Below are 72,089 nucleotides of genomic sequence, written 5' to 3' on the forward strand. Positions count from 1 at the left end.
AAAAGTTTAGCATCACCTAAAGTGAATATTATTTAGAGATGGCAAAAACAAATTTCAATTTGTTTTTTTTTCGGGAATGTCTTCTAATATGCGGTCTTTAGTCACTAATATTTTTGATTTTAGATGGTGATGCTATAATAAATAGTACAAGTGAGAACTCTAGGTTTTTTTTCAGAGCACTCCACTAGTGCTAAAATACTAATGAATAAAAAACACTAAGATTTGAAGGGGTGTGAAACCTCGGATTTCTAGTCTAAGAAACGTTATTGTCAAAAAAGTTCCAAATGTATTTGAGAGACCGATCGTCGGGATTGAAATTAATTTTAGAAACTCCTCAAATTTGCAGCATTTTTAAAAAGAATCACAAGTAATATACTTGTTTATTTATTCATAATAAAGATAGAAATATAGAATTCTAAGCAGCTCCCAAACTTAACATACAGTAATGAATGTTTCAACAACTTTCAATATAACATATGATTGCATATCAGTTTCAGTTCATTCATCTTAGAAATAAAGAATAATTTCATACCAAAGTAAGCTTGTGCAAGTTAAGTGCATGATGTTGATTTAGTCAAACAATTACATTTCCCACCCATGAAGCTCCTTTTCTTCAAAACAAACATAAACTGTCGTTCTTTCACCTGTAATCAATCGAACCTTGCTAAACCATCAATTAGTTGCCTCTTAAGCTTGTGATGGAGCTTTTTTCAGGTATCACAACATAAAATGCCGACAGAAAAAGCGGCAAAAAAAAACGGCGCAATAGTTAGTCACCATTGATGGCAAACCCTCCACAAAAAAAATGACGATCAGCGCAATCTCCTCGGAAAGATAGAAAATTAAAGAACAAACGAAAAACCAGCTTCTCGCTTAGTGGCAATTATCAAATCATCATCCTCCGATTTATAATTATGTGATTGATAACTGCGCGCAGAAGAGGGAGAGAAAAGTCCGTATAAAAAAACGACAAAGCGTATAATTTCTTGTTAACTAATAAACAGTTTGGGCTCGTTAGTTCGACTGGAACCTTTTCGTTGCGGTTTGGCTCCAGGATTACCCATTCGCCGTGGTGGTTCCTTTCTTTCCTCTTTTGACATGTTTATATTGACACACACTTCCAACATCATCATCAACCACGGAACGTAACGGCATGCAATCGATAGAGACCCCGCTTTGGTGCCGCCGACAAGGAGGTTTCTTTCCTGCGAGATGAAACAGGGGGAATCCTTGTGTTCTCATAGGGTAGAGTGGGGCAAAAAATCAGCCCAAGTGGAGTAATCAACGTATCCAGGAAAACTATAACAACTGAAAAGAAATAAATACCACTTAGTGGATTTTTAATCTATTGATCACAATTTTGCTCAACTAACTTCTGCCATAATATTTATCCATTTTTAGTTACCTGTACAGTTTTATAAATGAAAGAAGTTTAAAGTTTTAAAATCTAAAACTGTCAGTTTTGAGCTTTGACACTCATATCTAGGGGTGACTGACCAATTCGAATCGAAAATTTTGTGAGCTTTGCCCATACTTAGCTCATTCATTGGGTGAGGGGTTTGACCGAAGACCACGAACACGCACAAAATTCAAAATCTTTGTATAGGCAAAAGACAACGGATGTTACGAATGGAAATAAGACCTCGAGAAGTGGTGTCTGGATAAGCCAAAAAATGACCACGTGGTTTATTACCTCTTCTGAGTTTAAAATTTCTAGTGGAATTTGAATTCGAATCACAAATACATTTATATATCTTTTTCAAGTTGAGCTCCAAAAGAATCTTTAGCCCCAATCGAGCGTTTGCCCCACTATACTCTACCGTGGTTTTCCCTCCTTAGGAATATTCTTTCGGTATCATACCTTTGAAGTTTTTTTTTTCGAGGTTCGTCTTGACCCTAAGGGCACGAATTGAATTATCAGGTGATGCTGCTCGCAAATGACGATCGACTCGACAGGGACAGGGATCAAAACAAACAGAACAGGCGCCCAATAAAACTAGGGCAAACATGTTCGTGAGCACTGGGCGATGAATGGAACGAAACGAATGCATGAATGGCGAGCGAAAAATTCCGGAAGGCATCAAAAGTCGATGACCTTCAACAGCCTCCGGGCAGGGCGAAGAAATCGCGGTTCGTTTGATTATTTGTCTGCCGGCACAACAAGTCATTTGCTTCCCTCTTTTCTACGAAGACACTCACTCGTTTACTGAAGAAGATGTCCTTTGCAATCCCCGGCTTATCCCCGGCGGAGGTATTCTATTTCGAGCATGACTGTGGCGATTAACCCGAAAGTGGCGTGTCGTCTTAGGGGTTTTAAAATACTTGTTTTCAGGATAGAGGAGGTACACGCATATTTCACCATGAAGAAGGTCAGTAGAAAGAATGTGAAATGGCTACCCTGGCGTAGCGAGATATTCACACCGAACATGTAAATGAAGTGATGCGTAGAAAGGAATTAATATTTTTGAGAAACGGCAAGGAGAGGATGAAGGCTCAAAGATAACGAAGCTCAGGGAGAATATGAAGTAAGCAATGTTGCGGTTGTCATAAATTAATCATGATAACTGGTAAAACCACTTATGCCTACTTTGTTTGAAGTATGTTTTGTTGATACATGAAGAATAAGGTACTTTTCCTAATTATCGATACTGTTTAAGGCTAAGTAGCCCGTCATTCGTTTTGGCAACAATGATGATTTTTCAGCTAGCATTCCAAAGTGATAAAACTCAATCTTGATCGTTTATATTGACTTGAAAAAGTATCACTGTACGCGCTAACGTGCATAAAGTATGCTGATACTTTTTCAGCTGTGTCAACTGATTTTTTTTGATACGAAATCGTGAGATGAATTAGTAATAATCATCAACGACGCGTATAAATTTTAAATGACAGCCTACTTCGCCTTAATCCCTCTACTTGATTCACATTGCGAACAAAAAAGTTTCATAATACTTACCAACATGAGTTATTCCTGCTAAAAAGTTAATGTTTTATGACGGAGCAGTGAGTGGTCTTTTGATTCCGTTGCATGCTCATGTGGGTTGAGCGACTAAATCAAGATCAGTCAGCGAGTAAGATAAAATATTCGCGTCAGTAGTGTGTGGTTTTTGATTCCACTGTATTCGCTTCGCATTGTGTGAAGACGCGAAAAAATATTAGAATTCAGCCGAAGATGTAATGCCAATTGGTGAGCTCGTTTCATACTTATGGTAACACATTTTCGTCAAAGCAACGTTACGTTCATGTAAATTTCAAACAAATTTTAGATGATTCGTCACTAAAAATGTCGACATGAACCCTTATTCCTATTAGATATAACTTTGATAAATACATACGTTTCTTTTATCGTCTTTACTAAAAGTAACCTCTAAATATTTCGACATTATGTCTATCGTCGTGCTTTTAATCTTCTACCAATATCTACCAACATATTTCGTATTTTTTTCTCCAAATCCATGCGCTATAGGCATTTTCCATATAGACTGGCGGCCAAATATAAGTGTTCCGTCTCATGTTTTGTGATACAAATTTGATGTTTTGTTTCTAAAACATGTTTTCAAGACTAACTCTAACTCCGACATACTGAAGCTTTCTCAATAAAAGGAATTTTGTTTCTTTGTCGTTAAGCTATAAGCATTCCAATTTTTTACATTTGGCGGCTGCTCACAAGTATTCCAAGATAAAACAATTCTTCAAAAACTTCAAACATGGCGATGTGTTGTCAAAAACTACAAATCTCGAAAACTTATTCAAGCGGACTCAAGTCAGAAAATAGAAACGATAGGAACTACCTAGTATCTTAACGCGATCAGATTACATGCAAAATTAAAGCGAGGTACACGGCGAAAAAATGTTAAAAAATGTATTCGTTTTAAAACAGTTTTAGAAGATAGAGGAATCACATTCTTAATTATTTTTTCTGAACCGTATGAAACTTACTTACGTCTTTTAAAAAAGTAATCGAGATATGGTACAACATTACATGGCCTACCTGTATATCTACCTGCAACCATGTACTTTGTTTTGGAAGTATTTATAATAAGGCCTATCCACAATGTTTCTCCCTTCAGAAGTTCGGAGACTTTCTCCATTGCTCTGCGATCCACTCAGGAGGATATCTTCCACAAAATCAAGAAGCATATGAAACCCTGTAACAGTAGTACGTTGAAACCAAGCTTTTTTTTATTGCACGCAATAAATTATTGAAAATTTTTGGCCAAAATTAATGCCTAATACAAAACAGATCTTATTAAGAATTTTCAACCTTGCTAAGTTTTCTTCAGATGGATGGCTGAAATTAAACCTTGGGTGGAAATGTCCTACGAATACCTCAGTTTATTATTGCAGCAATAAATTCTTTCTTTTGATTTTGCTTCAATTTTTAAAGTAATTTCGTATGAATAAACTTATTGGTGAAACTCTAAACTACATTTCTCCATAAAAACTAATAATGTCTCAAATTCTTAAGAAATTTCGGAAAAATAGTCTATTAATTTCCAAAAAAATTGTAGCAAATTTTTTGTAGCCATCATTTTAATTGCCTTAAAAAAGTTTTGGTTTAATAAAATTTGTCAAAGAATATCGAAGTGTGACTTCGAAGCTTTTGCTACAAATCTACACACATCTACCCACCTCTACATCAGGGACACGATAAAAAAAATCTTCCAAGATTCCGATATTCTGCATTTTACTAAAAGACTTTTTTTTGGCAATGTTCTTAAACAAAAACGACAATATTTATGCGTAAATCTTCTACAGTTACGATTAGCCCCCCAAAAAAATAAAAATGTTTGGAATTTCTGCAAGTAGGGAAAAAACATTTCTACATCAATTGGTTTGCCATAGTATTTTCGGAGTTCATGCAAAACATTTTTGAAGATGTTAAATACAAATACCTTAATTGAAAATTAAATCCATTTTACCATCTATCAATGTCCATTACAAAAGACGAAAGAAAAAGAACAAGATTTTTTGTACTAAATCCTACAAAAACAACTTAAGCTGTGAGGTTTATCGTCAGATATTTCGCCAATAAGGTTCAGAAATGCTTAAGTGAGTTACTGAATTTTTAGACAGGAATTAAGTTTTTTTTTTTAAATCCAGTTCAAGCTAAAATTATCAAAAAATCAAATCTTAAGAAAAGTTTCTACCAAAACTTTTATGTATGATGTAAGTTGGATATGGGTATGGATTGATTCGTAAAGTAATTTATAAGGAAACCCTTAAAAATATATTGAGTTGTTTCTGGAGTAGTTTTGGAAACAAAAATGGAGGGTGGATAGATTTCTAAATGTTATATAAATCCCGGGAGTAACATTCGGAAAAAATATGGAGTAATTCCTATAATATAAAACATGGAATTTCTAGTGAAATTGTTTGAGAAGCTTAAGAATTAATTGATAAGTTTGTTAGGAAATCTGTTGATTTTCTAAATTCCCAGTAGAATCGCTAGTGTTGTTTAAACAATCCTTGGAAAATACTTGTATGATTTTTTTAAATTATCATTGGACGACATCTCAAAGGAAGCAATAACATAATTATCTGAACAATTTTCTAAACAATGTGCTCAGGAAACTGTTGAGTATTTTTGCGGAAGAGTTTTTTGAATGAATAGTGGAATGTATTCCACAAGAAACTATATAGGAATGTTTGAATGTTTTAAAGTTTTCTTACGTAGGTATTCTTGATTTTTTTTTATTACATTTGATAAAGTTTGCAGGGGCCCAGATAGCCGTAGTGGTAAACGCGCAGCTATTCAGCATGACCATGCTGAGGGTCGTGGGTTCGAATCCCACTGGTCGAGGATCTTTTCGTAAAGGAAATTTTCTCGATTCCCAGGGCATAAGAGTATCTTCGTACCTGCCACACGATATACACATGCAAAAATGGTCAATCTGCAAAGAAAGCTCTGTGAAGAAATAACTGTGGAAGTGCTCATAAGAACACTAATCTGAGAAGCAGGCTCTGTCCCAGTTGGGACGTAACGCCAGAAAGAAGAAGAAAGTTTCGAAGGAATGCGGGGGAAAACGTCAAAATGATTTTTAAGTAAACTAGAGATACGTTTAAAGTAAGGCTGATACAAATATTAATTTTCTTTTATGCCCGAGACCACTTGGAAGGTACGAGGGGGGGACTAAAAATAAATTAGGAACAAAAAAATATAAATAGAAAAAAAGTTATTATAGTGATCCCTCCATGAGTCGATGTTCCATGACTCGATATCGACTCATGGAACCAAACTAAACACAAAATTTCATGGTTACTATGATGGTCCCTTCAAACGGCTTTCCAAGGCATTCGTTTCCATGACTCGATATTTCCATGAGTCGATGGTCCCTTCAGATATCGACTCATGAGGGTTTAGTGTATTTCCAATTTTTATTTTTAACAATAGTTGTTAAACTTTTTTCAATCGTCATCTGGAGCATTATTTTACCTGTTTTTTACTTTAAAAATTAAAAAAAAATCCTAGCTGATGTCAAAAAATGATGATTTTTTTTTCTCCCCTTCAGAATTTTCGGATTTTTGAAGGGCGGGGGACATAAAAGAAAATTAATATTTGTATCAGACTTTAAGGATTTCGCCGAAAAAACAGTTAGTTGGAATTTGTTAAGAGACCATGCAGAAAGATCAGAAAAATGCATCGAAGAATTTTCTGTTTCTAAACGATTATATATGGAATCTTCAGAAGATTCTCAGGAAAAATTATTCAAATAATTCATGGTTGAGGAATCATTGAAGGAATGCATGATAAATTCCTGATTGTGTCCCTTAATGTGAGAAGCTCGATAACATGAGTTATCCCTGCAACAGTTTTTTGAAAAGTGTTCTAAGAATTTCTGGATGAATCCCTAGAAAATATTGAATGGTCAATAAAATATATACACTTTTCGCTGACTCGCAACAATATTTCTCCTATTCTCACCTCTAGCACTCTTATATATCATATCCATTATAATTATTCTAGCATTCTGCCCTCACGTATGATATCCCTTGGTGTAGAAATTAGACACTTTATCGTACAGCAAAACCCCACAAGCAGGAAGAAGCAGACACACAGTTCTCATCTGACAGGCACCCAGGGAGGGCAACTAATATGGACCTACCTCACGCCTCGTTCGTACACATTCTCAGACACCATCATCCTCATCATCGTTATACCTATCGGAGGTAATGGAACTAAATGCATCCTCCCCAATCCTTTCCCAGTCTCTTAGTTAAGGCAGTAAGGCCTCTCACTGTGCAAGAGTATCTAACTGCACCAATTTTGACAGCGAGTGTAATATGATTCTCCCAAAAGATATACCCGTCGAGCATCCCAATCCCAATCTCATCTCGAAACCCAGTACAATCCAAATATTATGAGATGAGGATACGAATATCCTTCCTTGCTTCCCATTGCAACCACAAACTTAGTAATGTCCCTTCGAGGGACTGCTCAACAAATTGAACTGCCAACGAGGCAAAATTTTCGGAGTAGTTCTAATTTTCTCACCCGGAGGAATTCAGAAGGGGCCCGGCCGGCAATAACCCGAGCTAATTTTTGGACCGAAGGTATTTGAAAAATCTCAAACGCAAACAAACATGTTTCGCTCTCGGGGCTTTCGGGCCCATGGCCATGTCCAAATATTAGCTCACGTATCAGCCGAGCTCAAATCGGATAATTAAAACAGTCCAAAAGATTGACAGTCAAAAAAAGCATGGTTTCTACAGTGACTCAAACTCGTAAGCATACATAAATTCAACTTAATGGGAAGAACTGAAAAATCATTCTGACAGATTTTACCAACTCGATGTGAAACAAGTGCCCTGTACGAGTATAAAATGGAGTCACTGTATTTGCCTTTGGTATTCGCACCAATTGGGAAGGCTTTCTAAACACGTTCTACAAACGAGGAAAAAAGCTAAGAAAAAATCTAGATTTCCAGATTCGTTGTTTTTTCATCCCCGTGCCTACGCATCGAACCAGACCAATTTGTGCGTGTGTGATCGAGGGTTGCCAGGCTAGGAGGCTCTTTGTTTGCTCCCAATGGTAGAAGGTCCTTTTTTCTACACTGTTGGCATAACTTGTTGGTTTGTTCTTCTACCACCTCGAGCGCGTAATGTTGGCCCAAGCAGCCTATATCCATATATTGAGGCAAATCACACCTAAGGAGAGGGAATCTTTTGACTATCACACGCTGGTACTGTTTTATCCTGTTGCTCTGCTCGGAAGAGGCAGTGTGGGAAGATTCAAAGATTTAAAGTTTCAATCGGTAATGTTATATATTTACAGCATTTTTATTCTATTATAATTTACAAATAAAAAATATGCGCAAATTTTCAAAGTATATGAGATATGTCTAGTGAAAAACAACGTAGGACTAGATTTTCCGTAGCTTAGGAAATAATATATTTAGATTTATAAGTGACATGCGAACTTCTGCCCCATACGTGCAAAAGCCATTCTATTTGATAATAAAATTCCTTCAATTAATTACGGTTGAAATGTCTCAAGGCTGGTTCAAAACTAGGTTAATGGTTCATCAACTCATTAAAAAATTCTATCCAAGTTCGTCCATTTTAATCGAAACAAAATATCGAATGAATATAATCGATTCACTCGATTTTGAGTTTAGGACCATCGATTACAAAAATTGATTAACCGGAACAGAAAATCGATGTTTAGAACATCCACTCAAAATCGACCGTCACTAGTAGGTATATGTCCAATATGACCAGGTCAATCGAAAATGATTGTAGCACTTTAACCCTCAAAAGACGAACCTTGAAATTTAAAATGGCTACAATTTGGAGATCGCTAGTTCAATGAATTTGAAACAAATTTACTTCAAATTTTACTCATGCGGATAGTTAGTCTAACAATCTTTGGATGAAAAATCCTACCCCAGAGCCCTATTTCTGGGGAATGGAAAAAGCTCACACAAGGGTACATAATTGACATTACTAAAGTCTCTCACGCCGAGGACATGGGATCAATTCTAATCCCCGAAGTAGCCACTTACAACGAAACGTTATAGTGATGATATCCTTCGAAAGGGAAGCAAAGCCGTTGATCCAGAGAAATAGAAATATAAGTAGTAGAACGCTAGTGGCGCTGGTGACACAAAACTGATTTATCATATTACTAATTTTTATTGAAATTTTTGATTGTTTGTGTAGTGCCAGGTTGTAGAGAATGTTTAATATTGGTAAACAAAATTGATTTGAAACTTATAGACCCGGTACTCAAGCTGTCAAAGCGTGGCAAACTAGATGTTGGTCACACGAACAGTAGCGACATTTTCATTCTTAGGTTAATGCTTCTACTTCCATAGATGAACTAGCCCAGGGCTACACATTACGTAAATAAAGATAAAAAATCCGATGAGCTAAAATGCTGGTGTCTTCGACAAAGTTTCTCATTAGATCATGGGCTATATGACGTTAAATATATAAATGAGAATTTATCTGCTAAATGTCACTAGTGAAAGACTTTCTTCATTCATCTGTATCTTTGAATCTCTTTCAGTTAGAAGGTTCGTATCTTCGAAAAAGATGTTCAGCAGTTCGAGGACTATTTGGAGGTGAAATGTCTAATTGAGAATTCATCCGCTAGGTGACTCTAGTGATAAATATTTTTCAATGGTCTCTATCTTAAGCTCTATATCGGCAAAGATTTTTAGCAGATCAAGGGCTATAGGGTGTCTCAGAAAGTATGCGCACGATTTTGCTAACGAGAATCACAATATTGTTCCAAAGAAACAAAATCTTTCGATGTGGCTAGCTCGGGTACTTAATATCTAAGATGTTCCACGAGAATTTTTGTTTAAAATTTTATTTGGCTTTGCTAGAAAACATTTGACTAATTGGTAGAATTTCAAAAAAATCGCAAGTTTTTTTCTTCACATAATAAGATAACTTCACGACATCATAGGATTCAAGATAATTTCAAAATAAATAAAAAAATGCATTTCAAATTTACTTATGCTAAATATCTATACTTTTGGATAGAAAAATTCTAGATTTTTACACGTTTAAATGGACATACAAGGACTTGGTTTTGACCATTTTCAAAAATCGACCACAGCTGAAACCGGGTATTTGGTTTCGCATCAAATTTCATATACTTAACTTTATAATTTTCAATAAAATAAGTAATAGTCTGATAATTTATCGTATCGGCAATGATGAATATGTTTTTTTCAGATTTTTATTGTACGTAGTGTATGACCCAGCACAAATTTCATACAACAAAGTCGCTCAAATGTAACGCGATTTGTGCAAAACTGATAAGAGGAGCTTCCAGAAATGTAACACCATCAACAAATAGGTAGCGAAAAAATTGCTCAAAATTCACAATCTGCTCTTGATAAGCACAAGAATGAAATGTGTGAAATTTTTATCTGCACTAGTCTCCGAATGGCAGTATGGTAAAGTCGTGCCCATACTTTCTGGGACACCCTAAATATAGCGATGAAAATTTTTATTAAGAATTCATCCGCTAGGTAAGACTAGTAATAAATTTTCTTCAATCGTCTGTATCTCAAAAGAAAGGAAGTTCATGTATTCGGCAGAATTGTTAAGCAGATCAAGGGTTGTCTGGAGTTGAAAAATACAATTGTAACGAATATTTTTCAATCGTCTATATTTCAAGATTCTCATTAGCTAGAAGATTGATATCTCCGGCGAAGACGTTCAGCAGTCAATCTGATGGGTAGAACTTGTTTTCCCTACCATTTTGTATTGACAAGCTATAATGGTACCCAAATTGATGTTATGTTCCATCTCGAGGTCCTGATCAGATTAAAGGTTGATGTCTTCGACAAGATTTCTTTGCAGATCAAGGGCTATCCGGCGGTAAGAAGATTATTGGGAATTCATCCACCAGTATAGGGTGCCCCAGAAAGTATGGGCACGACTTCACCATACTGCTATTTCAAGACTAGTGAAGATTAACATCCGATTTTTACACATTTGATTACTGTACCCAACAAAAGTAGATTGCGATTTTTTACTGAATTTATTTATTAATGTGTTGATTAAGTAACATGTCTTCGAAGTATCTCTTATCAGTCTTGCACAAATCGCGTTATTTTTGAGCGACTATGTTTTATGAAGACTATGAAGACTCATTTATTTTTACAATTACTTAAAAATGGTTGTACTTCAACCCATTAATTACATTTTTGGTACATAACAATAAAAAATTTACACGCATCGCAATAATTATTTTAATAATTTCTTTTTTCTTCGTGAAAACTGCGAATTTCGAAAATCTGTATTGAAGGTAACTTGCAGGTCTGCCATTGTTAATTTCTTGCTTCAAATACCAACAGAGGCCATTTCAAGACATAGCATATCAATACATGAGATATCACTCTGATTAAAAAAAGTATGATAAATAATTTTTGTTAAGCATAACCTAAGTATTTGTAAAAATGATGCACGAAAATATTTGAATGGCTTTCCACAAAACTTGTAATTTCTCAGAATTTTTCAATTTGAATTTTAAATCGAATTAATCATTATTAATTAGTTATAGAAATGAAGCATGTGTGCTGCGTAGCGATAGCTAATAAGAACTGAACTTATATTTAAATTAAGAATTCATGGCTTGCTTATTTTAAATATTAGTTTTCAAATAGATGCGTTATGAATAGGTATAATTGTCATGCTTTTACTGCAGTGAATTAAAGAATGATAAAAAACGCGTTATTAATTAAGTTTTCGATAGTTAACTTTATGTAGCACTGTCTGTTGCATGTTACCCCACATCTGGGGTAGCATGAAAAATGTGCTGATCCCAGGAAACAAAATTATAATAAAATGAATACCGCGTGGTATTCCTTACATAAAGTTTGCTTCAGATAGAATTGGAACAAAAACAATTGCCTGTATTTCAGTTATTTATTATTGAAATCATGATCTTTTTTTTATACAAATGTAGCGTTTTCTTCATAATTTTAAGAAAAAATACGAATGAAATTATTTGTCATGGTTTCGAAGGAATTCTCTATTTTTTCCTGTAACACGGCTCATTAGGCGCCGCACACCTTCTTCGTCCATACTTTTAGCTATCTTATTCCACCATGTCTTCATTTGATTGATGTCTTTGACAACCTTTCCCTTTGCCTTGAGTCTTTTCTTCATGATTGCCCAGTGTTTCTCAATAGGGCGGAACTGGGGGTAGTTGGGTGGGTTAAGGTTTTTCAGAACAAACTGGACCCCTTTCTCTTCATACCATTTTTGAACGACTTGGCTGTAATGACAGCTTGCCAAATCTGGCCAAAACATTACAGGATGTTCGTGGGATCGAATGAACGGCAAAATTCGTTTTGGAGACACTCTTTTTGGTATAGCGCCGACGTCATTGTCTTTCGTTTTTTTGCCACAGCTGCAAATGCCCTGCCAAATCATAAATTTTCGTGCAAATTTGTCGGCAAAAACAAATTTAAGTTTGGCTGGAACATCCCCCCGAGTCGTTGCCAAGTAAAAATTTTGACCTAGTTTTTGCCCGAAGTCAGCCTTGACATAGGTTTCATCGTCCATCAGAAGACACCCGTCGAACTTGGTCAGCACCTGGTCGTATAGCTTCCGAGCACGGATTTTGGCCACACTATTCTGTTTCATGGCCCGATTTGGCTGTTAGCTAGCTCGATACGACTTGATTCCTTCCCGGAGTTAAGTTCTCCTCACGGTACTATGAGCAGCACCGAATTTTCTGCCCAAATCACGGTCCGACAGATTGGAATTCCTCTTAATCGTCTTCAAAATCTTACTACGCAGTTTCCGGTCGTCAGTTCCACTCCGACAATTGGCTTGAGGCTTCCAAATCGTCGTCAATGATTCCTTGTACCGTTTAATAACGCGCTATACGGTATTTCTGGGCAATTTCAGCTGTTTAGCTAGCGTAGATGCAGACCACAATGGATTTTCCAAATAATTGTGCATTGTTACTTTCCCTTCTTTCGGCTTCCATGTTGATTGTTTGCAAAGTACAGTCGATTTGCGGAATGTCAAAAATACAAACGTGAAGCTGACAAAATTCCCGACATGTGGGCGCTAAGAACTTCAAAATCCGTCCACCAGGAGAACCACAATATGAGCAAAAGTTTGTTCCAATTCTAAATGAAGCAAGCTGTAGCAATTAAGATACCAGCTAGTTTTTTGTTCATCTGAGTCCTTCAATTTCTCATCCATATAGCTTTGAAATTAAAAAATGTTGCAAGTTATCCCGTTTTACGATACGAAAATAATGGACCATGAGATTCTTCACAAAATTCGCATCGAATTTATTTGACACTGATCAGAATTCTCGCAGGATTTGAATAAGATTATTTTCAGCATTGCCATCAGAATTCTCTTAAAATTTTCTTCACAATTTCCATGAACATCAGAATCTTCTCAGGATTCTCAACAGAATCCACTCAGGATTCTCATCAGAATCATCTCATATGAATACTTTCTGGATTCTCACCGAACCCCTCCAAAATTTTTTCGTCAGAATACTTCCGCGGTTCTCATCAGAATCCTTCCAGAATTCTTAACACAACCCTTCCAATATACTTATCAGAATACATCCAGAATCTTTAAAGTTTTTGCAAAAGAACCTTCAAGGATTCTTACCCAAATCCTTTCAGGATCCTGATCGAAATCTCTTCACGGTTTTTATTTAAATCCTTTTATAATTCACATCAGAACCCTTTGAGGATTCTAATGAAATCTTTCTAGGATTCTTACCGAAATCCTTCCACTATTTCTAATCCTCGTTTCTCATCAGAATTCATTTTATATTTTCAACAAAACTCTTCCTGGATTTTCATCATAATCCTTAAAGGATTCATAACAATTTTTTTCACGATTCTTTTGAAATTCTAGGATTCTCATCAGAATTCTTACAGTATTCTCGAAGGAATTCTTGCGAGATTCTCATTAAAATATTTCCAGGATTCTCATTAGATCATCTCCAGTATTCTCATCAGAACCCTTCCAGGGCTTTTACCAAAGACTTTTAATATTGTCACCGTAAGTTATCATCAGAAACCTTCCAGGGATTTCATTAGAACCCTTGTAAAATTGTAATCAAAATCCATTCAGACTTCCCATTAAACTCATATCAGGAATGTTATATACATCTACGAATATAGAATTACACATTCTTTGAAATACCACCTTCTTGCCATCCCTGCCAACCGCTCAACAAGTAAACCCTTCGGAGCAAAATACCGAGAAATATATATTCGATACGGTAGATTAGAAAGCAAACACAAAAAATACCTTCTCCTACTTCACACCTTGTCCGCTCCACATAAGCCTCAGCATCCATATCGAAAGCCACATCGAGGCACATCTCGATTGTCGAAGCACAGATCCACCGCAGAGGTCCTTTCAACGCCGCAGGTCCTCTTCCAGCAATTCCCCCACAAAACGTGGAAACCCCCAAAGTGCACACGGCAATAGGGACATCCAGAGGCCTTCGTGGTGTAAATCATATCTCCTCTAGTCATCGAAGGCAGCAAAGCCCCGAGACGATTAGGATTCTCTCCTCCACACACGGCCTCGTACCTACATCAAAAAAGAGTAAATAAATAAACATAATAATAGATATTGAACCATATTTGCACAGCACGATAACAAAAGGTTTTTACTATTTATTTGTAGCTCGAGCTGCTTCGGTTGTTGGATTGGAAGGAACCTTGGATATCCTCCGCAGGATGTCGAAGCGTTGTTTTTGGTGTTGGCAGCAGAACATCGTGGAGGTATTGTGTGTTTACTTGCACTCTGCACACACAAACGGCAGGACGGCGGGAAGGAATTTATCGAAATGGTTTGTACAATTTCTTTCCACTAATTTTCTACCTGTTCTACCGTGACGACGACGACGAGAGACGAACGAGATAAGGACGAAGACGAATGTGTGGCCACCAACCCGGTGCTAGGCAGCCATGTTTTCGTTGTCAGCATCAAACTCAAGAGCAACAACGTACATTGGCCTAATCATATTAGGGAATTTTTCCTCCAATACTAAAATGTGTTTCTAGCTAATCTTATCAACCCAAATTGGCATGCTGTACTACAATCGAATAGTTTGCAACCGTTTGTTTGTTCGAATAACTGTTGTTATGCGGGAAAAGAAATTTTTCGGAAAAAAAAAGATTTCGCCATCATCGATTGTTATTCCTCAAACGGTTATTTGTTCACACATATTGAGCTGTCAGTGGGAACCACTTCCCAGTGGGAACCATAGATGTTTGCTCGTTATTTTTTAATGGGGTTGTATAGGCGGTGTCAGGAGGCTGGTGGCCACGGACTAAACTGAAGATATTTTACGGCTTTTGGTCGCAGCGGAAATGTGTGGAAGAAGGGAGGCATAAATAGGCAATGAAATTTTCCATGCAATCTTAAACTGGAATCTTGCTCGAAGGATCAGCCACGTTCAGCTGATTATTGTACAAGAAGGAACTGGAGAGTGAATGGGTATTCCTAGGAATTTTGATGCAAGAACGCAACGGGTACGAACAAAATTGGAACTTGTAAATATTCTATGGACTATGGAGAGGCCAATCTTCTTTTCTTATTTCTGGCGTTACTTCTAACTGGAACAGCGGCTGCTTGACAGTTTGGTGTTCTTTTGGACACTTCCACAGTTAGAGTAAAGTGAGGAAACAATTTGACCTTAGTGTATGGCAAAAGTTCGCTGACTGAAACATAAACAATCCAGTCCTGTCGTCGTAAAATTTGAGCTTTTTAGTCGTTTTTGAGGGGAGCGTTACTAAAACCCTGAGGGTGCTTCTTCTCCAAAGCGTTAATGAGGCATCTCTTAAGAAAATTTTCACAGAGACTTCAATAAATAACACGGCACCGCTCAAACTTCAAATAATGAACTCGTGCATTGGTCCATTGTATTTTGCAATATAAAAGAAAATAAGAATTTTGTATGGCGACTGCAAACATGTTGAATAAGTCGATTTATTCTAAATATAATCATGCAGTTCAAACCAAATTGTATTTTAAATGAAAGTTATAGTATTTTGCATGCTTGGTGGATGAGGTCACTAAATTGTTTGATAAATCATACTCAAAATTTAATGTATACATCAATGAAACCAGTTCTTTATACAACCTTGGCGATCTGTAGCACAACATTGTGAAGTGCAGAAAACTTTCTTAGAACATCACCCAATTGAGGCAACCCTAAATCTACTAAAGACACATAATTTATCATTAAGACACGCAAAAGTGTCATTTTCGTTACGCTGTGATATTTCAAAGCTTTCCCAATTTCATCACCGTTTCATCTTTTCCCATTAGCACAGCATACAAAAGAAAACGAGGACGAATCCTTGAAGGAACGAGAACTGAATTCCTCTAAAAACCATTCAAAATGTTCGTCTTCCCTTCGAAAAGGAAACCCATTGTGCGGTGCTTCTCGGTCCCTAAGAAAATTGACACCAGCTCATTCTCAGTTTGTTAACCGTAAAGAAAACATTGCGACGCCGAACGACAACAACATTGTGCCGTGACTCGTATTTCACCGAAGCCGACCCGACCCGACAGGATCAAGTGCCGAGAGCAAGCCGAACAGGTTGATCCTTTTTCGTCGTCGCGCATCAGTTAAGTAGGCATTCCCAACGATCGCTTTGAAATTGTGCTGAGAGAAAGCTTGCGCAAGCGCTCGTTCTCTGCAATGGTGGTCCAAAACAAGCAAAAGCTCCCCAGTTTGACGTTTCTCTTCTGCTGCGGGTGGCGATAAGGGTTTGCGTGTGTGCGTGAGAGGGTGGGCGTATTGGCGATCCGATGCAAACATACCGCACGAAGACCGAGAGAGACGTCAGTGGACAGCGCAAGCACGGGCAGTCATTCACCGTCAGAAGAAGCAACCAGTTCACACGGAACGAGGCTACGACAGATCGCGCGTCGATATATTGGAATTTTATTTTTCTTGCCCACTGAGAGCCGTTCGCCGCCGCCGCCGCCGCTTGTCAGTGCGTCACATAGTGTTCAATCGAGAGCAAAATACCGAAATCGGACAGTGTGTTATTATCCGGTCAAAAACGGGAACTCGCCGATCGATAAGAGAACAAAAAATCATTTGGCAAAACGGGAACTTCCTCGGATCGTGTCTTGTGAAGTGATCAACATTTCTTAAAAGCACAAGAATTTATGAACTGTCAAATGCGAATCGTCGTCACGAATGACACAAAACATAGCGCCTATTATCGAGAGCAGTAGAGAGAATTCCTGTGCTTGCGGAGAGAACGAGCGGACAAAATACACATTTTTTACTTCTTGTGTCGCGAATAAGAAAGAAATCACGATTTCTGATCGCCGAAGCTGTCGCCGTCGCGCGTAATTCAATGAGCAAGTCCAGATTGATACCGATCAAGACATGAATAACAAGTGCCTAAAGTTCGGACGAAGAGTAAAACATTCAAGTTGAAGGTGAGCTGTTTTATTTTATTTTTGTTCGTATTCTTGTTAGCAGCAGGGCGTCAAAGGAGTAACTCATAAGCTTATTAAAATGACGTCACGTAAATTCTACTAGATGGGGAAAGGGGAGGTAGAGGTCAATTACGCAGCTCTGATTATTTTACGCCCGCTCCCATCGTGTGCAACTGTTTACTAATAAAACAATGTTTCGGTTGTCAAATATTTATTTACAGATCATCTCGCACTGAGGCCATCGAAGCAAATTCCAACTCAGAATTTTGACTCTTCAAATCGAGCAATAGCCGTCTGAAAAAAAAACTGGTGAAACAAGAGAAGAGGGCGAAGTAATTTCATTTTAACAAGATTCCTGTTTCTTCGCTCTTCGTTGGCAGTGTGTTTCGCCTCCGCTTCGCGTTGCCTCAACACACTACACTACTGTAAAAGTTTATTCTGGTTTCCTCAGCCACCACCTCAACTTGCTCTCGAGTATTCTCGAGGCAGAGAACAGGCTAGTGTCGACGGTCGACGGCAGTGTGCGCAGGTGTGTGTATGTGTGGAAACTTGGAAGTGAAACCAACACAAGGCAGACAGTGCAAGTTACCAGCTTCCAAGAAGTTCAAGAACTTGAGCACCACGACGAGTTAGTGGCAGAAGCAGCAGCAGCAAACAAGAACGCAAAAACGGGCTCGGGAGTTTTGAGTTTTTCAACTACGCACGTACAATGAACGAATCGAAATCATTGATCATTGCAAATTAGATTTTTTTTTTCTGGTCGGTGAGATTGCGTGAACACCGAGTGCGTCGGAATGTGCTGGAACGGGATGGTCCATCAAATCACCAGTTTTAAGCAACGGAAAAAATCCAGACTCATCTCGAGAGTCGAAAATAAGTAAAGTGGTTGTTCGAGTACGGAAACCTAAAAGCAATAGTGCAATGTGAAACCTAGTTCAAAATTGTTATCGCAGTTTGTAGTTTCGGAGAGTAAACAAAGAAATTCAATCAAATTAGTGCCTTTCGAAGTGTAGCGCAGACCGTGAAGAAACGTGCGCGGTTGATGCAAGTGTCGGGAAAATGCCTCACAACAGTTCCACCGGTGATGAACTCGGTAGTACGGACGAGGTTAAAGTATTCAAAGATGAAGGACGGGACGACGAGAAGTTGTCCGAGAATCTGCTGGAGGAGAAATCCAGCCTAATTGATTTGACCGAAAGTGAGGAGAAAACGGTTAAAAATGGAACCAGTCGGCATGAAGCGGGGCCGGTTTACGGGAAGCTACCGCACGGTCATTCCGGATTCAACATGGGATACCTGGTGCCACCATATGCGTATCCGAATGGTAGTGCTGGAGGTCTTCCGGTCTCAATGGCAAACAAGATGGGAATACCTCCGTTCTTCTGCCACAACGGGGATCATCTCTCGTCACCTCCACCTGCCCACTGTGGAATTTTGCCGTACCAGTTGGATCCTAAAACGATGGGACTTACGCGGCCTCCTCTGTACAGTTTCCCCACTAGCCAGTATCCTTATCCAATGTTAAGCCCGGACATGCCACTAGTGGCGTCCTCATGGCACACACCCTCAATGTACAGCCCAGCGACGGGATTTCGCAATCCGTATCCAGCATCACTACAGATTTACACGTCCTTACCAAGTGACTTTTATCGGTACTCACCCAGTCTCCTCCCATCGGTACATTCCCATCCGATGCTGAACTCACATCCAGCCATAATCACTCCAGGTCCCAAGCAGGACATACCCGGTCAAGACTCCCGATTTGGTTCGGGTCGATCCTCAAATCCACCCACAATCAAGCAGGAAAGTGGCGAGGAAGGATCTCAGGGTGGTCGATACTCATCCGGTCACAGTCGATCGTCGAACAGCCATCACAATCATTCACATCACGAACAGAGCAATCACAGCAATAACAATAACAATCACCATCATCATCACAACAGTGGTCATCATAGGCAATCACTGTCGGAGAAAGAGTTAGCACTGGAGAAGAAGAAGAGTCATGTCAAGAAACCGTTAAATGCTTTCATGCTATACATGAAAGAGATGCGATCACAAGTCGTAGCGGAATGCACACTCAAAGAATCAGCCGCAATCAATCAGATACTAGGTCGGAAGTGGCACTCACTCACCCGAGAGCAGCAGAGTGTGTACTACGATAAGGCCCGCCAAGAGCGACAGCTTCATATGGAACTCTATCCAGGCTGGACCGCACGGGATAACTATGGCTATGGGGCCAAAAAGAAAAAGAGGAAAAAGGATAGAAGCCCTGCAGATCCTGGTGGCAATAGTATGAAGAAGTGTCGAGCAAGATATGGTTTGGATCAGCAGAATCAATGGTGTAAACCATGTAGGCGCAAGAAGAAGTGCATTCGTTATAAGGAGATGACGGATAGTGAGGAGGGTAGAGATCAGGGTTCGGACGATGCGATTGGAAGCTGTGGCAGTATGGACGATTCCAAGAGTCCCGAGGATGATAGAGAATCGCTGAACCAATCGTTATCGAGTCCACGAAGTATGAGTGTTCTGTCCAGTTTACAGTCCCCATCTACGAGTATAGCCTCACCGTTGAATCTGCTGGCAAGTCCCGCAACACCAACCAATTACTACCATCATCACGATCATTTGGGTTTGGCGTCGATCATTGCGGCCCAGCATCAGCAACAACAACAAGCCCTCCAAAACAGCACCAGTGACAAGCTGAACAACATCAGCAGCGACAGTGGCCTAAGTTCACAGCTCAACAACAGCTACAGCAACAACTTTAGTCCGTACAGCAACCATCATACGATTCGAAACAGTTCGAACCAGAACAGCAATAGTACCAGCAATAACCTCAGCTCGGCAGTCGCTAGTCCACCAGGTCTCCTGAACGGTGGCACCAGTAGTAGCAAGAATCATCACAGCAGCTCCGGCAGCAACAGTCTTCCTCCACATCACCAGCAACCTCATCCACCTGCCACTGGACCACCTCCAAACGGAAGCAGTAGCAGCAGTATCTCAGCGTTACAAATTCCCCCGCATCTTCAGCAGCTCAATCTGTCCAGCTCGTCACCTCCCACATCAAATAACAACAACAGCTCATCACTGCCGACGAGTCAAATCAAGGAAGAACCTGGCTGCCTCAGGAACAGTCCACCCAACTTCCTCTTGCACCATCACCATCTAGCAGTAGCCGCAGCAGCAGCAGCTCAAATGCACAAAAACAACGGAGATCTCATTTCGACGGGAGATCTATCCCACAGTTCCACGACGAACAACGACAGCGGACGAAGCACCGGCAGCAGTCAAGCCAACAGCACTAGTGATAGGTAGTTAACGCCCAAAGGGGAACGACAGGAGATAATTCGCAAATGCAACGCAAATTCACCGCACCCGAAACGAAACGAACGACGTCAAGGGGTGACGAGGTGAATACCAAGTGTCAATGTTCTAACTGTGATCCAACGAGCGAGAACGAGAAAATTGCGTTAAATACAACCTTCGGCCTTTCGGGTGCTCTCCAGGAACAAGAAGAAGTGCGCCAACCCTACTTAATTGATCATTTTCGAGGCTAGTTTCGAAGCCCATTATTATCGCAGTCATTGTTTGCATTGAACCTGGAAGCAGCAGTCCGTTTAACAGCGCACCACAACAACCACAAAACCAGGTGATGAGAAGCGAAGAAGTGAAGCGCAAACGAGCGACAGGGCGAAAGGAGAGAGAGAATGCTTAATTTGACACATTGTACCCCTTGCGCACTCTCACCTCGTTTCATCGCAAAAGAACCTCGCTGCAAGTCGTCGTCAGGTCCGTCCGCCGTCACCGTCGCGCCCAAGTTCCGAGGCATTTACGAAGTTAATGGCATTCAAAATCGAAAAACACAGCATCACTTATTAATCGTTTGTCCGTTGTTTATGAGCATGATGAGCGAACGAGCGAAGAAAGAGTCAGACCAGGGAGTTAACCAACCACGAGACAACAGTACGCGCGAACGGGAAGCGACCGGAGACGAAAAGGTTTTTTGTCTCCTCTTTAATGGTTAAGTTTCTGTTTTCTTTTTAGACATTCTTTTTATCTCCTTTCTCAAAACATCAACATCAACAACAACAAAAAACGAAGAAATTAATGTGAGTGTGTGAAACGATCAATCTCCTTCTTGGAAATGCACGGCCCAAACAGAAGGGAATACGCAGTGGAAGAAGAGTAGGATAAAGAAGAAGCAGCAAAAATGACCAGAAGAAGAATTGTTTGGAAACAAGTTTCTTTCAGAGAGTCAGAGATAGCCAAGAGTGAGGTCAGGGTAGGCAATGCAAAGAAGTAAAAGAAGAAGCAAGAGAGAAAATCAATCAAGTGTGATACAAAAGCAATAATAATAACGAAGCGAATGGATAACAAGAAGAATCGGAAGAAGAGCAAAAGCAAGCAGATAAATTAAAGGAAGAGTTATGAAGTGAGTACACACTTTTCGAGCCTCACCCGTCGTCGTCGTCGTGGTCGTCGTCGTCGTCGTCTCCGTCGATTACGCCTCCGAATGTGTGCGTGTCTGACGATGTCTTTCGCGCCCTCGTCAGGAGCTTCGGATCGGGATTTTTTTCATGCCTCCTCCTGTGTTGCGAAAAGGAGCGCCCAATCCCAATACGTGGAACATGTGCGTGTGCTAGTTTTCTTTTGTTTCTGGGAGCGTCATTCGTGATTGTGTCAATTGTTTGCCAAATACGCGTGAAAGTTCTAAGAGACACCTCAGATGCACGCGATTTGCCGGAAAAGAACCGTGAAACTCAACTCGAATTGATTCCGGCCCGTGAGGCGATGAAGAAGAAATGAAAATACGCAGCGCCTCGGGTGAGCCTTGTTAGAGAAATCCGGCAAGTGAAGGTAGAGGATAATCGGTCGGTCGGTTGGTGGTGCAGCTACTGGAAATTTCGGGTTTTTGCGAATGGTGAACAAACAAGTGCGTCTGATTGAATGGAATTAGCTGACCGGTAGCCGGTCGGAGCGACGTATGCAATGCAATAATGAGGCCTTAGCACTTGTTCAAGGAGTTGCAACCAATATGAAGTAAGTTCTAGCAAATCTCTTTGGGGTTATGTTGACGAGAAATTTTATTGACCAAATGACTGGCTGGTTCAGTGAAGAGCGATTGAATGAATGTACATATGTCGTATTACTTTTGGATGTAAAATATAAATAGAATATTTAAAAGATGTGACAAGATAGAGAGTAAGACTTATTGATGAGAACATATTTGATTTATAGAAACGGTTTTATAATAAACAAACATGATGAATGAAAAGATCGAAACAATTGAAATGATCCGCATTGACAATTTTTCTTCGATAAAGAATCTTCGAAAACCTTCGTTAAAACAAGTGCAATTGCACTCAGGGCGACCTTCGATTTTACCACGCTAGAGCTATGTAAAGCAAGCGTGTTCCAATCTCTCGGTACACTATGCAATTGTTTTAGGGATGATATGAAAAGGATTTCTATCCATGTTCTATGCTTTTACTAAAACTAGTCAATTTTTTTGAAAAATTCACTTGAAATCACCGACTTTTGCTGGACCACACTTGCGTTGCAATATTCCTTCAATTTTGTTTATTTAGGGCTGTTTGTCTCCAGTTTCTCGAATGTCCCACGTTTCCTAGGTCTTGCTACATTTAGTCGATTCACCTATCTTAAGCCCCTTCTTAACGTCTTGTACCCACTGGATTTGATGCAAACACCATTTTTCGTGATTGTTTTCCGGCATTCTTACAACATACTCAGCCTATTTTACTTTTCTGGCGATAGCAACTTTTATGAAGAGATGAAGAGTAGATCCTCCTCTATTTCCCAGTGGTGATGGTTTTTATCTTGGTCCATTCATTGCTCAAAAGCAATGACCTTACAATCGGGTACCAATGGCTTTTGGAGCGAGATCATTTGTTATGCGAAACTTAGTACTGACTTTACCTGACCCCACTTTCAACAATAATGCGTCTCAGAACTTCTCTGCTGCAGTTGTAATCGAAAATCGAGTTTGTCCAGTGTGAGAAGAGTAGAACTTCGTCTGCAAAACACGTTGGATCGGTAAACCAAGTTTGTTTACTCTTTCGACTTACGGCTATTTGAATAAGTTTTTGAGAATTCTTGTTTTTGTTGTGATCGATGTTCATCAAAATAAGTGTTGATTTTGGCTGCCTTTACCGTAAAAAGAAAACCCTCGATTTTCAAGAATACATCTGGAAAACCAAACAACTGGAATATACAGTCAGGTCTCCTATAAGACACTGCCATCAACTTTTCTCCCACGGCAATTTCTCAGTAGTCGCTCAAGGGATGAAGCTGATTTTTTGTATATGACTAGAGCTCAGTACCCACCAAATTTCATCAGAATCTGTAGGGCAGTATCTTGCAGTGGCCGTGAAGGAATTGCAGTGGGTGTAAAGTGACTAGTAGCGTCTAATAGGAGATCTGACTGTAGTTTGCTCACTCGATAGTGATGGCTTTCTCTATACTGAGCAATTGTTGGATTTTTTAATTAATGCTCATGAATTTTCGATACTTGGCTTCCTTTTACCTTAACCATAAAATTTTTCTCGTGTTTACAATTATGAAGACGTAACTGAAATGATCGATTACTCTTAATCAAATTTCTCATTATTTAATAACTTGCCCATGCCTATTTTCCCGTCTGTTATTCTTGTTTCAGAAGGAAGTTCTCATCGTTTTTCTACTGCTTACATTTAAACGAACATTAATTTTCTTCCTCGTGATAATTTAAGGAGAAAACCGATGAAGATATATTGATCACTGCAGATACGCCATTATGATGCTCAACGCGAAAAATTGGACACAAAATGCATACGATACACTGAAAATATCAATCGATTTATACAAGGATTCATTTTTTGTTGGTTCCAGCAACGAATCAGTTTCAAAGTAGGGAAATTTACTTATTCTCGGCAGTCTAAGCAGATACCGCGATTCTTTTGTAATTTTCTCGGGCCTAAGCAAACAAATTACGTATGTGCCAGTTTACACATATGCCCTATCCATTCATACCGACAGAGTTTTCGAAAACTTTTTGGAACCGTTTTTAGAACGTTTCGATCTTCTTAAGTCACTGCGACTATTTTCGGCAGCCTCATTTTCTTCGGTAGTCCTTCTCATAAAAACTGCGGGTTGTTCTTTTGTTCTATTGTCGGCAATTCGGAATTAGCCGTTTTGGGTCGTATTAATTTCAATCAACTGGCGATATTGGTTGTTGAGTCTCCGGAATCTTTGAAGGAGGATGCTGACGGACCAAACAGTCATCAAATAGTGTGTGATTGAAGTGTTTTGAATAGAAGAATAGGTACTGTGAATTTGGTGAGTTTTGCTTGCCGATAATTAGGAATAATGGAAATTCACGGCAAAACTTTTGGTTGACCGAAGCAACAAAACCACAATTTCGCGGTTTTGTTGCGGTCTACTATGGGTTTTGACCATATTTAACATGAAAATGCATATTTACAGTGAAAATACTCTTTACATGTGTAAATTTAACGGAAGTTCATTTAAAGTTTTTTTTTTCATTTATCAAATTTAGATGATAAGTTTCATATTATATTGTCAATGCAAAATTTAAAACACAACAAGAGAACCAGAAAACCATCCAACTTGATACTAAACGATTAGAACATTTCTAATGAAACCTCGGATTTAAAATGAATTACCCATTTTCATAAGCAAACATCTTAAATTTACTGACATGTCATATATATATTCTCTAAATTTAACAAATTTTGTGGGTTTTTCGGAATTTTGCGGCAAAGGCCAAATTTCGCGGCTTCCACGAAATCGCGAATTTCCATTGTCCCTACCAATAATAGTCGAATGGTGTCGTAATTAATCAATCTTCAACATAAAACATAAAAAATGATATATTGTAGCGAGCGTTGTGTAAACGTAATTCGTTCATTCCGTACGCTCAGAAACACGAAAAGTTACAGCATTACTAAATGTTAGTGGTTTCTATCTGGCTTTCTCTCTCACTCTAAAGGGTTTTTTATGCTAATTGCAGTGTTGACAGACTCATTCTCAAATCTCAATCAATGAGCTTTCCCGCGAGAGCAAACTCATCAGAGATCTGCTGCAAAAATCACATGCTGGGGTTTTCGTGCAAAATCACTCAATCATACTCAGCCGTCAAAAATGATTCAGCCATAAAGCCTGTCAGAAGCTTGTGAAGACCGGACATTGTTGTAAACTTCAGAAAAGATTACTATAATCCTATCAGACTAAAAATAAATCTTTGTATTATGTGACTAAACTGTGTAAATATGAGACAATGAGTCAAACCTATCCTCGTTTTTTTGACTGCTGAGTTGCATGATTGACGCGTGAAAAAAAATCAATCGTAAGTTATGAGAATTTGAGTTTCTTACCAAACTGGATATTTGTCAATTCGCCTTGAATCCAGTCGAAATGACAGTTAGTAAAGAAATAAACAGCAGACTGAAAGAGAGTCAGATAGAAAATAGCGATCAATGCATACACTTTAGTAGGGTCGGTGTTCCCTTAGTGGACAGTCCCATATAGTCGCACTAGTGGCTTTTTACAGCCGTTTTGCTATAAATCTTTTAAAATATTTTTTGACATGAAGGTCAGGAGCTATTTATCTATGTACCATTGGTACACAGCTTGATTTTGTTCTAAAAATGATCGAAATTATTAGTTTTACTTAAAATTTGAGCTCCTTTGCGCCTATAGTAAATCTATTGTTCCTATAGTAGCACTACTGAGAGAAACTATTTTTGATTTTACGAAATAATTGATGAAATAATAACTTTTTTTACATCAAACAAGTTTTGTAATAAAACGGTTTTGAAACGGTTTTTCATACAGTAAATTGGAATTTTACTGTAATACTTATGCACAAAACTATTCTTCAACTTTAGTTCTATGTTATCGCTATGGGCATCAAGATATTATTAACAAAAATAAAAGAACAAAATGCGTACCGATACTCTACACATTTTATTGCGTGTTGGACTGCATCTCACGGTTGCCATGAAGTGAGGGAATCGATTTTGCCCAAACTTCCTTTACATTTGGTTGGTTGGTTTGACTTTATTAACGAGATTTTTAGCCCTAGGCTAGTTCATCTCGGGACCAACGGCTTTACTTCCCTTCCGAAGGAAGTCGTCACTATAACTTTTTACGTCATAAGTGACTATGTCGGGGATGGGATTCGATCCCAGGTCCTCGGCGTGAGAGGCGAGTGTTCTAACCACTACACCAGGTCCGTTCCCTCTCCTTTACATTTCTGGTAGCTTCAAAATTTGTCACGACTTGATACTTCTATGATTTTGTGTAGTGCATTGTTCGGATTTCGAGTCAGAACGGTAGTACTAAATTCGGTTTGCATTGTATCTACTTTGTATCCTACTAGAAACATACCAAAAAAGCAATTACACACGAACATTCATTGTTAGCAACAACAGGAATTCCAATCCCCCATCACAAAAAAAGTTCACCAAATCAAACCCAAAATGCATACAGTTACCTACTTTTAAAAACCCCATCCTCGGAAGCCTTACGCGCCGGTTCCCTGGCTCGGGTTGTGATTCCTTGGAAATCCTTAATGGTCCGAGGCACATTGGAAAACGAAAACGATCCCCGGACAACGGCAAATGCAATACCTACGAACACGAACGGAATAACGGAGAAATTTTTCGGTAATCACTTAAATCTGTCTTGCCTTCGTTTCGTTTCGACCAAGACGACGACGATTTGGACTTCGTCGTGTTCTCCCGTCTACCACTTCCCACCCAAAACCGCCTTCACAGAACACACAATTTTCGATTTTACAGAGAAAGGAAAAGGTTCAAGAGGTTACTTGAAGAAATATTTATTTTCAACTCCATTACATTTGGACTCTCTTGTCGACGTTTACGTTTTTTTTCCCGTCTCTCTCTCTACCCCGATCCATCCCTTGGCCGACGGGACTCGGTCATCATGTTGTTGTTATTCGTCCCTTCACTAATTGATCGAATGGCGACCGTCTGGCTTAGTTGGTTCTTTTCGTCTGTTGGGCACTTCTTAACGACGTCGGACGACGGAAGACGATAGCCCATGGCAGCAAAGCCACCCCGAAGGCTGCTTGTAGGTCCTTGCACGGGTCCCGGACACAAATCGAACGAGAATCGGGAATTGTACCGAAATTGTAATCTGCAATCTGATAAGGCTACCCACTACTTCGAATGCCTTCCACTCTACAGCAGCAGCAGCAGTGTGTCAACCGACTCGGGCAGGTCACAGTTTTCCGAAGGGCACTTGACAAAAATGTCTAAATATTGTCGGCGGGCTGCCCTAGCCGGGGCCGAGTTGAGCTTCGCGCTATTCCACTTCGGTAAGTAGGTACGTGGGAAGACGCACAGTGGGATGGAAGCGGTTATTTATATGGTAAAAGTTGGATCGTGGTAGTGAGGAAAATAAAATTTGATGAAGCCCTAGATCGTTTGAACATCTGGACTTACCAAATCAACATTCTTCGGAGGATTATATTATTATCATCGTGAAAGGCCTTTCTCTGGATTAAACACAAGCATGCTAAAATTTCATATTAATTTTTAAAGATTGAATGGTATTTCAGTTTGAGATATTTTCATGTGAGGTCATTTCCATTAATTTTTTCAGTTTAAATCGAAAGACCAACTGCGTTCGCATTTCATTTGAATAAATAGGACTGTTTAACACTTACATCAACCTTTTGTGCATGGAAAACTTCGTGGGCTTCGTGGCCGTGCGGTTAGTGTCGTCAGGCAGTGATCACGTCGTGTCATGGGGTGTGGGTTCGATTACCGCGTAATCCATAGAAACTTTTCGTAAGGAATGTTTTTCGTCTGTGCCATTGGAGCATGCCTGTCCGCTGTCTAATGTTAAGTTACAATCTGTACAGCTGAATGGCTGAAGATAGTGTCCGTACATTTTTAAGAAAAAAAGTCTTTACTTTGACTTAATTTAATTAAATTCAATGTAACAGTTTCAACACGTTACATACCGAAATTGAAGCCGTCAGATTTTTTCCCAACATCCCCACATTATTGCTGATTATTTCAAGTTTGTATTTGTTGTGATTTTAAAGCTATAAGCAATTTTAGGTGAAAAACTATGAAATCTTTAGATGCCCATAACTTATGCAGATGGTACGATATTTTTTCATGTTTAAGTCAAAATTTAAACTTAGATTAAGATTACCCTATTCAACTTTTTTCTAAGAAGATGCAAAACTCAATTAAGAATAACTTCTCTGAACTCTGAAGATAACGAACGTCTAAAATCGACGAGAATAGAGAAAACACTTTTTCCTGCTAGATTGTTGATTCGGGCTATTGTACAATGTGATGACGATGAATTTGCATGTACAGCACCTCGCTTCAAATTTCGCTTTAAGGGGACACGGGAGACCGTGTTATTTTCCCTATCTTTCGTCTCACTCTAACAATTATCATCAAAACTTTGTGGAAGCAAATCTCGAGTTTTAGTGAACCGATGAAGCTGAAAATGTATCGGGTTGTGCACTACATATATAGAATCATAGTGATACATTTTTCGCATCGATATATGGAGTGCTTCTTGAGATTTGCTTCTTGAAATGGATAGGGTGATTATGATGACGTCCCGTGCGGCCTTAATGCTAATCATTTTTCAGATACGGGAATTTTGTTTCCGACATTTTCTCAGAGTGTCAACAAAGAGAAAACAGCGATATTTCTGGTGAAATTGTCTATAGAATTTGAAGTGTATATTGTGCCAAATTTTGAAGACGAATGTACGAGTTTTGTCGGAATTCTGAGATTAACAAGTGGCCAAAATTGATTGGGTGACAAAACTTCGACAAACGATTGGGTGACAAACGTTGAAGGAACAGAACACCGAATGCCATAACGTCGAAAAGACAAAACTTCGATTGCCAAAACATCGAAAGGATAACACGTCGACTAGGGAGAACTGACCAGGAACGAAAATTTTGTTTAAGAATTATTCTCTTACGGAAAAATGAAAAAAATGGTTAGGAGAAAAAAGTCGAAAGACAAAATGTCGAATGCCAAAACGTCGGAAGGGACAACACTTCGATATAACAAAACGTCGAAAGCAGTAAATTTTCTACAGATATTTGAGATCGTTCTGTTCGTGTGGCACATAGTGCATTACATATTCTTTCGAAAAAGAATCATGCTTCTAAGAAAATTAAGTATCCCTCCGATTCGCTCTTTTAGATGTTTCGGCCTGCGACGATTTGGAATTCGACTTTTTGTCTTTCGACGTTTTGTTTTTCGATATTCGGTCCCTAAACCTCCAATATTAGAGACATATCAAAAGTATTTTAGAGCCAAAGCTTTTGGTGGAGGCCTCTAATTTTCATGTTGCCTAAGTTGAAGAAAATTTTGAAAAGCCACAGGTGATGGAACACTTTATTAGAATTATTCAACTTTATGAAAGTGTAGAAGAATTTTTTTTTTCGAGTTCCAATCAAAATAGAATTATTTTAGGAATTTAACTATAAACTCTACATAAAATAATATATATTTATAGAAAATTCGTGTGGGAATCCTCGGAATCCAATATTTTGGATAAATCTAGAATTATATGGAAGAAGTACATTTTTAAATACACAGCGGCTTATTGATTTTGATTGTTAAGTCATTGGAAAAGGTGAAAACATTCGCAAATCAAATCTTTTTCCGTCTACTAACGACATTTCAATTTAGTCTTAAAAACTACCATTGCAAACAGGTTCAGAGGAATCAACTCTTCCTATTTCCTAGAGAAATTTTCGAAAAATAGTTCAGAAGAATATGAGATAGAAGCAAAAAACTTCAGTTGGTAAAGATTATTCCGCACTTTCCAAATGTTGTCAGCTCTGCATAATAGCAGCACATGTCGATTTTCATATAAAATGCTCAACTTTGGCATACTCTAGTTTTGTTCCCTTCTAAGAAATCTAGATTAAACTTTCTCCACAAAACTACATATATGTTTAATTTTAAAATTTTGTTTTAATTTTTTTCTTCTACACATATTTTTAACATTTTTGGTTTGGGTGTACGTTTGTCAATTACGTGGGGGTTGTTCAAACAGTATGTGATATAAATTTAAGAACTCAGGGCCAAGCACAAATTTAAATTTTTGAAGCCGCAATTTTTTCGAACAATGGGTTACATGCATGGCCTGATTCGCTACTCACCACATAGTAACGCACTTGCGCTAGTGTCTATGCACGAAAAATCGCTAAAAGGTAACGCGGAAAATATTTGTATGGCGAAATGCATCTAACGAATTATTTCTCAAAATTGGGAAATATTTTCGAAAAAATATTTGGTACCGGATGTACGTAATGATAATGCCTATCACGCCTACCAAATATTTTTTCGATTAATGCTTTCATTTATGAGAAATTTGAAATTAGATACCTTTCCCCATACAAAATAAAACGAAAAAACTTCTGCTGATCAACTGTGGACAAGAGCAAAGCAGGTAATCCATTTCACCAAATATCTCACTTTTCGTCAGAGCATGTCAAAGTTGAGCATTTTGTATGAAAATCGACATACGCTGCTGGTATTTAGAACAGCACTGTATATAATTTAGGAAATTAGGAAATTTTTTGGCGGAATCCATATCCTGGGATTGATTTTTTGTTCAATTCCAAGGCAGAATTCATACAAGATTTTTGGGAGAATTCTTAGGGATCCAGAAGTCAAGGAAGGAGTTTCACTGCATTTCAAAAATAATGTGTAATAATTGAGTCTATTGAGGAGTTTTGCTTTTTTTTTCAATTCATTCATTTCGAGGTTTCAATTAACCTGTAACCATTCACTTATGAATACTCACTTATGTTTCGCCATTCCGTTGTCTATCCGTTGTTTCTACCTGTATCAAAATTATGTTGTTTCGTTTTCATTCGGCTGGCACTTGCTGGAAATTAGTACAAAAATCTTTCCATACTCCTTTAAACTTCACTTCAAAGAATTTAGCAAAAACTCGTGAACTCTAAAAGGTTGAAAAAAAAAATCAGAATTCATAGACGTTCTTAGACCAACTAGAATTTTTGTAGTAAGTCCTATAACAATCACTTAAGCTTTTCTGTGAAATATATCATCAGAAATTTCGTTAAAAAGTTTCAAGAATTCCACCGTAAACTTTTTAAATTTCTGACAAGAATTTAGCACAATTTCCGAAGTCAATTGATGCTGAAACAATCTATCTTTCAAAACAAATCCAAAAATATTGAGGTTTTCCTGAAGCAGCTTTTGAATTTAAAATGTAGAGTGAATAGATTTCTAGATCTTATTTTTGCAAGAACTCTAAGATTTATATTCGGAAGGATATAAAGAGTAATTTCTAGAACCCAAAAGTAACCTGATTGAATTTCAGGAGAAGTTCCAGAATCAATTGCAGATGTTCTGGTAAATCTGTTGTTTTTTTTTTAATTCCACAGAAGAATCGCTAATGCTGTTAAAAAAAACCTGCTTGCATGAATCTTTGGTGATGTTATTAGTGATTCTTGACCGACATCCCAAGGGAAACAATAATATAATTATCTGAAGAAATCCCTGAACAAATTGCTCGGGAAATTTGTGAGTATTTAGTCAGAAGAGATTTTGATGGAAGAATTGAACGAATTCCACCAGAAACTTTTTTTTTCTTTGTTTGGTGTTTATCAAAATTATCTTTCGCATTTTTGAAAAATTATAACATATTAATTCTGAGGCAGTTTTGAAGGAATGCGGAGAGCAATATCTAATTGATTTTTAGATAATTTAGTAATCTTCAGTGAAAAAATACTGATAGATCTGCGAGGAACCTCTCTGAGTAATCACAAAGAACATTTTTCCAATCGAATCCTGTTTAATAGCTTATGATAATATTGTGAAACATAGGGAAAAATCCTTAGAGTTCAAAGGAAGGATTATTTAAGTTTTTTTTTTTTGCAGAAAATCTTAAATGCTGCGGATTTTTAAAGCAATCTTAAAAAAAATCGAGGTATAATCTGAAAGATTAGTTGAAGAAATTTGAAAAGAAGTTTTAGGACGAACCTCAGAGGTAAAGTTGGAAAAACTGTTGATGAACTTTTTGAAGAATTTGTAGAATGAATTCTTGCTTGGTGATAGTAAAGATAATTTTGGAGTCACTCCTAGAGTAACTTGGGGAAATCCTCAGTAATTCCAGAAAATTTGAAACTAAACATATGCTCATGGACGCATGATATTTTCAAATAACAATTGTAATTTAAATATAATAAGAACGTAAAGAACCTTCCAGGAAATATGTTAAAATAATTTCTAAAGCATTCACTTTCTTTTATATTTTTTTAAAGCAATTCGATAAAGATTCTTCGAGAAATTTTCTGATACGATTAGGAAGCCTAAAGAAGCTTCAGGAAAAATCTGTTGAAAAAGATCTACTAATTCCAAGCATGCTTTTCCGTGGAAATCCCAGGATGAACTCAGTAAATCCAAGTATGAGAGTTATTGAAGAAAGCGTTGAAAAAGAACGTAATTAGTTTATGAATGAATCTCCATGGGAGTTCTCAGAGGAATCTTTGAAAGTTCTTTGGAAGAATTACGCAAAGATTTTTTTAATGGATTGGACAAAGATTGAATATTTTCCGTAGTGAAAATTTAAATTAACCAACTGATGGGCAGCGAAAGTGAAATAACACACAAAGCCAATCAATACAAATTAATGCAAGCTACGAAATTTGTGAATATCGTGATTGCTGCGGCCGACATTACTCCCAATGATTGACCGATTTCAATCAATAAGAGCTATGTGTTTGCCCAGCAAAGCAAAAGTTCGATGATTTTGGCCACATTTCAACCACTTTTTTCGCACAATCCTCCGCTCCGTTCCTACTGCGCATACTGGTGACTGGTTCGATTCCTGTTTGTGGTTTAAAATTTATCGCTTTTCCATTGTGTACTTTTTTCCTCTGCGCCCTCACCCATCAGGCAGCAGAGCGAGCGGAGGCATCGCTGCTCTCGAAAAGCCACCACACAAATGTCAATTATTTCCGATTATTTTCAAACTGGTCTCCGTCTCTTGGTCCTGCTGCAACGACCACTGACTGCAATAATGGTAGGTATGGTGGCAGTCGTCGTCGTCGTCTTCGATCCATGTTTCTCGTGAAACCGTAGCTCCCAGTATTCTTCACTTGGTTCGGGTTCTTACCTTCGCTCCCACTTCCATCCTCGCACCTCTCCGGCCATTGATTTGATTCACATCAATTTCCAATTTCCTCTTCCCCACTCCGGTTCCCAATTACCTTCACTTCCTTGGGAATTCAAGTGCTATCACTGTGCTATAAGGGGGCCCTCTTGTTGGTCGAGATCGTCGCGTTGTCTCAGCATTTAAATGCACCTCTTCGCAGCTTCGTTCGTCTGTTGGACACTTGTCTCCCGCTTCTTGGAGATGAACCCCAGTCGTGATGATTTTCGGCTGTTGTCTTCCGAGAATTACGACGTTCTCACCTTGTTAGAGAGAGCAGCCCGAGGGGTCAAACATTCCGCAGCGAGTGTAGACCCCACTACCTGCACTGCTATTAACTTCACCCGGGATGATCTACTACTACACGTGCTATAAAATTTCCAACACTCTGCTAGAGAGTTGTTTAAGCGCGGTGCACTCTCGGGCTAAAACATGAGCCAGGTAATCGGATCAACAGTTTTACAACCTTCAACCCGTTTTGGGCGCTCGTTCTATAAATCATAATCACCTTTCCTAACCCCGCGTGCAACGGAAGGGGATGCGATAAACATTTTTTGCCGATACGAAATTTTTCGCAATTAGATGATAATAATTTGTTTTCCACCATCAATGCCGGAAATGGCTTCTGAAGTTTTTTTTATAAATTCTAAATGATTTACAGAAGCGCTTCGAGCAAGTGTCAAATTAAGAACTTTATTGTTAAAAATGTTTTTTTTTATTGAATGAAAAGTTTTTTTAATTTCCCCTTGCAGATTCTGCCATAAAATGTTTAAAGCAGAAGTGTGTGTTGAAATTGACTTCTTCTCGCGTTTTTAGGACGGATCATGAGTTTAGGATCATCGTCTTTCATCTCGGATTCGAAAATCACTTCATATTTTAGTATGATGTTGCATTGAAGTCACCAATGACCAAAATGTTTGACTTATTGTGAGTAAATTTCTGCAAGTCAGTTTGAAGCAAATTGATTTGCTGCCCAATGCATAGAAAAGGTCAATAGGCAGGTATGAGAGTATATTTACCAAGCTATGTTTCAATAAAAAACACCCAAAGTTTCAAAAATTCTGGTTTCAAATGACGAAAAAAGTTGATGTTTTATGCGCATGATAAATGATTGCAGCTTCATCACATGTTCCATCCAGTCGATCATTACGATAAACATAACAGTTTGATTCCCTTGGAGTTTGTATCTAGGTTTCAAATAAGTTTCAATATTTTATTAGTTATTAGAAAAGGACGAGCTATTTAATTTGTTCATCATTCAAAGAACGAACATTCCAATTCAAAATATTAAAAAAAAAGTTTGGATGCATTAGAGAAACGAAATTTAATAACAATTTTATTCTACGAAATCGCTCGAAATATCGCATACCCCTAGTGAAACGTTTCCTCGCTTGGTTGGTGTGCAGATTGTTAGTTTTAGGATCGGATCCAATGATATGAATTCGGTGCTGCTTCGTGGTAATTCGTCGTAAAAAAGTGAGTTATGATCGGCAAGTGATCCAAGTCTTTTGTGCTGTTCAAGCCCTATTTCCGATGCAAGCTGGGTGGTAAATCATCACTTGATTGTCCATTTTTGAGTACGAAATTGGAATTGGAAATTGAGCTGTCTGTCTGTACGGGGGGTAAGCTTTGAGGAGAAATTATTCTTTGCCCCCGTTGAAATCGTTTGTTAGGTGCGTTTAATGGCGCTGCAAATCTACTTCAGCGTCAACGATGCGATGGCTGGTGTTTCGTTATTCGCAACTTGAATGGCCACTTTGGATAAAATGATCTGAATAATTCTATCTCGTTTAAAATTTTCGATTGTTTCTTTTAATGTATTCAATTATGAGTGAATGATTCTTGATGTTCATCAGTATAAAAGAACTAAAGTTATCTATTACAAGCCAATTTAAATTTTTCATGAACTTTAAACCGTTTGATGGTCACGGTTTAAACATAAAGTCGATCAATAATTCTTTCAGATGTTCTGAAAACTTTTTGTTCGATGTAAACCTTAAAATTCAGTCGAAGCTTTTCTCAAAATTGCTTTTAGCAGCTAAAAATTTGTTCATCAGCAAGGATGGGATTGTTTCTAAAAGAAATTATGAGAATGCTTTACTTATCACACAATTACTAACAAATCAGTATCAGAATCAGAATGAAGTATAAAAAAAAAACAAAAAATTCGAAAACCAAAAAAGTTGGTGCTTATATCACGATTTCAAATTTTATTATTGCATCATTAGGGGGATTAGGGGCATAATGAACATACGGGGCGAAATGGACACCCTCTCAATATCTGATAATACGCATACGTCATCAAAAGTTCATTCACTGCATGAAATCTGTATTGCATTTGAAATGTTTGACGGTATAAAAGTTTATTTTTTTCTACAATTGATCTTCAAAATTTGACTTAAAATTTTTCTCAGTTTCAAATTGGCATATAAGCAAGACCGTGGAAGAATCTAATTTTTGAGCAAAGTAACGAACCCAGAAAGGTTCTTTTCTCATAATAGATTGAGGGAGAGCCCTTTTCCATATCGGAATGATTGACAGTCATTGAATATTTTGGAATAACTAAATTTGATGCAGGTGTTCATTTCGCCCCGATACCTTTTAACCAGCCTTGTTTACGACAAAATTTTCTATCTCGCTTTTCTGACATATAATATTATTTTTATCACTACGAATTAATGTGGCACGTCGTTCTAACACAAACTTGAAAACTAGCCGGGGGTAAATTAAAAACATTGCCATTTAATGGTCTTAAAACGAACATTTGCTTAACTTGTCCATTATGCCCCTAATTCCCCTACTTCTACAATAGTATTTGTTGAAGTTTCAAGAGCATTGTCAATATCATGTTTTTTTTTTTGCAAAGAAATGTTAACATCAAGATTACTATCGATGTTTGTTTCGTATGTATTCCAGTCGTCACGAAAATAATTGAAACTGGAGCTGATAGGATTGAGAATCGCTTCATGGGAAGTTTGAATTGCAGCAATCGGAATCAAAATCAGTATGTGCAACCAGTTGGCTACAAGGATGATTGAAGTCGGTTAGCACCTATCAATCGTGTAAGGATTTCTAGAAGAAGAAAAACAAGTAAGGCAAGTGTATTGAATTGAGAAATATCCTGAAAAGCACTCATCAAATAAAACTTTGCCGTTAGAACAGCTTTGCAAAATATTCCATGACAAATGTTGTTGAATTTTTTTTGCGAGTGAATTTTCACAAGTCAACTTGAAGCAAATTAACTTGCTGTCCAGTACATATAGGCAGCTATGAAAGTATATTTACCAAGCTGTTCAACAGAAACACCCAAAGTTTCAAAAACTTTGGTTCCAAATGACGAAAAAAGTTGTTGTTTTATGCGCCTATGCATGGAGTCGATTATTACGATGAAAAAAAAGTTTGGATCTCTTTTGAGCTTGGATTCAGGTTTCAAAAAAGTTTAATTTATAACTGATATAGAGGGCTGTGCATTTTCGAAAGCATTTTGTGAAACACGAAGGCTTGGCTGCGTCGTCTCGATGGTGACGAACAACTGCGTCGCTTCGTTCTTCTTTCGCCACTCATTCGTTTCGTTACCTTATTGAAAGCAGCGAACAAGAAAGGTGGAATGAAAGAGTAAGAATTTCGTTTCATTTGATTTCATTGAAATCTATCAAAATGTTTCAAATTGGATTTTACATATTTTTTGCAATAGTAATGTATATAACTGGTTAGGTAATAAATTAAGATAGAGAAAGTATGCGGGCCACCACGTCGATTATTTGAATTAATCAGCTCCTAAAGCTAGAGACTACCGATTGAAAGACTAGCTTGCTGCGGTAAGGCTCTGATAAATGACGCGCGACGCACAGGCGGCACGAAAGAAATGAAAGACTACGCTTGCTGCGATGAAAGGAAATGTTTGTCGGATTGAAACGAAACAGTAGAGTTTCAATCGAAAGGGAAGCTTGAGTCAGTCAGTTGGGGACTGAAAATACTTTAAATGAATTGAAAATGGACAGCCCTGCTGATATATGTATATTATTAGCTTGTGTTCTAGGTCATGGCGCTCAAAGCTAAATTTTGATATTCCTGAAACGGATCAAAGTTTTGAACTGACAACCCGTCGCACCCTATTCTCCACGGATCGTTGCTTGTGGGACCCCTACACGTTACGGGAGTAATGTCTGTTTCTGCTACTGTTCGAGGGCAATTTTACATGCTTGATAGCCACTTTCTAGAGTGCGCCCATTAAAGGGGCTGCTGCTTTTCGGAAGCAGAAAACCTAATTAATTTAATACACACATCAAGAGCCGAATGGATGCGAATGAATGAATGAATGCCCCTGATGGCTTCTGATGAACTGCAAATGTGAGGGAAGAAAAGTTTTGCAGGGGCTCTTGAGTGTTCAGACCCAGAGCCTTGAGGAGCCGGGGCAAGGGGCGGCCAGTTTTGCTAATTATACACACATGTGTAGAGCCCAACCAACCATCGCATCGCCGTCAAAACCGCATATGGTCGTAAGTTTATGCGCAAACACAAACCCGACAGTGGCGAAAATGATCGAAAGGGGCATGGGTGGAGTCAGAGGGGGGCTCAAGGCGGTATATCTAGGCGAATGATTGCAAAAAAAAAATATGCTTACTTTTCTGAAAGTTTTTCAGCAATTCTCCAAAACATAATTATTAAGGGTAACTGTTTCGGAAAGGTAAATCTACTGGGAATTAGATTGATATTGAGAGTTGGGAGTTATTTCGATAAAGTCGATAATTATGCAGAAAGTCTGGATTAGTAATATAGTGTCACTTGTTGACTTCGAAGGAACATTTTTTTTTAAATTCCTCAAAGAGTTCTTGTTAAATAGTGGTAGGAATCTAAAGAATCCTGAGAGAAAGCTTATAAGAATCCTGGAACGTTGCCGATGAGCATCCTGGAAGGATCCTGATGAATATCCTGAAACAATTTTTAAAAGAATTCTGTAAGAATTCTGACCATGATCCTGGTAGAATCGCGATAAGAATCCTGGAAGATTTAAGAAAGAATCTTCAAACGAGTACGATTGGAATTCAGGAAGGATAATGTTGAAAATCCTAGTTTCTGATCAGAATCTGAGACGGAATTTGACGAGAATCCTGGAATCCTAGAAGAATATCGATTGTGGGCTTCGTGGCCTTGCGGTTAGCGGCGTCAGTCTTTTAGGCGTATTGTGTCACGGGGCGTGGGTTCGATTCCCGCTCCAGTCGGTGAAAACTTTTCGTCAAACGAAAAATTCATCGCTGGGCTACTGGGTGTTTCGTGTTGTCCGTTGCCTAATGTTAGTGATCGTTCAGTCTGTGCAGCCTATGTGCTGAAGACGGTGTAAATTGTCTTTTAAAGAATCCTGAAAGAGTTCTAAATATCCTGAATGGAAAATGATGAGAATTCTGAAAGGATTCTGCTGAGAGTCCTGCAAGTATTCTTATGAGAATCTTGGAAGGAATCTACCAAGAAATTGGGAATGATTTTTGTGAGAATTCTGAAAGGATTCTAATGATAATCTTGAGAAGATTCTGATGACAACTTTACAATGATTCTGATGAGAATCCAGAGTGGATGTGAATGAGAATTCCAAGATGATTCAGATAAGAATTATAAAAGAATTCTGATTATAATCCGAAAATGATACTGCTGATAATCCTGAGAAAGTTTTGAAGATTTCTAAGAAATCCTTGGGGACGGACCTTAGACCGGTTAGATCGAATCCCATCCCCGAGATTGTCACTAAAAAAATCGGAAGGAAAATAAAGCCGTTGGTCCCGAGATGGACTAGCCCATGGCTAAAAATCTCGTTAATAAAGATAAAAAAAAAAGAAATTCTGGAGGAATTCTGATCGTAATCCTGGTAGAACCGCGATAAGAATATTCGAAGATACAAATGAGAATCGTGAAACGAGCACGATTGGAGTTCAGGAAGGATAATGGTTTCTGATGAGAATCCGGGACGGATTTTGATGAGTATCCTGGAAGTATTTCGATGAAAATCTTGAAAGAATTCTGAGAATCCTGGAAGGATTATGCTGACAGTCCTGGAAGTATTCTTATGAGAATCCTGGAAGTATTCTTATGAGAATCCTGGAAGGATTCTGATGAGAAATCTGGAAAGATTCTGATGAGTATTCTGAAAGGATGTTGATGACTATGCTGGGAATATTCTGATGACAACCCTGGAATGATTCTGATGAGAATCCAGAGAGGATTTGGATGAGAATTCCAAGACGATGCTGATGAAAATTCTGATGATAATCCAAACAGGACACTGCTGACAATCCTAAGAAAATTCTAATGAGAATCCTGGAACGAGTACGATTGGAATCCAGGGAGGGGAATACTGAAAATCCTAGTTCCTGATGAGAATCCGGGACGGATTTTGTCGTGCATCCTGGAAGGATTTCAATGAAAATCCTGGAAGGATATCGATGAGAATCCTGAAGAGATTCTGAGAATCTTGGAAGGATTGTAATGAGAATTCGCTTAGTATTCTGCTTAGAGTCCTGGAAGTAATCTTATGGGAATCTTGGAAGGATTCTGATGGGAAATTTGGAAAGATTCTGGTGAGAAGTCTGAAAATAATTCTAATGATAATCCAAGAAATATTCTGATGACAACCCTGGAATGATTCATATACATCAGAATACGGAGAGAATTTGGATGAGGATTCCTAGATAATTCTGATGAGAATCCAGAGAGGATTCTGATGATTATCAGTAAATGGTAAATGTGGTAGCTAGAGCTCAGTGTTCTACTTAGCTGATTCTGCTACGCAAATTACGGTCGCAAATATCACGAGATTCCGCTACGCTTTAAGCTGCCAATGATCCAGTTCCCTTGTGCTTGTGTTGAGGAATTTTCCTTGGATGGGTTTCGTTCTTTAGATTACTGAACTGTGCTGCTACTAAACGGTTTGCTACGCTGGCTGACTTACGCCGCTGGCTGGTGTAGTATCCAAAATTTGGAGCCGCACAACTTTCGGCCGATATGGCCATTTGCCGAACTGAAAATTCACTACCGTTCTTTCTCACACCACCTTCATCCACAACAATATTCACTATTATCTGAAGAGTCGATCACGAGACAAGCCTACAAGCTGTTTGCGCGCTCATTCCAACTGTCAGTTGGTACACGCAAATAAAAAGGCACGCACATATGCAACATGCACGCTCAACTAAACACAAGCAATATTGCATTTGAATTTCAATATACACGGAGAAATCAGACTACCCAAAAAATTAGTTCTTTTTACTCAAATTTGGGTAAACTGCATTTAGTTTTTACCCACGGTTGGGTTGTTTTGCCTCTATCGCAACAGCAATGTCCGACCGACCCATCGTCGAAGTTCAATGGAATAAGCCAAATTTAGGTTCTTTCGAGTTTACACGGAGAAATATTTTTACCTAATTTTTGAGTTTACTTTACCCAAAATTAAGTATATCGATTATAGTTTCAACCCAAAATCTCTCGGTTTTCTCTTTCTCTCTCTTTCACGAATGTTGTCAAAAATAGAGAGAGCTGCATCTACCCAATTGGGGTACTTTGGCCCAATAAGCCAAATTTGGGTAAATGCAACTTTTCTTATGTTTGGGTCGAAAGAACTCAATTTTGCGTTAAATCATCCCAAAATTGAGTATATTTTTCTAATGGAATTAAAGCTAAACTACCTAGTGGGGACCTTGGAAATTTAGCCAAAATTGAGTTATTGGGCTCAACTACGGAATTGCGTTGAAATAACCCAAAATTGAGTTGAATTCCGTTTCCGTGTACCCAACATTAATTTGTTTTAACCCACTATGGAGACTTCGAAAGCTAACGCTGGGTATTTTTTTTCCACTGGGTTGTTTTTTTCGCTGTTGTCAAAGGAGAACTACCTAACGATAGCTATATGTCAGTTTACCCAACTTTGGGTTATCCCATGAAAGAGCCGAATTGCGTCAAAAGAAGTCAAAGCTGAGTTGATTTGTGGCTCCGTGTACTAACTCTAGCTACCACATCCCGGTGTAATGAGGTTCTGAAATAATTTGAGATATCTTGTTGTTATTTAATAACACGAAATATCATGCCAATAATATTAGCCATTTTCCCGGTGAACAAATGGCGGTATCGTATTTAAACTTTAATTAAAATATGAGCACAAATATTAACCTTAACACCTTTGATCACGTTTGCCGTTCACTTGGTCGACCAAAACGCCACAGGGGTTTTAGTTTCAACACTGGGGTTGTTCCTATCTGACATTTTGGGAGGGACACGGAAAACAAAATTCATCCAAAATTTGAGTAAAAACCAAGGGGTGTGACAAAATCTCAAAATCGTAAAAAAATGGTTTTTGGACTTAAACCAACGAAGAACATTTGAAAATTGAGTAAACATGTGTTTCTGGCCTAAAATTTAAGCGTTGGGTACTAAAATTTGCACAGCTCTTTAGGACCCTATTGGAGGTGTAAACTAGAATTTTGAGAATTCTTCCTGAGGTATATTGAGTCAAGAGATATAAGCAGTGCGACAAAGTCGTCCACGCCTTTTAAGGGTTAATTAGTGATCTCTCTCTTTCCGCTGCAAATATCATATTCAATGTTGAAATTGTCAGAAACCTATTTTGTTTGTCAACGCTGTTCCATAGTATGGCATATATTCAGTATTTAGTTTCATTAATCAGGAAAGATGCTGTTCAGAGGGGAAATTATACTAAACGAAAGTGAATGAACACTTTTTATGGTTTAATTGAACCAGGGATTGCAGTGTAGATGCTGGAACTCCAGGTCAGATCCTAGTACACCAATGTAGATTTGGGACTCAAGTGTGGATCCTGGGAATTCAGGTTGGATGATGGGATTCTAGTGTGGATCGTGGGATTCCTTTTTGTAGATGGGAATCCATTTTGGATCCTAGGATAGTAATGTGGATCTTGGTGTTTGAGTTTAAATCCTAGGGTTTCAGTGTGCTTAATTCTATTAATTCTATTAATGTCACTTTAACCTGATTGCCGTAGCAGGGTTTCAGTGTGGATCCTAGGATGATAGTAAATATTGTTTTACTTAATAGGGTTTCAGTCCGGATCGTAGAATTCTTGTGTGGATTGTGTTACTCCATTGCGCTTCTTAAGCTTCTAATATGGATATTGGGATTTCAGTGTTGCTTGTTGTATTTCAGTGTGGATTGTACATAGTATGTCAGTGTGGATCTTGGAATTCCAGTATGGATTTCGGAATTCCAGTGCGAATCTAGCGTTTTCAGTGTGGACACTGGGATTGGAACATGGATTCTTGGTTTCCAAGGCGAATCCTTGGTTTCCAGTATGGGTCCTGAGATTGCAGGTGGACACTGTGATTCCAATATGGATTCAGGAAATCTGCTGTGCATCCTGGGACTTCAGTGTGAATCCTTGGATACCAGAGTGGATGCTTGGATTTCAGGTCGGATCCTGGAATTCGAGTGATATTCTTGGGATTATATTGTGAATCTTGGGTTTCCTCTGTGGATGATTCCGGAGTTTCAGCGTGGATTCTGGGATTCCAGTGTGGATCATTGGATTCCACTGTCAATCCTAAGATTTCTATGTGGATCCTAGAAATCCGGTATAGATTATGAGATTCCAGTGAGGATACTGGGAATCCAGTGCAAACCACTTGATATCTTGTGGATCCTGGTGTTTCTGTCTGGATTCTAGGGTTTCCGTGTGGATGGGAATCATTGATTTTGAATTCCCAGTTTGGATACCTCTTGGATACCGGTAAAAATCTTGGGATAACAGTATACAGTGGATCCACAATTAAGAATCGCCCACAATTTATGAATCAGCTGACTTTAAATGACAAAATAACAACAAAAATCAACACAAAATATCACGTAAACAATTTTACTTAAAATAAATTATAAGTGAAAATGTTTCCGTGATGTTTTGTGCTCTTTTTTACTGTTATTTTATCCTTTAAAGGCAGCTGATTCATAAATTGTGGGTGATTCTTAATTGTGGATTCACTGTAGATCCTGGATTTTTAATGTGGAATTCAGGATTCCATTGATGATCCTGGGATTCCATGAAGATCTCGTGAGAAATCGCAGAGGATTCTCCAGAAATTCGAAGAGAATCCTCCTAAAATCAATCAAAGTTTTCGAGAGAAATCCGTCAAACATTGGAAATGGAAACCGACAGTTTTTTCTACACAATTCTGAAAAATACGGACGGGCATATCTTCTTAAAATTTGGAAGGAATTCCTATTCCCGCAGCACCAAAGTATTGCACAAGGACAGAAAACATTTCAATGTTTTTTAATGCTTCAATTCTGATAGCAATAAGATGCTGAAAAAATACACCAGAAATGATTTGGTACGAGCCTAAAAAATTCTAATAGTCACCAATGACCAAATTTTTTGACTTATTGTGAGTAAATTTCCGCGAGTCAGTTTGAAGCAAATTGATTTGCTGCCCAATGCATAGAAAAGGTAAATAGGCAGGTATGAAAGTATATTTACCAAGCTATGTTTCAATAAAAAACACCCAAAGTTTCAAAAATTCTGGTTTCAAATGACGAAAAAAGTTGATGTTTTATGCGCATGATAAATGATTTCAGCTTCATCACATGTTCCATCCAGTCGATCATTACGATAAACAAAAAAGTTGGATTCCCTTGGAGTTTGTATCTAGGTTTTAAATAAGTTTCAATATTTTATTAACTATTAGAAAAGGACGAGCTATTTAATTTGTTCACCATTCAAAGAACGAACACTCCCATTTCAAATTATTTAAAAAAAAGTTTGGATGCATTAGAGAAACGAAATTCAATAACAATTTTATTTTACGAAGTCGCTCGAAATATCGCATACCCCTAGTGAAACGATTCCTCGCTTGGTTGGTGTGCAGATTGTTAGTTTTAGGATCGGATCCAATGATATGAATTTGGTGCTGCTTCGTGGTAATTCGTCGTAAAAAAGTGAGTTATGATCGGCAAGTGATCCAAGTCTTTTGTGCTGTTCAAGCCCTATTTCCGAATCAAGCTGGGTGGTAAATCATCACTTGATTGTCCATTTTTGAGTACGAAATTGGAATTGGAAATTGAGCTGTCTGTCTGTTCGGGGGGTAAGCTTTGAGGAGAAATTATTCTTTGCCCCCGAAATCCGTCAAACATTTTCCCTGGAAAGCGACAGTTTTTTCTACACAATTCTGAAAAATACGGACGGGCATATCTTCTTAAAATTTGGAAGGAATTCCTATTCCCGCAGCACCAAAGTATTGCACAAGGACAGAAAACATTTCAATGTTCTTTAATGCTTCAATTCTGATAGCAATAAGATGCTGAAAAAATACACCAGAAATGATTTGGTACGAGCCTAAAAAATTCTAATAGCCTAAATAATTCTAATAGCAGAATCGTCAAACAACAACTGAATTCGAAGTTGTTGTTATACAGTGTGAAATGCATCCCAATCTTTCCACACAACTGAAGTCGATACAACATGAATTTTAAGGTAGATGCTTTTCGAAAATCATTGCTGTGTTTTGGTGGCAGGGAAGCTTTTACTGATTCGAATTATCGATAACATTCCTTGGTGTTCGCCAAGCAGGAAAAAGCAGGACAAAACATGAAGTATGAAAAATAAATCATGAAATTGTTAGAAAGAGTTCCTAAAATAATTTTAAGTCAATTATGGGAGTAATTCTTAAAGGAATTTGAAACAGAACTTATTGACAGAATTAATCATGAAGTAGACAGTGATTTCCTCAGGGAAGTTTAAAATGAAATATCTAAGAGAATTTCTATGCAAAACAAAACAACCTTGAGAAGCTTGTAGGAGATCTTATAGAAAGTACAAAACTCGACTATTTTGTTTCAACGATAACTTTTGTTTTCGGCTGTGCAATCGATTGCTATCGAACCCTGAAGAAGGTCCTACCCAAGGACCGAAACGTCGGCGAGGATCGAATAAAATCGATGCATTTTAAAACACTGCATAGCCGAAAACAAACTTTGTCGTTAAATAGAATAGAAATATTTGGAAGAATTTTTAAATGAATGTCCACAGTATGGAACCTTGGTGCAATACCAATTGGTTTTCTTACATGATTCGTCCAAAAATCTTGAAGAGAAATGTCTACAAATATCCTTAGAATTTTTCCCGCAAAGCATTGAGAAAAATAATGGTTTTTTAGATATTTACGACATCCTTCCATACCGTAAGAAGCATAGAACGGCCAGGCTTGATAATACTACTCAACATCACCAAAGGCAACGAAAAATGAGCGAGGAAGATGAGTGCCATCTCAACTCCGTGAGGCCTATTTTGTTCGAACGGGTCACTCAAGAGTTATTTTAAAGTGTGAGTAAGAGTGAGCATAAAAGAAAAAGAAAGAGAGGCTATTTGAAAAGCCCTCTCATTTCGATGCACTCTCACTCGAATCGTTTGAGGATTTGTGTTGTGTTTAAGTTTTTATTTTATTCATCACAAAAACTTCGAAATGGAGTGCTTCGTGAAGCCCAAGCAGGGCAGTTCAGTTTTGCGTCGTCCGATAAATTTGGCTCACGGTTTCGCGCATGTTTTCGTCGCCGGAGATTTTTTTTTTCTCCTGTTTTCAAGCGTCTTGCTGGGTAGTGCTTCGTGAAGCCCAAGCAGGACAGTTCAGTTTTGCGTCGTCCGATAAATTTGGCTCAAGGTTTCGCGCATGTTTTCGTCGCCGGAGATTTTTTTTTCCTGTTTTCAAGCGTCTTGCTGGGTAGTGCTTCGTGAAGCCCAAGCAGGGCAGTTCGGTTTTGCGTCGTCCGATAGATTTGGCTCACGGTTTCGCGCATGTTTTCGTCGCCGGAGATTTTTTTTTTCTCCTGTTTTCAAGCGTCTTGCTGGGTAGTGCTTCGTGAAGCCCAAGCAGGACAGTTCAGTTTTGCGTCGTCCGATAAATTTGGCTCACGGTTTCGCGCATGTTTTCGTCGCCGGAGATTTTTTTTTTTTCTCCTGTTTTCAAGCGTCTTGCTGGGTAGTGCTTCGTGAAGCCCAAGCAGGACAGTTCAGTTTTGCGTCGTCCGATAAATTTGGCTCACGGTTTCGCGCATGTTTTCGTCGCCGGAGATTTTTTTTTTTTCCTGTTTTCAAGCGTCTTGCTGGGTAGTGCTTCGTGAAGCCCAAGCAGGACAGTTCAGTTTTGCGTCGTCCGATAGATTTGGCTCACGGTTTCGCGCATGTTTTCGTCGCCGGAGATTTTTTTTTTTTTTTCTCCTGTTTTCAAGCGTCTTGCTGGGTAGTGCTTCGTGAAGCCCAAGCAGGACAGTTCAGTTTTGCGTCGTCCGATAAATTTGGCTCAAAGTTTCGCGCATGTTTTCGTCGCCGGAGATTTTTTTTTTCCTGTTTTCAAGCGTCTTGCTGGGTAGTGCTTCGTGAAGCCCAAGCAGGACAGTTCAGTTTTGCGTCGTCCGATAAATTTGGCTCACGGTTTCGCGCATGTTTTCGTCGCCGGAGATTTTTTTTTTCTCCTGTTTTCAAGCGTCTTGCTGGGTAGTGCTTCGTGAAGCCCAAGCAGGACAGTTCAGTTTTGCGTCGTCCGATAGATTTGGCTCACGGTTTCGCGCATGTTTTCGTCGCCGGAGATTTTTTTTTTCTCCTGTTTTCAAGCGTCTTGCTGGGTAGTGCTTCGTGAAGCCCAAGCAGGACAGTTCAGTTTTGCGTCGTCCGATAAATTTGGCTCACGGTTTCGCGCATGTTTTCGTCGCCGGAGATTTTTTTTTTTTCCTGTTTTCAAGCGTCTTGCTGGGTAGTGCTTCGTGAAGCCCAAGCAGGGCAGTTCGGTTTTGCGTCGTCCGATAGATTTGGCTCACGGTTTCGCGCATGTTTTCGTCGCCGGAGATTTTTTTTTTTTTTCCTGTTTTCAAGCGTCTTGCTGGGTAGTGCTTCGTGAAGCCCAAGCAGGACAGTTCGGTTTTGCGTCGTCCGATAGATTTGGCTCACGGTTTCGCGCGTGTTTTCGGCTCCTAAGATTTTTTTTTCTGTTTTGGAGCGTCTTGCTGGGTAGGTATTTGGAAGGCACAAGCAAGACGGTTTGTTTTCGGGACGCCAAGAAGTTTTGCTGTCAGTATCAGTTTTGTGTTCAGTCGAGGATGGATTACCAACTGGTGAGTTCGTTTCATTCTTGTGATAACACATATTTTCTTGAAAGCGTAACTTTTAAGTAATTTTAAAACAAACTTTGTATGGTTCGTCACTATAAGTGTCGGCATTATGTTTTTTTCTTATACAATTTCAATATACATATATTTGTCTCTTTTATACGTTATTAAAAATTATCTTTTGAATTGTTCGACATTGTGAATGTTGACGTATTTTTTAAAACTTGTACCATATCGAGACAAAATGCAACGTAATACTCATATGTAATTTTCAAACAAACTATGTATAGTTCGTCACTACAAGTGTCGGCATTATTCCTGTTTCATATAATTAAAAATATATACATGTAATTTTCAGTTTTCGTCATTAATAAAAACATCTTTTGAATAGAGTAGTGTTTGATCCTTCGACCTTGACACTTGCTCCTGCTGGGGCGGGTGATGAGGGCAGGATCAAACATGTCGCGCGTCGGTAGTGAAGCGGTGAAAAAGTAATCGGTTCGTTAGTAGTGTTTGATCCTTCCACCTTGACGCTGGCTCCTGCGGGAGCGGGTGATGAGGGCAGGATCAAATATGTCGCGCGTCGGTAGTGAAGCGGTGAAAAAGTGATCGGTTCGTAAGTAGTGTTTGATCCTTCGACCTTGACGCTTGCTCCTGCGGGGGCGGGCGATGGGGGCAGGATCAAACTTGTCGCGCGTCGTTCGCTCAGAGAAATGAAAAAGCGCCGCGGATCGCTAGTAGTGTTTGATCTATGGATCGCGTCGCTTGCTCTTGCGTGGGCGAGTGACGAACACTTGTTCGGCGTTTAATGCGATTATCGAATTATTTCGCGAATCCGGTTAGGCGTGATTATATCATGGCTCGCATCACCAAACATTGGTGACTCCCAGATCTTTACCTTATCCCACTAACCCAATATCCTCTCCATGACAACCGTGGAGATGCAGAGGTGATCTCGGTCTCTAGTAACAACGGTAGCCACACTAACATTCCTTCCCTTCCCCGATGACCGTAAGGACGTGGCCGGCGCCGTTATTGACTTTTAAATTTGAGCTCTCGATTTGTGCACATTGAAGAATGGTAAGCTAATCCCAAGCCCCATTCATTAATTCCCTGTGCAACTTCGATTGTTCTGGTCAATCACGGAGTAGCAACTACGAATTGTACGGTCATCTATGCTTATGCTTATGCTTATGCTTATTCATCACAAAAACTTCGAAATCACCTCATTTTTTACATCGCAGAGGATTTTCTGTCAAGCCTGAGGATGATCAATATATTCGGCACTTCCTCTAATTGAGAATGATTTAATCCATTAACTTAAAGGGAATCGGATCCTATTCTTGGCACTTTTGATTCACTTGGGCAGTGGGGTTTTTTGAAAGCTACAGAGCTCATATTTGGCCACAATATGCATCGTACTAAAGCGATTCTTATTGCAAAGTTTCAGAGCCGAGGCACTTGCATGATTCACTTTGGCATGGGGGGTTTCATTCCAAAGTGAATCATGCAAGTGTCCAAGTAGCTCTGCACCCTACCGTTACTCAGCCAAGAAATTCTACTTTTCTGCAATTTTTAGGAAAAAGGGGATTGAAATGGCCTCCATCATGTCACATTCGATAAAAAAGGTGAATGATCATTTCAATAGGGTACAGTCACACATGATAATTTATGCGTAAAATAAGTGAAATAGGTGCTATGGTCGTTCGCAGCTCCCCTTGGCAAAAACCCTAACTACGTCTACGGAAATGAGCCAACACCGAGCTGAGCTGACGATGATGGCTCAGATGATGATGATGGCCGAAATGGACTCAGAAAAATGCGCGTTAAATGCGTTTGGGCAATTAATTTCCTTAAAATATGGCACAAAACAAAAATAAGAATGCCACCGACCGAAGGAAGGATGGATGTTGCGGAAAAGCTGCAAAAGATTGAGGCTCTCAAGCTCTCAAGCTCGCAATTTCGCCGCCACTAGCGCGTCATCACATACAATAATGTGATGTGTGTGCATGAACGGTAAGTGATCGGTTTCGGCGTACGCGCGCGTCGAATGGATGATGGGAATTCAGATGGCTATCAAGATCATGAGGTCAAGCTCTCGGTGCGGGGAAAGTGACGGGGAAATTGGCAGGAAACGAGGATGGATGACGTACGTGAGCGCGTAGGAGGATGCGCGTCATAGGCTTAGGAAGTCGAATTTTTTGGGGGGTTTAATTAAACGTTGAGGCGGATGTTATGTGCAGTACACGGAGTTGATCGGATTGTATCTGGAGTAATGAATATTTTTCAAACACTGCTATTAGGGTTTCACTCGTGAATAGGTATTTTATTCCTTACCATTTTCGCGGCAATCATCCAATTGAAATTCGAAGCAATTTATACCGCCACTTTGCAAACAATTCAGGAGTTTCCAGGCCAGCTCCAGAGACACTCGCTTGATATGTGTTAACCAAGTACAGCGGGGATTCGCTGGTTGGAACATGACTGCCTTCCAACTAGCAAATCCTAATATCTGGGAATTTCCCAAAGCGAAGTCTGGAATTATTATCCCATCCCCGAATTGACCTGCATTCGAACGCAGCCGGCGCTGTTTGTTATAATAATGAGAGCACCAGTAGGCGGTCAATCATACTCATACTCATGCTCTTAACATGGAAGAGGCAGTGAAAAAACAGATCGGTATCTGTTAAAAGTCGACAGAAGCGAAAAAGCACAGAATACACTGTGTCAATTGATTCAGACGCTACCGACACTACGCAATTATCTATGCCGATAGCGAAACATTTCCAACAGCTTTTATTCCTTTCCATTTGCGCTGCAATCTTCCTCTTCAAATTCGTACCAACTTCAACCTTATGCAGAAAAAGAATCCTGCCAGGGATCGACCTCCACTTTGCAATCAATTTAGGCATTTCCGGAGAGGAGTGTTACCACATGTGATTTCACATGTTTCCCCATTCAAAGTAGATCCGTCCGTTTGCCCCCCAGGGGGAGCTTTGCAACCCTTCTCAATCCCAGCAAACGCCACAATCATCGCAGTCTTCCACCCAAGAAGCACAGCCCGTTTGCCGTTGTGTCGTGCTCTCTCGACGTCTCGCGCAGACTTCTTCAGGGCCCGGCTCCTCGCGCGACAGTTCAAGGACGACAAACTAACTAGTTTCTTCGGACCCCGCTAGTACACCTCCTTCTCAAGAAACTGATCGACCACCGGCTATACAATCCAATTCAATCCGATCCAATCCGACGTGGTTGGTGGTTAGCTGCTGCCGTTTCTTCTCTTTCACTTCTTTGTTGAACGAGCCGAGGATTGACTGCTTGATGGTTGTGGTCACGGTGGTCTGCAGACCGTTATTATAGGAGAAAAGATATCTCCATCAAATCTGTGCTCACGATTCATAATAATGGAAAACTGGCTCCGTAATGCCTTATAAGGCTTGAGCCTATGAAAAATTAGCTTGTTGTGGAAAATTTGGCAACACTTAATGCAATGAGAAGCTTTAATGCGGATTGCTTCAAATTTGAACGGAAAAACTTGCTTTACTAAGTTATGGATTCCTGAGCCTTAAAATCCACTTATTTCTTTTGTATTTGTTGACCTTCAAAAAATCTTAACTTCAAAATGGACGAGACAATTTCGTTTTGCAAGTTGGCCTAGACATTCATTTAACCTACAGAAAACAACATGTAATTTCTAATTTTATGAAGGTTTTTCTGATAATACCGTTCTAGCGAAGCACCGTGGTGGTAAGTTCTTCTTTGGCGTCCATCTTCGCGCATTAACGAGGATCCTCCGCCTCGCAGAAAGCTTCCCCACATCGACAATCCACAGGCGATATGCAACGGGCAGAAGCAGCAGCAGCAGAACCAACAGCAATCGGAGTGAAGAAGAAGGAAATACCTTTTTAAATAACATAATTTATGGCATGTTGAATAAACAAATAAATATTGGATTTTTTTGAATTGAGCAAATATCCCGGTGCCAGTCGAATGCTTGTCCAGCGTGTGTGCAGCATTTTTAGAGGTATTCGTCTTTCCGAGTCGCTGTCATCCGTGGACACATCCAGGAAGGTGGCAAACAAAAAGGGAAGCAAAATAAATAACACACAGCTCGCGCAGGGTTGCTCCAGAACTTCTCCGAGAAACCGGCGAGCGAGAAGGAAAATAAATAAATGGGTATTCCTTCTGTTGGTAGGAAACACGAATAAAAATTGAACATTGTTTTCCTTTCGCTAGCCGCTTTTTTAGACGGAAATAGCATTTTTCTACGTCTGTCTGTTGTTTGTTGAAGTGCAGAACTGCTGCCTGGTTGATGGAAAATTGAAACAAATAGTTACGGTTATGGTAATCCGTGAAATTAATTACAAGAAAAGAACGGGATCGTGATCAGTTGAAAGACACCAGAATCAAACAGGCACAGAATACACTGTGCGTCCCTGGCGTATTGTTGTTTCTAATTACCACAGATTTTGGCCTATGACAACCAAATTTGGACATAACATCAACAAATTGTTCAACTTTCTTCATCTTATTCTTTTTTGCATAACTTCCTCACTGGGACAGAGCCCGCTTTTCAACTTAGTGTTCTTATGAGCACTTCCACAGTTATTAACTGAGACCTTTCTTTGTCAAAGTTGCCATTTTCGCATTCGTATATCGTGTGGCAGGTATGATGATACTCTATGCCCAGGGAAGTCAAGGAAATTTCCATTATGAAAAGATCCTGGAACTTCTGGGAATCGAACCCAGACAACTTCAGCATGGGTTTGCTTTGTAGCCGCGGACTCTAACCACTAGACTAAGGAGGGCCCCTAACTTGAACTTCCATTAACTGTATTGGAAAGTCGTGTAATACGATAAAATCCGTATCCCTACGGAAGATCTGCCTGAAGGTCACTGAGACATTTTCATTATTTTTATACGACCTAAACAGAACTTCAGTTTCTTGTAACGATGACGTGAATCAATAATATACTTCGACACTTTCTACTCATTTGGAACTATTGTGGCCACTTTCACAATCCTTGGTACTGGGTTCCCTGAGCCTTTTTGGGACAAAAATTTGATCAGCAGAAGCCAAACCAGGCGCGACACAATAATCTTCAAGTTTTTCTCTCCAACATTAAGAAACTAGATGAAACCAGGAATTCCTACAAGGACTCTAACAGGAACTTTACCAGGTGTTCCTCTATAAATCTAGCCAAGTTTTCGTCCAGTGATTTATCAAGGAATTCCTGTAAGAATTTCTTCAGAAATTCCTTCTAAATGTTCACCTGAAATTTCTCATGGGATTTCACCAAAAGTTCCTCAAGGGATTCTATCAGAAGTTCTTCTAAGAGATATTTCAAAAGTTCTTCCAGGGATTCCATCAGGAAAACTTCAAAAGTTCCCATCAGAAGTTATTGTGAGGATTCCTACAAGGACGCCCTCAGTAGTTCCTCTAGGGATTAGGAGTTATTCTGGTGGCAAGTCAAAATGCGTGAGTTTACTCAGCATCGTCGCCATGGTTGTCAAGTAAATGTGCGCTCTTGACTTGTTTCCATACATTTCACTTGCGATTTCCAACAAACTTTACCATATTTCTTTAGCAAATCCAGGAGCAGTTCTACTTGTGATTCTATCAAATGTTCAATAAAGAATTCCTCCAAGGATTGTACCAGGAATTCATATAAGGAATCTCCAGGTAGAGCTGCAGGAACTTCTTTAGCAATTCTACCAAAATTCCTTCATGTATTTTATTGGTAATTCCTTCAGGAATTTCTTCCGAATGTTCCTTGGAATTCCTCATGGGATTCCACCAGAAGTTTCTCAAGGGATTCTATCAGGAGTTCTTCTAGGAATTCTTTAAAAAGTTCTTCCAGGGATTCCATCAGGAGAACTTCAAAAGTTTTCATCAGAAGTTATTGTGAGGATTCCACCAAGAATTGCTTCAGAGGAACCCCATTAAAATTTCCTCCAAGAATTCCATCAGGTTTTCCCGCAGAGATTCCATCAGTAGTTCCTCTACGGATCAGGAGTTATTCTAGGGAATAAAACACGCTTTCGTTCAGCAAGTTCATGAGGAGAACTTTTAAAGATCTATCATAAATTCCACGTAGGATTCCATCAGGAGTTCCTTCTGGGATTCCATTGGTTTCTCTAGTGTTGCCATCGGAAGATTCTCTAGGGAATCCACCAAGAATTTTCCAGGGGATTTCATCAGATGTTCTTCTAGGGATTTATTCAGGAATTCCTTCAGCGATTCTATTTGCAATTCATCTAGAGATTCCATCAGTTCCTTCGGAGATTGCATCTGGACTCCATCAGGAGTTCTTCTAGAAATTCCTTAAGTTTCTCCCGGGATTCTATCAGAAGTTGTTGCAGTGATTCCATCTGGCATTCATTGAGGGATTCCATCAAGAGTTCCTCTTGGGATTCCATCAGGAGTTGCTCTCGAGATTTCATCAAAAGTTTCTCCGAAATTACCATCAGGAGTTCCTTCAAGAATATCTTTAGAAGTTGCTCCAAAGATTCCATCAGAACTTCCTCCAGGAATTCCATCTGCAGTTCTTTTATGGATTCAACCATGAGTACCTTTTGAGCTTTCATCAGAGTTCTTCTGAGGATTCCATCAGGTGTTCCTCCAGAGATTCCATCAAGATTTCCTTCTGAGATTTCACCTGGAATTCCTCAAGAGATTCTATCAGGAATACCTCCAGAGATATTATCAGGAGTTCCTCGAGCAATTCCATCAGGATTTAATCTAGGGATATGATAAAGAGTTTTTCTTGAGATTTTATTAGGGGTGCCATCAGGAATCTTATCAGGAATTCCTCCAGGGATTCCATCAAGAGTTCCTCTAGAGATTCTATCAGAAGTTCATTCAGACATTCCACCTGGAATACCTCTAGAGATTGTATCAGGAGTTCCTCAAGGGAGCGCACTACAATTTTTTTTAGGGATTGTATCAGGAGTTCTTCCAGGGATTCCGTCAGTAGTTCCTCGAGGGATCAGGAGATATTCTAGGGAATCAAACAAGCATTCGTTCAGCAATTTCATTGGGAGCACTTCTAAAGATTCAATCATGAATTCCACGAAGGATTCCATCAGCAGTTCCTTCGGGATGTTTATCAGCAATCCCTCTAGGGATTCCATCGGAAGATACTCTAGGGATTTCACCAAGAATTTTTCTGGGGAGTGCTCCTGGATTCTGTCAGGAGTTCCTCTAGAAATTCCTTAATAAGTTTCTCCCGGGATTCCACCAGAAGTTATTTCAGTGATTCCACCTGGAATTCCTTCAGGGATTCCATCAGGACTTGCTCTAGGGATTCCATCAGGAGTTCCTCTCGAGATTTCATCAAAAGTTTCTTCAATAATTCCATCAGGAGTTCCTTCAAGAATATCTTTAGAAGTTCCTCCAAGGATTCCATCAGAACTTCCTCCTGGGATTCCATCTGGAGTTCTTCTATGGATTCTGTCAGGAGTTCCTTTAGACCTTTCATCAGAGTTCTTCTGGGGATTCCATCAAGAATTCCTTCTGGGACTTCACCTGGAATTCTCAAGAGCTTCTATCAGTAGTTTCTCCAGAGATTATATCAGGAGTTCCTCGAGGAATTCCATCAGGAATTCTTCTAACGATATCATAAAGAGTTCCTCTAGAGATTCTATCAGGAGTGCTATCAGGAATCTTATCAGGAATTCCTCCAGGTATTTCATTAAGAGTTCTTCTTGAGATTCCATCAAAATTTAATTCAGAGATTCCACCTGGAATATCTCTGGAGATTGTATCAGGAGTTCCTCAAGGAAATGAATGCATGCAGAATTTCTTCAAATTTATTCTGAAATTTCAACATGAGTACCTTTGAAGATTCCATCAGGAGTTCGTCTAGAGATTACTTCAGAAGATCCTTCAATGATTTCACCTGAAACATCTTCAGAGTTCTTTCAAAGATCCCACCTGGAATTCCTAAAGGGGTTTCTTCCAGAAGTATCTCTAGGGATTCCATCAGGAGTTCTTTCGGAGGTCACACCTGGTATTCCTCTAAAGCAGGGCTGCCCAACGTACGGCCCGCGGGCCGCATCCGGCCCGCGACCTCATTTTGTGCGGCCCGCGGATGGTTCGAAGGTTCTTCTCATATTTGGCCCGTTGACTATCCTACCAACCCGAAGTTAGAACATACCACAACTTTTCAATTTACAATTCAGTTTCAACCTTATATTCTATTTAAATTGTTTTGTTTGCTTTACACATTCTTAGCTTTTTAATTTTATGAATGATTCAAATTCTTAATCTCAAATGCTGTGTATTTTAACGATGTTTCTACCACTGGCATTAAAAAAATGCAGCATGAACACAACTTATGGACAAAAGGCTAAGTTTTCTTACATAATTTCACTGAATCAAAGGCCAATATTCTCACAGAATCCTGAAAATAAATTTTACCAACACCTGGGCGTTATTCACACAAGGAATCTGTAATTGTAACAGGATTAGAAAAAAGACAGGATATTTACAAAATCTTAAACAGGATGTTTTAAAAATTCTGCACACGACTTTCACGGATAACATTGGCAAGATTATACCAGAATTTTCACCAGAACCCCATAGACTTGCAGCCAGAATTTTCAACGAATTTAATATATAATTTTCTAAAACCCTGGGCAAGATCACAATACACCACTATATAACATGTTGATACTAATTTATAATACAATTTTGAGCAGCTTACTTTTGAAACTTTTTAACACTCTCATAGATTTCAAGGATACATTTCGAAATGATTTTTGGGCGAGATTCCGAAGGAATTCTAGGCACGATTCTTGTAAAATCCTAAACATTCTGACCAAGATTTTCGTAAAAGCTTGATCAGGATTTTACCACATTTCGGGTTCATACACAATTCGAAGTATATCTATATAAATAAAAATGGAGTGGTGTTGGTATGTCACGAAATGGCTAGAGAACTGGTCAACGGATTGACGCAAGTTTTTCACTATTGCATTCCACAAGGCATGCGACGTGTTCGTGCGAGGAAAAAGTTCGGGAAAGTCTCCAGAATAATCGGGAAAACGGGAGAAGACTATGGTTTCATTTTGTATGGGGGATTTCTTGACGTTTTCCAACAGCCTACTTGATGGCAAGACGAAGTTTGCCGGGACCACTAGTTTTTTATAAAATCCTGGGCATTATACGCACAGAATCCAAATTTTTTGGGGTAGATTCTTCAAAATGTTCTGCAAGAGGTTATTATATAGTTTTGAAAGACTCTCTGAAAAACTCTCTCAATATCCAGCAGAATGATTAGCAGGAATTATCTGTTATTCGATTTCTTCAAGTGAAATTTACATACTTCATTCACTGATTTTTGTCAGATTTTATGAACTTCATTTATTTACTTTTGTCAGACTTTATGCTAAAATTTGTGTTTTTTTAATGTGGCCCGCGACACGAAATTGTTTCTGTGATTTGGCCCGCGGTTCAAAAAGGTTGGGCAGGCCTGCTCTAAAGATTATATCAGAGGTTTCTTAATGAATTCCATCTTCTTGGGATTTTTAAGCAATTCCGCCAGGCATATTATCAAAACCCCTCCCTCAGAAGTTCTTCCAAGGATTCCATCAGAAGTTTCTCTTGGGATTTCATCAGGAGTTCTTCGATAGATTTCAATGGGAGTTTCTGCTTCTAAGATGTCATGGTAAAATCCTCCTTGGATTCCATCTTGAACGCCTTCTGGGATTCCATCAGAAGTTCCTTAAGGAATTCCTCCCGGATTTCATCAACGGATGCTTCCCAAAACTCCTCTAGAAAATAATCCTAAAGGAACTCCTCCCGGAACAATCTTGAGGGTTATTACGAATCGCTCCATGGATTTTATCAGAAATTCATTATTTCACTACAGGAATAACTTAAAAGATTTCTTCCGGAATTTCTCAAAGGTTTCCTTGCGGAACTCATCAAAGGATTTCTCCCGAAATTCTTTAAGTAATCCATCCCTGAAATCCTCAAGGAGTTCATCAGGATCTTTTCAATTCTTGAGGGTTTTCAGGAATTCTCTAAGTAATTTTACCAGAAATTTTTTAGAAGGATTTCAGTAATTTGCAAATCATCCAGTGACTCTATCAGGAGTTGCACCTATGATTCAAAACAGGATCCCTGAAGGAGTTCATACAGAATTCTCTATGGTTATTCCTGCCGGATTTCTTGAAAAAAAAATCATCCAAAAAATATTGGAAGGAATTGATGGAATTTAGGAATCTTCGAAAAAAATTCTGGTAGATTCTTGGGTCCCTTCAAAGAAACAAGGAACCATGTTTGAAGAAAACAATGGAGGATTTTGTTTAAGATTCCCTAGAAAAATACCGGAGGACAACCTGGGGAAACCTCTTAAACAATTGTAAGCGGAATCTCTTAAAGAATTCCTGGTGACATTCCGTGAAGGAAGTTTTGATGATTTTTTTTTTTTTTTGCATATTTTCTCATGTAATTCCTGAAGGCTTCCAGGTGGAATCCCTGGAGGAACTCCTTTATGAATCCTTGGAGAAATTGTGGGTAGAATCATTTTAAGAGTTCCTGGAGTAAATCTTTGCATGTATTTCGGTGGGATTTTTTGAAGGAATTTCTTAACAGCCCTGTCTAGGCGGGACTTGTCGATGAAAAACTCCAGCCCCGGAATCTGCTTGGCGTCCGCTCGTCGTCCATTACGCGGGATTTGACCACGGTATTATATTTATCGGTTTCCTTATACGCCTTTCTTACCTTGAATACACAATGTACGGTCCGCTTTACCGTCTGCTGGACAAACCGGACGGAAGAATAGATCTGCTTAACTGCGTCCCGAATCTAGAGTTTCGAATCGCGTTTGATTTCACAGGATCGTATGTCTTCGCTTTACCTCTGTTGCAAGCTCGCCGCTGGGTTGTCTGGGATTTTACCTCACGGAACACCGAATAATTACCGATTCCCAGCTGTTTTCCGATCCACGTGTGGGACTGGCCTGGACTTTTCACAACCACGCCCAAATTTTTGTTGTTGAATCACTTTTTACTTGGAAGCCATCTTGAAAACCACTTGACAGATTGTGACGAAATTTTGCACGTGTAAATATTACACTCTGAACTAGTTTTACCCTAAACGCTATCAATTTTACACATGCATTTTTTCGACTAATGTCCTTATTCCTGTTAATCGAATATTTGCTAAAGAAATAAAATGACGCTAACGTTGCGTTGCCAGATTACAGCAATTGGCTATCCTGACCGAAAAGAAACTTGCTTGAACCTTTACTTGGGCGGATTAGCAACAGAGCGCTTTGCTTCCCGGAAGGCTTCAATATCGACTTAGTTGTTGTACAGCAACATTCCTTTCATCCACTACCAAAGTCATATGTGTCATCCGCAATTTTGAAACAACTTCCCGGTAGATGGCCTCCCGAAGGGGTGACACGCCAGGCCCGAAGAGACCAGAGACTAGAGAGTAGGCCAGCAAACAAACTCCGAACAAATTAAATTGACGTTATCTTGGCTTGGGTTGCTGCTTTTCGTCTCCTTCTCGTTTTTATTTCGTGGCCTTCTTGGATTGAATACAGTACCATCCAATAAAAAACAAATACTCGAAACTCGTCGCGCCAAAGAAGCACCAAAACGATTGCGTGACAAGCAGAGGGGCCACCTCTTATCAGGATCGAAACTCTGTACGAAGAACGATTCCCTGAAGTGTCGTCGACCATCATCATTCCGCCCCGAACGTGGGTTGTCTTGGCTCCGGTACGGTGTGCTCGAGCTGATACGGGTTCGATAACTTGACAGCGCGCAGTCAGTTGCACAGCTTCGAACGTGTCAAATACTTCCGATTATTATTATTTATCATGCTTCGTGTGTTTGGTTGCGCACCTTCCGGACTCCCCGCGTTGCGCTGCATTCGTGGGTATGTGCGTGTGTGTGCAACTGTCGTCAGGCCGCTACACCTACACAAGATCGCCGGGGGGAGACGTGCTAGAGATGCTATCGGAGCCGGCTCGCGGATTCAAAATCGATTTCTACTGCAATAAAACAATATTGCTTTTTTCGCCACCCGCATTTCTGCTTAATTTCAATTGTACGGACCAGTCATTACATTGAATTAATGCTCTTGGATTTTTTATGAGCTCTGGCCCAGTCCGATAAAAAAAAACTGAGCCCCAGCCCCATTATCACCGGTTTTCTATTCCATATCGTCGTGTCGTTGTTTGTCTATTTGGCTTTGACTGACGACGATGCGATGGTGATGTGGGCGTAGCCAGGATATCTGGCAAGGAGGTGGTTGAATGACCATTGAAGGAATATTACGAATTCTGAGAAAGTTCAGAGAATCTCTCACTTACCACTCACACATCATGAGAGTCTGTTCATCATCTACTGTTACAGATTTCTTGCTGAACATTACTAAAGGACCTATGTACAAATGAGAGATTCTTTCATCTCTCGTTCGCTTTCGATTATAACAGTGGAATACTGAAGATTTTGGGAAGTTTTTCACTATAGATCGAAAGGCCTTGACTAGCGTTTCATATAAAAAAAAACTCAACAGAAGTGAGTAATGTGATTCAGCTATTAATGAAAGAGAAAGTAAACAAAGAGAGCCTCTCAATGTTAGATAGGTCCTTTAGAAACGTTGCGCGAGATTTGTTTATATCGGGGTAATAACAGTGCATGATAAAACCCATCTAAGCAAGTTCCAAACCTTATGGACACTATGGCTAGCAGAAGTTCGAGGATTGTTTATCATGAGATGATTGTTAAGTTAAGTTGTTCGCAGCGGCAAATCTCCATAGATGGATTTCCTGGAACAAATGTTCTTGAGGGTTAAACAAGTTTTTCAAGATCGAAAAATTCAGTCTTCTCATGTATTTCAAAAATGCTTGCCACATTTATGGATAAGTATGGGTGGAATTCAATTTTATAGGAACATCAAGAAATGGACACATTCTGTACACCACAATTTCTAGTTGAACTTTAAGAAGAATCGTGCACTTATGTTATGGAACAACCTAAAGGAAGAGTTTTGATGAAATCGCTAGGCGAATCAATTAAGAATTCTCGTCGGAATACTTATCGTAATTTTATGAGAACTCGTCTCTAGCAAAACAGACAGAGGTTCTTACGTTCAGAGGAAATTCGTTAGAAAAATTTCAGAAAAGTAAACGATCCAAGGACTTTTTATAATCCCTTATCCCTTCAAGAATTATTTTGAGAAATTTTTTGTAACGCACAAAAAAACTGCAAGAGTATTTTTAGATTTTTTCCAAAAACACATAAAAACTGGTGGAATCACTAAAGAGTTTGTGAAGAAATAAATACATGCCTGGAGTAAATCCTGGTCGAACCCGACTATGAATGCCTGGAAAATTGTAAAACATGCTTAAACAAGGTTATGTGAGGAATACTTGCGAACTTTTAGGAGCAACGCGCGCAATAAAAAATCATCAAATAAATTTCAGGGGATATACATGAAATGACTAAAATAATTCCTGGAAGAGTCCCTGAAAATAAGTTAAGTTAAGTGGAAAACCACCTAAATAGATTTGTAACGATACCACCAAAAAATCCTGAAGAAAAAAATCCTCAAGGAATCACTAGAAAAATCAAGGCGGTATTGTTTAGTAAATTCCGTATAAATCTTAAAGGAAACGCTGTTAAAAGTCTTCCGGAGCAACTGTTTGAAAAGTTAGTTCTAGAAAAATGCTAGTTGAATTGCTTACAAGCGTTTCCGGAAGAATCCTTGAAGAGTTTTTGAAGGTTTTTTTTTCAAACAATCTCAATGCTCTCATATAACTTTTACAAGGCAATTTCTAAAGAAGAATTTATTAGCATAGAAATGTAAAATTGTAATAAAATTCTTAAAATCTCCCGGGATCAAGGCGGTACTACCAAAATTTCGAGGTTATTTCTTATAATGTTAGCCATTCTTTACACATAAAATGAAAATATTGCGTATGTGGTAATACATAAACTATTATGTGTTCAAAAATCAAGATCATAGGTTTGATACCAGAGTGACAATTTAAAATTAAAAACTGAATAAGCAAGTTAGAAAGATGTCCATGTTAAAAGAAATCAGTAAGAAAATTTTGTAGACTTTTGATTTCAAAATCAATGAATTATTTTCCCCCTCAAAACTTACGATTGTCTGCGTTTGTCATATAAAATTTTCAGATTCAGCTAACAAATTTTGATTAAATTTGGTAGGAATTCGAGAATTATTTATTGCAGTAATTTCTGATTTCTTTGGAAATATTCGAATGCAATTATTGGAAATAAAAAAATGTTTCATGCTTACTAGGAATCATCAATGTTTCATGCTTAATGGGAAGTATGCACTTCAACAGAAAAGTAATCGCCTATCTCGATGCGTGGGAAATTTCTTGCAATAAATGCTCAAGAATAGCATTTTTCTTTGATCGCAGTACGCAGTTGAAAAGAAATGTCAATTCAAATGGGACTCACTGTAGAAAATTTCTTGACCATTTCATCCCGCAGAAATTTTTACTTTTCTTGAGCTGAACAGCATACTTAGCTTAAGCGAAGTATGCATTTCAACAGAAAAGTAATCACCTATCTTGATGCGTGGGAAATTTCTTGCAAGAAATGCTCAAGAAAAGCATTTTTCTTTGATCGCAGTACGCAGTTGAAAAGAAATGTCAATTCAAATGGAGCTCACTGTAGGAAATTTCTTGGCCATTTCTTGGGCAGAAATTTTTACTTTTATGGAGCGGAACAGCATACTTAGGCCTCAAGCACAATGTGAACGGCAACGCGGTATAACGGCAAAACGGCATGCCCATCTTGATCGATAATTTACTTATCAATCCAGTGTTGACTAAATCCTTTTCAACATTGACTTGACAAGTAGAGTGTAGCTCAAGATGGGCTTGCCGTTTTGCCGCTGTACCGCGCTGCCGCTCACATTGTGCTTGGGGCTTTAGCTTTACTAGAAATCATTGAAAGAAGCCTGGAGTTTTTCCAGAGACGAATAGAGACATAGTAGTCGGGTTCATAATGGGTACCACTTCTAGTACTGCATTTGATCCCTTGGTATTGCAAAAGATACCCAAGTTTGACACACACTGAGTACTTTCAAAGAATTCTGGATTTTGCTTTTCTACCTTATGTGCCATACAATTCGGGGCAACTGTAAGGAACATAGAGGTCTTTATTTCATCTTTGGTTGAAACACCAAGAATTATCGAAGAAATTCTTCGTGCCATTTATTTTACTTCTTCTTCTTCTTTCTGGCGTTACATCCCAACTGGGACAAAGCCTGATTCTCAGATTAGTGTTCTTATGAGCACTTCCACAGTTATTAACTGAGAGCTTTCTTTGCCGATTGACCATTTTTTTTGCATGTGTATATCGTGTGGCAGGTACGAAGATACTCTATGCCCTGGGAATCGAGAAAATTTCCTTTACGAAAAGATCCTCGACCAGCGGGATTTGAACCCACGACCCTCAGCATGGTCATTCTGAATAGCTGCGCGTTTACCGCTACGGCTATCTGGGCCCCTTCCATTTATTTTACTGTTTTCATCCAAAGGACGATGAGGCAATATCCTCTCTGTCCCTCACTCACTACGCCCATCAACGGTACTCCTAGCGAACCACACCGGAAAGCCCGAGAGATATGCAACAGAGTATAGATATCAGGAACAGCTTTGGAACCGTGTGCCTAATGACACTAGACACTGAGCCCTGAGCGAGATATCCAAATATTTGTTTAACTAATCAGACCTCGAAAAAAAGTTATCGATGCTACCCGTCATCACATATTTTTTTGCTTTGGCCAGCGCTTAGATAGTGCACTGTTGTGTGTTGGTCCATGTGTGCGATGCGACGACGACGGGGAGAAAGAGTATGACTATCACTCAGCGAGCTTAAAATAAAACCGACCATTTGTTTACTTAAGACTTTATTCCGTAATAAAAATTACGACCCTGTCGATGGGGGAGGAGCAGACAGGGGACAGGAAGCCCCCGAGGGGGTTTGGATCAGTATCAGATTACGAAAACAGAAGAATGCCCTCTCTGTGTGTAGGGGAACTGGGTGTGAAATGCGCCCCCTGGGTAAGACACCTCACAGATCTTCTTCTTCTTGGCATCACGTCCTCACTGGGACAGTGCCTGTTTCTCAGCTTAGTTATTAACTGAGAGCTCTCTTTGCCAAAGTTGCCATTTTTGCATTCCTATATCGTGTGGCAGGTAAGATGATACACTATGCCCAGTGACGTCAAGGAAATTTCCATTTCGAATATATCCTGGACCGACCGGAAATCGAACCCAGACTCCTTCAGCATGGATTTGTTTTGTAGCCGTGGACTTAAACCACTCGGCTAAGAAAGGTCCCAACAGATGTTTTAGTCAAATACAATCATTTCATTAGTTCATCAGAGGCGTCAAATCACGGAAAAACATTTCCATATTTCTAGAATCTTTCCAAGAATAAATTATTTGACAAAATTCAAAGATAAAATTAAGTTTCCTATTGTCCCGTCTTCCCCCCATGGTCGCTGCGGAGAGTTTGTAATCTGACAACACACACGGGCTTAATGGACGACACCACACTGCAGCACAAATGGAGAAACGCGCGCGCGCACAATCGAGCAAGTGCCACGCACTAATCTTTATTGAAGATCGTAAATCAACGACAGAAAATATAATAATGTTGAATATATGTATTGTAAAATCGTAACGAAATTGACTCGTGGATTGGTTGTTCAATTGCGGTTGACCCTGGTGGGCCCAAATCCAAACTTCTATCATCGTTGTGGTTTACTACTATTGGGGATCATGGGCGGACGTTTATCAGTCAATCAGCTCTGCTTCGGTTTAGATTCGATTGTAAAGACTTAGTGCGGTTTTGAGTGGCTGTTCAGATGATGCAAGTCATGATGGTGACATTAGGTTGGTACCTCACTTCTAATATAACGGCATTGATTCTTCATTTGAGCTTTTCTGCGATGATCGATTCTCTTCGACGATGTTCTCTTTCGCTAATGACTTCACCAAACTTTCGAGATGGTTTTTGCTACGATACGTCATCGTCCACTAAGAAATCTGTGGAAAAGTTCTTTGAAATAATGTGGACACTCTACTTCGGAAATGGTCACCCTAATCAAACAATCCAAAAACACGTGTATCCTTACTTCGGATAAGGAACAAAAAAGCAAATTTTAAGGAATTTGGTGACCCACTAGATCGGTTTTTCATGGAATGGCTGTATGAGTAAATGAGAACCGAAGTACTTAAAAATTTGAACTTTCAAGATTAATATTTGAAAAAAACCGTTATTTTTTCAGAAATCATTAAGTCAATTGTTGAGCAGTTTGCAAGCCTTTTTATTTTTTATAAATCATGTAGAGAAAATTTTACTATTGATACGCAATTGATTTAAAAAAAAGTGTATTTTATAAATCAAATCGTGAAGTACTAGTCCAAATTATGTTTATGATTTGATCAGCTTAAAGAAAACATTTTCGTCTAAACGCTTATATTGAGCTGTTCGGTAATCTAACTCGCATGGTTATTAAATTAATTAACTCATTACGCGTGGTAAAGATGGACAAATTATGGGTGAAATTATGAAATTATGAAAAAAATTGTTAATCCCAGCCGAGCACGTAATTTTTTTCATAATTTCACCAATAATTTGTCCATCTTTACCACGCGTAATAAGTTAATTAATTTTCGTCTAACTTTTCCGCTAATCCCGAATCAAATAATTCAGATTGTACAGTGCACCCCCGCTAATTTGAACGATACCTCGTGCAAACACTAATCTGGCTGTTACGTTTTGATTCTGCGTTTCATTTACGCGGTGCAAAATTATTTCGATTTTTTATGTCATTCTCTAGAAAACAGATATTTTTCAGAAATGATTGAATAAATACCTCAGCAGTTTCCACGTAGGGATTGCTCTAGAAGAGTATTATCTTTGTCTTTTAAGATAGTTCAGTTTTTTGTTATTCATTCGTCCCATTTTTATCCGATTAGCTTACGGTCAGCCTCACCATGGATTCTGTGAGCAATGCCTTTAATTTTACCGAAGGTTACTGAAGGAATTTTCCTGAGGTCTGTAATTGAATTACCTCCATGACACCTTCCCGGAATTCCTTTGAAAGGAATTCAGTAATCATTCTTGAAGTTTCTCCAGACATTCATCCCCCCTGAAATTTCAGGGGTCCAAAAATTCCTAAGGAATAACTTCATACCCAAGTAGAAGCAAAGATCTTCAAATCAAATCGTGATCTGAAGATAATATAAAAGTTTTGTTGCTGGAAATTCTGAACCATAGCAAGAATTGATGTTGCATATCTAATAATAGGTCACAGCTGTTGGTCAAACCTTACAGAAACCTAATATAATTTGCTAATGTTATTCCAGCAGTAAATTTCAAGTTTCATTTCCAGATCTTATATATATCAAGCTATCGTTATCAAAATTTACTATTAATAAGCTTATAACACCTACTCGAGTATGTTCCTATTGGTATTCTTCTAAATATTCAACTTTACAGCCTCTGAAACTCACTAGAAATTCTACACAAAAAAAAGAGTGTGGAAGCCTCCAGAAATCACGGCCTTTGAATTCCGTAGCAATTCCTTTGATGATTTCGTTAGTTCATTAGACTGGAGTTCCTTCAAAAATTTTGCCAAAAGTAGCTCAAGGAAGTTTAAATGAATGTAATGTTGCAAAAATATCAGCAGAAAATTCGTCATGAATTCTGAAAGCCACACATTTGATTTGAACACCTAAACAATTTTCCAGCAACTTGTTCAGAAACACTTCCATGGACTTTTTAAAAAATATCTCCATTATTTTTGAAATTCTTAGAAATACTCGATCAGAACATTTGTCAGGAAGCTTCTTCAGACATTTCTACAAAAAATGCGAAGATATAAGAGACATTACAGAATGTAGACACCAATTTTCAAGAAAATTCCTAAAAATAACTCTTTGATAAAACTGTGAGATACTATAAAAAGAATCGCTGGAGAATATCTAGACTAACACTTAGATTATCCGGTAATACGGATAATCTTAGTCTAGTGGCAAAGTCTGTGACTGCAAATCAAAGCCATGCTGAAGGTGTCTGGGTTTGATTCCTGGTCGGTCCAGGATCTTTACGAAATGGAAATTTATTGGAGTTCCTTGGGTATAAAGTATCATTACACCTGCCACTATAAACTCAAAACTAGCAAATTACCGCTCTTGGTTAATAACTGTGGAAGTGCTCTTTAAACACTAAGCTAAGAAGCAGATTCTATCTCAGTGGGAACGTATTTCAAAGAAGAGGAAATTACCGGAAGAATATTCTGGAGAAATCAGTTAAAGTATTCATGGAAAAACTTTCAAATAAATCCCAAGAAGACCCATCGAACCACGTCGATCAATCTGTTCTACCACTATTATCTACATAAAAATTAACGCAATATTGTCGATTTCATGGAAATGGACATAACACCCGGAATATTGAAATTTATGGTTTGCTTGAAAACGAGCTGCACCCTATCGTTGCTACCTATGTTAATGTACCGTGCGATCTTGCACTTACATCAGTAACCCAACAACTACTCGGAACATCTTTGGTCTAAAGAAGCAATTAGCTTCCTCCAGGTTTTACTGCTGCCGCGGCTGTTTCCACCCTGCTACCGGTTGGTATCGAAAATTCAGAAAATGCAATAATTGTACCTTCTTGGTCAGTATAATTATGGTAATAAATGTATGTTATAAGTTTGTTCTCTGCCCAGGAAAAGCTCAACTGCCTCCTCCTCCGCCCCCAGCTCCCTCTGTTATCGTCGTAGAAGGTTCACAGTGGAAATGCGCAAAAAACCCAACGCGCAGATATTTTTCTCGCACTGTACTACACATACCTAACTGGCTATCTTTTGCCTGTTTCCCCCCATTTTACCTTGTCTAGGGAGTGCGATAATCGTAAAAAAACGCTGAAAAACATCAACTTTATAGTTAAGTAATTAATTATGTTATAATTAGTAGTTGCTAACCGTCTTGTGCTACTGTCCATTTCGCCTCCATCTTCGGGAGTTCAGACAGTCGGCGAGGGGGAATGAATGTATGTTTCCACTGCACTGAAGCAACTATGGGTACTGTGAAGCGGGGTGTCTTTGATAGTGGGAGTCTCAAGATTACCTAACAAAATTTTTGGTCATCAGATGAGTAAACAGTTTTCATCAGTGCTGGAAAAGTTCGCATCACGAAGCAGCTCACGAGTGTATACCAACGCATAACAAACATCACAGACTCGGGATCTGGCTAGGTGTGAGTAAGCCTGCACCCGTCTGCTCGGGAGAACATGTCAAAAGAAGTAGCAACAAGCTCGCGAGCGTTTACTCGCGAGTAACCGAGCAAGGTGTGATTTATTATGGTTTTGACAGACAAATTAATTATATAACCATCATATCGATAGTAAACTACTAGTTTGTAGTCAAAAGCCCTTAAAAACCATAAATCTCGGAGGGTAAGCAGCTTTTTTCCCAAAAGCACAATATGACTCTGAGCAGCTCCGAACACGTTCGCGAATCACTTTTAGCTTCAGTTACTCGGGAGTCGACAGATGCGAGTAAGCCAGCGCTCTGACGCTCGGGAGCGTTTGGATTTGTTTTTGTTCCAGTTCAGATGAAGCGTTCGCCACTTTCCATCACTGGTTTTCATACGACACTTTATGTCAGAGCCATTTTGATTGAAGAATGATAAACTTGATGGCTACAGCGTAGCGTGACGCGATTGCTGGGCGTATTGTAGAGCTTCATCGGACTTGGGCGATACTTCTCCAGTTGCCCCGAACGTTCAGGTATTCTTCCGGTCTGCCTCTTTCAACATTCATGCTACGTGCTCGTAGAGAGCCACCAACTATCAAAGCTACCCCGCTTCACGGTACCTAGTAGTAGTTTGCTGCTCGACGACGAGTGAAAAACAAATAGCGAGAAATTGACGATAGGGAAAGTGTACCAGTTATGGCCATAGTGGTTCCCTATTTGGCCATATGTGAAATTTCGATGACTTTCACATTTTTAATCTTTTTGAATGTTTTAACATCAAGATATATCCTATATCTTACTGCTAAAACACACAAAACTTTTCAAAATGTGGAGACATTTAAGTTATCACGTATGGCGAAATAGGGAATCACTATGGCCATAACTGGTACACCTACCCTAGGCATGAAACGACGATCACGACGACGATGATGAATTTATAATTTCATGCGCCTGTGGTCAGCTCGGCGATCGGTCATCAGCAGAGTCGTTGACGTCTTCGTAGCCGGCTTCGCAGCCCACCTTTTCGAGACGCAGAGGTTTTTAGCAGCGATCACCTCCTCGCTCGTCAATAATTGTGGTGCGAGTCATGAAGAAAGGAAGAAGACCGTGAACGAAAATTCCACAACATCACACATTATGATAGCATTCCGGGAAGCGGGCCGCAGACCTCTCCAATTTCAACGAGCAGCCCCCTCGGAGAAAAGGTCGATCTTGGCTCACTCACACACGCACAGTTCCCACTCGGCTAGATTCTAGACGCGAAGATCACAATGCGTATCATCATCGGCTTGTATTCGCGCTGGGCTTCGAGCAATTAGGGGTCGGGGTTCGGAAAGAAGCAAGCAGACTTCAAGCAGCCCTCTCATCTCAGCGTGGCTCGCAGGTGAGAATGGGATCTGATGAGGTGAGAGCCTCGCGCAGATATACGAGAATGGGGGGAAGAGAATCGATTCGGGACGGGGCGAAATGGATCAATTGGTTGCGGTGCGATGAACTGAAAACGAGGTAGTCAGCGGATGATTTGTGTGAAATTAAGACACTATTCTTGAGGCTGCTTGGCTAGGGGGTTCAGGGACTGATAATAGGAAACATGTTGTTCTCTGGCTTGAATAGACGCTCATACTTGCATAGGAAATTGACCTAATTCATGATAATTTTTTTTTTGCATATGATTCTACACAATATCATTCTTCGGTTAGTTTATGAGCAAAAGGTCAAACGACAAATCATCGGAGTGCTTTGTGAAGCCCAAGCAGGACAGTTCGGTTTTGCGTCGTCCGATTGATTTAGCTGACGGATTCGCGCGTTTTCGTTGCCGGAGAATTTTTTTCCCCCTGTTTTGGAGCGTCTTGCTGGGTAGTGCTTTGTGAAGCCCAAGCAGGACAGTTCGGTTTTGCGTCGTCCGATTGATTTAGCTGACGGATTCGCGCGTTTTCGTTGCCGGAGAATTTTTTTCCCCCTGTTTTGGAGCGTCTTGCTGGGTAGTGCTTTGTGAAGCCCAAGCAGGACAGTTCGGTTTTGCGTCGTCCGATTGATTTAGCTGACGGATTCGCGCGTTTTCGTTGCCGGAGAATTTTTTCCCCCTGTTTTGGAGCGTCTTGCTGGGTAGTGCTTCGAGAAGCCCAAGCAGGACGGTTCGGTTTTGCGTCGTCCGATAGAGTTTGTTGACGGTTTCGCGCGTGTTTTCGTCGCCGGAGATTTTTTTTTTTTCCCTTTGTTTTGGAGCGTCTTGCTGGGTACGTATTTGGGAAGGCCCAAGCAAGACGGTTTATTTTCGGGACGCCAAGAAGTTTTGCTGTCAGTGACAGTTTTGTGTTCAGTCGAGAATGGATGGCCAACTGGTGAGTTCGTTTCATGCTTATGATAACACATATTTTCTTGAAAGCGTAACTTTTATGTAATATTAAAACAAACTTTGTATGGTTTGTCACTATAGGTGTCGGCATTATGCTTTTTTCTTATACAATTTGAATATACATATATTTTTCTCTTTTTGACATTATTAAAAATTATCCTTTGAATTGTTCGACATTGTGAATGTTGACGTATTTTCTAAAACTTCTACCATATCGAGACAAAATGCACAGTAATACTCATATGTAATTTTCAAACAAACTATGTATGGTTCGTCACTACAAGTGTCGGCATTATTCCTGTTTCATATAAGTTAAAATATATACATGTAATTTTCAGTTTTCGTCATTAATAAAAACGTCTTTTGAATTGTTCGACATTATAGATGTTGACGTAATTTTTCCAAAAACTTCTCGAGACAAAAATACAAAACTAGCTTTAAATACAAGTCGTATATTTCCCCCTTGTCCATGGATCGCATCACCGACCAGAGGTGACTCCCAGATCTTTTCCTTCCTCACTAATAAACACCCTTCCCGTGGTGATTGTGGAGATGCAGAGGTATTCTCGGTCTCTAGAAGCAACAATCATTACACCCTAACATTCCTTCCCCATCCCAACTGACTGTAAGGACTTGGCCGGCGCCGTTATTGATCAATAATATTAGATCTGCTAAAATTGCACTTCGAGAGTAAGCGGAAACTCCCATCCCTTATTCATTTGGATCGTAGTGCAATTCTTACCAGTTCCGATCAATCACGGAGTAGCAACCATTGACATGTACAGTCAGTTTATGCTATGCTATGCTATGCTATGCAAAACACCCCTTTCTTTTTACCTTTATTTTTGTAATAAAAAAAAACTTTGAATGGTTGGACACTACAAGTGTAGACTTCCGAAGGGTTCGCTTTGTTCAGCAAACTTTGGATGGTTCGTCACTGTGGGTGTCGGCATAAGAATAGGAGTGTTAGGAATGTTTCATTTAGGTATTTGTTCAACAAACTTTGAATGGTTCGTCACCCCAAGTGTCGGCATAATCATGTTTATATCTCACAAATAATTATTTATCATGGTCTAATTGCTTATCAAAGTGAATCCTGTGACCCAACGATCCTCCCCATTAACAAACATCCCTCCCAGTAACCTTTGTGGAGATGCAGAGGCAAACACGGTCTCCAAATAGCAAAGGTTACACACTAACATTCCTTCCCTCAATCCCACCTGACTGCAAGGACGTGGCCGGTGCCGTTATTGACCCTGTATAAATAGAGGCACTGAATTATGCACACTGAAGAAGATTATGGCCAATCCCAGTCAAACTTCTAGTTGATTCTTTGTGCATTTTCACTGACTTCGGTCAATCACGGAATAGCAACCATTGATATGTGTAGTCAGTCTAAGCTAAGCTAAGCTAAGCTAAAAGGTCAAACGACAAATCATCGAACAGACTAAATGTCCAAAGGAAAAAAGTTCGAAAAACGAAAGACGGTAGGAAATTTTTCCGTCTTTAGAAAAAGATTTTCGGACCTTTTGTGTTTTCGTCCTTTTGTCTTATGACCCTCTGGCCCTTTTCTATCTATTGTTTTGTCTTTCGATGTTCCGTCATAGATTCCTTTTTTACTGAAATTGGAAAGAGTTTAGTTTGAAGACAACATTTTACAATCTTCAAAATATTACAAATAACATGAAACTGAAAGCTGGCTGTGAT

At 39.1% G+C, this 72,089-nt stretch overlaps 1 protein-coding gene across 1 annotated transcript; it reads left to right on the plus strand.

The window, feature by feature from the left end:
* Nucleotides 1–16,828: 16,828 nt before the first annotated feature.
* LOC5565423 (protein pangolin, isoforms A/H/I/S) lies at nucleotides 16,829–22,716 on the plus strand. Its single transcript, XM_001649756.2, has 2 exons — nucleotides 16,829–17,424; nucleotides 17,646–22,716. Exon 2 carries the CDS (start codon nucleotides 18,484–18,486, stop codon nucleotides 20,737–20,739), a length of 2,256 nt encoding a protein of 751 aa, XP_001649806.1. The 5' UTR covers nucleotides 16,829–17,424; nucleotides 17,646–18,483; the 3' UTR covers nucleotides 20,740–22,716.
* Nucleotides 22,717–72,089: the final 49,373 nt, after the last annotated feature.

Source organism: Aedes aegypti, chromosome 3, assembly GCF_002204515.2.
Source record: "Aedes aegypti strain LVP_AGWG chromosome 3, AaegL5.0 Primary Assembly, whole genome shotgun sequence".
NCBI classification, from domain to species: domain Eukaryota; kingdom Metazoa; phylum Arthropoda; class Insecta; order Diptera; family Culicidae; genus Aedes; species Aedes aegypti.

Bases quoted from the DNA above. Each gene is read 5' to 3' on its own strand.
- LOC5565423 (XM_001649756.2), top strand. From the start codon at position 18,484: ATGCCTCACAACAGTTCCACCGGTGATGAACTCGGTAGTACGGACGAG.